At 35.1% G+C, this 72,089-nt stretch overlaps 1 long non-coding RNA gene across 1 annotated transcript; it reads left to right on the top strand.

The window, feature by feature from the left end:
• The first annotated feature begins 40,981 nt into the window (after positions 1 to 40,981).
• On the top strand, positions 40,982 to 57,290 carry LOC131161677 (uncharacterized). The gene is made up of 4 exons (XR_009138595.1): positions 40,982 to 41,417; positions 55,272 to 55,389; positions 55,673 to 55,734; positions 57,002 to 57,290. It is a non-coding gene; the product is annotated as an uncharacterized LOC131161677 (long non-coding RNA).
• Positions 57,291 to 72,089: the final 14,799 nt, after the last annotated feature.

Here is a 72,089-nt window from a genome sequence, read left to right as displayed (position 1 = left end):
TCATTTTTTTTTTAAATATGTAATATTATGGTTTACCATCTAATATTGTATTATCAGCATATATATATATATATATATATATATATATATATATTTTATGCTTTTATTGTTACACTTATTTGGTATGAACATGTAGATGATGTGCTTTTGAATATTGTACCATTATTATTATTATTATTATTATTATTATTATTATTATTATTATTATTATTATGTATTCAGGTTATTAGTTATCATCATCAAGTTAATATTCAGGTGATGCGATATTATATGGTTTTCATTATGATTATATTAATATTGTATATTTTGGATTATCATTATGGTCGTATTGATATTGTATATTTTGGGCTTTCACTATTGTCATGTTGATGATGTATATATATTTTAGGATTTTGATCAGTTTACATTGTTTTAGGTATTTTTAGGGTTTCCTTTGTTACATGTAATTATTATGGTATTATAGTTATTTACTGTGATATTTTTTTTATCTTAAAATATTTAGTACTAATTATTTTTGGTATCTTAATATATTTAGTATTAATTATTTTTAATATCTTAATACATTTAATATTAGTTATTTTTGGTATCTTAATGCATTTAGTATTAGTTATTTTCGGCATCTTAATATATTTAGTATTAATTATTTTTAGTATCTTAATATATTTGTGTTAATTATTTTTGGTATCTTAATATATTTAGTATTAATTACTTTTAGTATCTCGATATATTTAGTATTAATTTTTTTTTATAGTATCTTTAGTGTCTTAATATATATAGTATCATGATATTTTATTACTTACTTTGCTATTTGTAATATTTTAGCATATATGTATTCTTATTAGTATTATATGTATTATGGTAATTTAATTTCTTAGTTTATTATCTTATTAATATATATTAAAACCTCCCATACTAGTATTTTCCTATAAAAATTTTATATATAATTTCAAAATTTGGGAGTGTATTTTCTTAGATATTTTCTTGATTTTTTTTATCCCTATGATTTTAATGCTGGGGTATGAGCCTTCGGGCTTCACTTACCTTTAGTTCTGAGGGAATATGTAAATATTAGATTTTACATATATTTTTATATTATTTATTTACTTATTTCTTTATTTATTTATTTATTCACTTTGCACATGTATTAATAAATTTACTAGAGGAGTAATTTTAAAGACTTCTTAGATTAACTTAGGAATAATTCTAAATTAATTAGGTACCGTTTGTAAGAACGGGCGCTTAGGGGGTGCTCGTACCTTCCCCTCGCGTAACCGAACTCCCGACCCCAGTTCTGGTAAAGTAGAGACATTCTACCCCTAACGGGGTAGTAATCATGTGTTCTAACCACACTAAAAGGGTAGTGGTGACTCCGACATTCCCTATTTTTCCTTGAAAATTAAAATTGATTTTTATTTCTCTCCGCCCAGGGCACACGCGCTCCAGGACGTCGCGACAATAATCTTTTAAATTTTCTAATTACTTTGCCAACCTATTACTCTCATTTTTCAAAAAGATTTTCTACTTAGACATCCTGACTAGAAACTTTTGTATTTTAAATAAGCTTTTTTCTGGTCCTTTATTTGAAGACATGCTCTCCTTATAAAATTCAACACATGATTCATCATAAGATTTAACACCATAGTTATCACATGAATCACTGCATGAATCATTAACAGTATTATCACAAAAGATATCGGATGATTCATTACATGGTATATCACAAGATTCAGCATAAGAATCATTACAATAAGCATCATATGAATCATTTAATAAAGGAGATTATGATACGTATACCTCCTCCTTGACTAAAGCACTTAGCCCATGGTTCACCACTACTAGATCGTTTGAGCATGATTCTTCAGGAGTGGTGGTCTCTTCTTTCTTAGATGCTCCGTATCTCTTTTCTAACTCCTTCCATATATCTCTTGCATATTATATGCCATAATTTCATATAAGATATTAAAATATAAAACATAATATAATGAGTCCATGGTATTTGAATTTGCATGCATTAGACTAATATCATTTTCATTCAAAGGCACATAAGTTCCTTTAACAATTACCTACCAGGCCCTCCAGTCCACTGATTTTATAAATAGGTTCATTCTTTATTTCCACAAGGTGTAATCAATATCGCAAAATTTTGGATGCCTAGTACATGACCCTCCCTCACTAAATGGGGATACACCGGTTTAAGCCATTACAATCTTTAGCATAAGTGGTTAAATGTTTTGCAATGAGACTCTGATACCAATTGAGAGGAGTGGTGTATTCCCAAGAGGGAGGTGAATTGGAAATTTAAAATATTCCTAGGTCAATTATGTCCTAATACCGGACTACAAATAGTATTACACAACCTACGGTCTTTTTAAGGATTCTCAGTTCCCATAAATATTAATGTATGTAGATATTTAAAACAAGCAAATCATTCAAAACGATTTAAGCATAAGCATACAAGGGCGAAAAGTAAAAAGTATAGGGAAAGAGAACGACACAATTATTTTTATCGAGGTTCAACCATTCCTGCTTGCTTCCCCACCTTAGGTCAACAACCCAAGGATTTCACTAAGTGCTCACTTAATCGGGTAGAGCGACGTTGTGTACAATACTCCTTACAAGGCAGAGTCTTCTTAGCTCAATTTCAAGGCTAAGCCACAACCAGTTCTCCTTACGAGATGGAGTCTCCTCTACCTAATTACGGGGTTGTGCCACAACCAGTTCTCCTTACAAAACGAAGTCTCCTCAACTCAATCACGGAGCTAAGCCACAACCAGTTCTCCTTACGAAGTGGAGTCTCCTCAACTCACCTAACTAGGCTAGATCCAAACCAGTACATCTTACAAGACGATGTATTCCTTTTCAGGCCACGCCTGGAATACAAAGATAAAAATTTTTTCGTACAAACAAAGTGTTTTTCGAAAAGTAGTGATGTACAAATTGAAACTCTAAAATGCACTCTCAGATGATATGATTTTAAGCTCAGTAGAGTATGGGTGCTTTTCTCAAAATAATTTTGCAATCTTTGAAAATGATGTTTTTGATTTCAAAGAATTAAAGCCAAGTAAATATTTTTGCTAAAAAATATTTCAATAAAAAGTATAGGAGAACCTAGGGTTTTGCTTTCAAATGATTTTTGCAAAAATGATCTTTGATGTTAGGTGAAATATGCAATAAATACTTCAAAGATCTAAAGGTCACTAATATTTTCTCCAACAAAGATTTAGTAATGAAAAAGTACTTGGAGAAGCTAGGATTTATGCTCAAAAATGTTTTTTCAATAAACACTATATGAGCTTTTGAATCTTGCAATAGATGTGCAAAGATCCACAAGCTATATGAAGTTCCCCCAAAAATATTTATCAAGAAAATATGTGGGAGAAACTATATGCTTACTCTCAAGAAATGATTTTCAAAAATAAAGTATGAATGAGAGTAAATGCTTTCAAATATTAAGAAATATGCCCACTAGAATAATTCTTTAACAAGATTCTAGAGCAAGAAATTTGCTAAAGAAGAATGTGAGAAATAAATAATGCTCCAATTCAAAAAAAAAAACTCAAGGAAAAGGGAAAGAGAGAAGCAATTTTAGCACAAAATATTTGAGAGAGTATTTGGGCTAATCTTCTTGCTAATTGTGCTAATGAAAGGGATATATATATATATATAGTTTCTGAAAATTTGACCGTTTGGGGACACGGAGGATATTTTAAATTTGTTTAATTAAAATTAAACACATTTTTTGTGCTGAAAAATAGGGCAACTCGAGAGGGTCGATCGACTGACGACTTCGTCGGGCGGCTAACCTAAGCTAAAAATTCAAATTTCTTAGGGTCTTGGTCAACTAAGGGAATTGTCGATTGGTTGACCTCGGGCGATTCACCACCCTTCATATGTTCGGTCTGCTAACCTCAAGAGCTGGTTGGCCGAGTGAACAGCGTCAGTCGACTGGGGTCATTTTGTTCTAAAAATGTCAGTCGGTTGAGGTATGCAAATTTGCCAAGTTCTAAGGTCGGTCGACTGTGGAAACTTAAATGAAAAAAATGGTTGGTCGACTAAGCTAGTTTGTATTAGTAAGGGTCGGTCGACCGAGGTCTTTGAACACTTAAGTTTTGCCCTGATTTTAACCCTAAAGCTAATTCAAAACATTTTAGCTTTTATGAAAAGGATTTTGTATTAAAGTTTAGGACCCCTAAGGTATGTCTATGGTCATTTGAGCTTTCAATCACATCATGCAATTTATGCATTATTACATTCCAAAACTTAAATGCATTTACAAATTAAAATATATGTCTTTATCTTCTTCTTTTGCTCTTCTAATTTTTCATGGAATATGCCAAGAGAATAAGCTTTAAGTTCTTCCTAACTTCTATTCCCGTTAGTCTTATGTATGTGCTGAAATATAAACCTGTTCAAGCACTAAATACACATATAAAAAACTTATGCTTTGTTAGCATCAAAACAGGGATCAGACTCAAAAAGTCAATAATTGAAAATTGGGGCACTGTTAAAGGGACAGGAAAAAGACAAAATGATTAATCTCCTAAGGGAATACGGGGGTGTTTTTGCATGGTCATACTAGGATATGTCGGGGTTGGATACTAACTTGGTGACCCACAAAATACCTACTTATCCTGATAACAAACTCGTAAAACAAAATTTTAAAAGAATGCGGTCGAATGTGTTAATAAAAATAGAAGAAGAGGGTTAAAAGAAATTTGAGGCTGGATTTTTGGAAGTGGCTAAATATCCCAAATGGATGGCAAATGTGGTTCCTATAATAAATAAAAATGGAAAAGTCCGAGTATGTGTCGACTAAAGGGATCTAAACAAAGCCTGCCCTAAAGACAATCTTCCACTTCCCCACATAAATGTACTAGTAGGTAACACTGTTGGACACACTCTGTTTTCCTTCATGGACGGGTTCTTAGGATATAACCAAATCAAGATAGCCCTAGAAGATAAAGAAAAAACCACATTCATCACCTTATGGGGAACCTTTTGCTATATAGTTATGTCATTTGGTTTGAAAAACGCAGGGGCCACTTATCAAAGAGCTATGGTAACTCTATTCCATGATCTAATGCATAAGTAAATAGAGGTGTATGTGGATGACATGATTTTCAAGTCTCGAGATGGGGGTGACCATGTAACAATTTTGGAAAAAATTTTTAAAAGGCTAAGAAAGTGTCAGCTAAAGTTGAATCCGGAGAAATGTACCTTTGGTGCCACCTTAGGAAAAATGTTAGGATTTGTGGTTAGTATAAAAAGGATTGAGGTCGACCCAAATAAAATAAAGGTTATCTGTTTGCTTTTTGAGTCTGATCTCTGTTTTGATGCTGACAAATGCAAGTATTTTTTATATATGTGTTTAAGTGCTGAACAGGTATAATTCAGGTCACACATAATATCAAGAGAACATGGAAGCCAAGACAGCACTTAAAGCTCAAATCTGGTGTATTCCATGATTTCAAAGTGCAAAGGAGAAGAAGAAGACATAATATTTCTTTTGTAATTGCATTTATTTTTATTATTTTAGTCTGTAATAATGTATACATTTGTATGATATGGTTATTTGATCAGACAGGACCATAGATTGACCATAGGGAGCCATAAGACTATCGACTGACCTTAGGGTTCATCTTCGGTCGACCGATGTCGAATTTTTGGGGTTAACTCTTAAAGACCATAGATTGACTTTAGATCCAAAAATATCACATGAAAAGTCCCCTATAACTTAGAAGTTATAATTATGGGAACAGGGGTGACTTTGAATAAAAATATGGACTTAAATGCAAAAATTTAATATGCTCGGTCGACCAAACCTGAACCTACATAGACTTTCGGTCAACCGAACCTTCCAGGGTCAATAGTTGATTATTCGGTCAACCACTTTTAAAATGACCTTGCATTGCATGGTCGACCGAACTGGCACGTGGGTAATTCCCAACACTCTGGTCGATCGAACTCTTAGTTGAAATTTGATTTAATCAACTGAACGTCAAAATTTGGTCAACCGAACATGCCCTGGTCGACCCAACCTCAGAGGGTTCAAAATCGCCTTTGTATGGTTGACCAGAACCTCAGTTCAAAAATGTCATGGTCAATTGAACTTGTCAATATGGTCAACTGAACCTTTAATATGGTCGACCGAAACTCTCGGGTTGGAATTTTTTAAAAGGGCTAAAACGTCATTAACTTTTAATTAAACTTTTTCAAAATACCGAGGGTGTCCCCAATGGTCATAATTTTCCAAAAATCTATAAATACCCCCTCCATAACTCATATTAGCAACTTTGACTAGCCCAAATTTTCTCTCTAATCCATTATTAATCAGAGTTCCCCCAAAACATTTTTTATTGTTAAAATCATTCTTTTGGGGCCAAATCTTTTATACAAATCTCTTCAACTCTCTTTCATGCATTTATTTCAAAATCATTTTTGAGGAAAGTATTTTATTTAGGACATTTTATTTGCTTTTACTCTCATATAGCTTTTATCTTTGAAAAACATTTTTGAGTGTATTTTGCTTAGGTTTTCTCCTCGTTATTTCCTTGATAAATATTTTTGGGAGAAAACTATTTACAGCAAAATATTTTCTTGAGCTTAAATTCCTAGATTCTCCAAATATTCTTTATTTGCAAAAATATTTATAGGAGAACAATAATACTTTTTTTCATATATATTTTATTTGTGCAAAATTATTTAGATAAGCAACCTTTACTTTACTAAGCTTAACTCATATCATATTAGAGTGCATGTATTTGAGCTTTTAATGTTGTACATCTCTACTTATTTTTAGAAGCATTTTTATATGTACAAAAATGGTTTATTGTACCGGTTGGGTTCATCCCATTAATTGAACTAGGAAGTCTCAACCCTGTAAGTGAGACCAGTTCAGTTCTGCTCTAAAATTGAACTGGGGAGTCTTAGCCCTGTAAGTGGGACCAGTTCGGTTTAGCTTGGAAATTGAATTGGGGTTTTCCTCACCCCATAAGGAGAGGATGTAAACGGCTTCTGCTCCGCCCGTTTAAGTGAGCAGGGATAGTGTAATCCTTTGGGGATATGCCCAAGGTAGGGATGTAGGCTAGTTTGGCCGAACCTCAATAACAAATATCGTGTGTACCTCTCTCCCTATCTCATTTACTTTCCGCACTATAATTTCCATATGTATATGTTTGTCCATTTACAGTTATAATTATTTGCATGCACACATTCATTTAAATGTCATATGTTGCACGTGTATGTTCGCACTCATAGTTTTATTATTTACATACGCGTCATTATGTTGAATGGGATACGAATTGTGGTGAATTGGCATAAATGTTTAAATTAGCCGAAAATACTTCTAAAACCCAATTCACCCTCCCCCCCCCCCTCCCTCCCCTCTCCCCTTCTTAGGATCACACCAATTCCAACATCATCTGAGAAATGCCCTACCCTAATATTGAAAAGGAAGTTTGGAGTTTCCTAGGTAAGCTAAATACATTGCCTATTTCATCTCTCAGCTAACTTCTACATGCGAACCTATATTCAAGTTGCTACGGAAAAACAATCTAGAGAAATGGAATGAGGAGTGTCAGAACGCCTTCAAAATAATAAAAGAATACCTCTTAAATCCCCCGATATTGGTTCCTCTAGTACTTGGAAGACCACTCTTCCTATACTTGGCAGTATCGGAAAACTCAATGGGATGTGTACTGGGGCAACATGACGAGTCAAGAAGGAAATAACAAGCCATTTATTACCTAAGCAAGAAGTTTACTGAGTATGAAGCTAAGTACTCAAACTTCAAGAAAACTTGTTGTGCTCTGGTTTGGGTGGTTAGCAGGTTAAGACAATACACCTTGTATTACACCACTTGGATGATTTCCAAAATGGACCCGATCAAGTATGTTTCCAAAAAACTAGCTATAACCGGCCGAGATGTTTGGTGGCAAATGTTGTTAACTGAATATGACATTATGTATGTAACTAGGAAAACCATTAAAAGAAGCGTCATAACTAAACACCTGACGGATAAAGCCGTCAAAGATTACAAACCCATAGAGTTTGAATTTCCAGATAAAGATATTGATTCAATAAGTCAAGAAGAGGAAGATCAGATAGGATGGGTAATGCTTTTCGATGGGGTGTCCAATGTATGGGGAAATGGAATAGGTGTAGTGTTGAAATCACTAGAGGATAAATATTACCCAGTTATGGCCAAACTCGTCTTTCCGTGTACCAACAATATGGTAGAGTTCAAAGCTTGTGTGCTGGGTTTGCAAGCCGCCCTAGACCGAGGTATTAAAGAATTGACTGTAAAAGGGGATTCAGCATTGGTAATTCATCAGTTAATAAAGGAATGGGAAACCCGAGACACTAAGTTGATATTGTACCAACAATATATTCAAGAAATGATGAAGGAGTTCTTCAGTATCAAGTTTCTCCCTTAGCCTCAGGAAAATAATTTAATCCCTGATGCTTTGGCCACGTTGGCAGCTCTATTCAAGGCAAAACCCGGAGTGGAGATCGAACCTATTTAGATAAGGATGGAAGTAAAGCTAGCATATTGTGCAGTGACAGAAGAAGTTGATGGGGAACCGTGGTTCTATGACATCAATACTTATATTCAACGACAGGAGTATCCCATACAAGCCTCCAATAATGATCAGAAGACAATTAGGAGACTATTTATGAGATTTTTTTTACTAGACAAAGAAAATCTTTATAAAAGGAACCACGACAGGACACTCTTATAATGTGTGGAGTCACAAGAGGCACAAAAAATCATGCAGGAAGTTCATGAAGGGGTTTGTGATACTCATGCTAGTGGACATTCGTTAGCTCGAAAAATCCTAAGGTGCATGTACTACTAGATAACCATGGAAAGAGATTATATAGAATATGCCCAAAAATGCCATAAGTGTCAGGTCTATGAAGATCGTATACAGGTCCCACCAGCCTAACTCCAAGTACTATCCATGCCTTGGCCTTTCTCAGTTTGGGGCATGGATATGATTGGGCTAATAACTCCAAAAGCCAGCAAAGGATACCATTTCATTTTTGTGGCTATTAATTACTTCACAAAGTGGGTAGAAGCGAAATCTTATTCAAGTGTTACCCATAATGTGATATGTCGCTTCATATGAAGAGAGATAATTTGCAGGTATGGAATCGTGAAAAGAATAATCTTAGATAATGTGTTGACAAAATTATGCTCTTAGTTTAAGATCATACATCACAACTCAGCCCTTTATAGACCCGAGATGAATGGAGTCATGGAAGTAGCTAATAAAAATATCAAAAATATTTTGGAAAAGATGATAGAAACATATAGATATTGGCACGATAAGTTGCACTTCACCTTGTTAGTCTACAAAACCACTATCTGTACCTCTACGACAAGTTGCCTTTCGCTTTTCTTAGCCTACAAGACCACTGCTTGCACCTCTACCATAGCTCACGGGCAGTTGTATCAAAGGAGAATGATGAGAGATTTCAATAAGAAGGTGCGTCCTCGATAGTTCCAAGAGAGAGATTTGGTCTTGAAAAAGATACTGTTGATTCATAGTGACCCCTGAGGTAATTAAATGGACCCCAAACTATGAAGGACCTTGTGTGGTGGAGAAAGCCTTTTTAGGAGGAGCCTTGTTGTTAGTAGATATGGATGGGACAGACCTTCTACACCCTACAAATTCAGATGTTGTAAAGAAATACTTTGCCTAGAAATTTTGTACTTCTCAAAGGAGTTTAATAAAATGATTGTACTTTTCACTCCACCTAAGTTTCATTTGTATTTGTACTTATGTTTTGATCAAATGATAGATGGTCATTTTGGTCAACTAGTATTTCCCAAAAAAAGGACCAAGCATTAATTTACCATTTGTTAACCTTTTTTAGCCTAAACTTTAAACCAATTTTTTCTCAAAGTCATTTTCCGAAAATTTTGATCAGGGCTTGGTATTTTAGGTGTTTGACAATTCGTATGAGACAACAATTCTTCTAAAAAAGGATGGCAGGCCATCTTTCTACTACCCAAAAGAAAGTGAAAGAAGAAATCTGTTGTTATCCTTTTTTAGCCTAAAAAATTCAATCCCTTAATAAAATGTCAAAGGATCACACCCCACACTAGGGCAGTTTCAAAAAATATTAGTCCCAAATAGAGCCTCGATAAAAAAGGGAGTTAAGATTCTTTCATAAAAGGAAAAGAAAAAGATGTAGTAAAAAAAAAAAAGAAACAACGAAAAAAAGTATAATGAAAAGGGGCATACTTTATGTATGATCCTTGACTAATGTCACCCTTGATGAAATTGAAAATTTTGAGCCTTATTAAGCCCTTTTCTTCTTTAACCTATACCCCCCCCCCCCAACTTACATTACAGTCCAAATAAAAGGCCTAACTAGATTTGTACACATTATTGTCTCAAATGAATTGTCAGACTCAATGTTGAGTCTAAACTATGTCATGACTTGATCATGAAAAGGTATAGAGGCAGCTTATTTGATCAACAAGTTCAATCAATAGACTCCTACAAATGGCAATACTGAAGCAGAAAAATGTTATTATGGAATTGTTGATCCAAAAGTTTCCCTTTCTTCCAAGAACCCATATCCGTGGCCTACATTTCGTCCCGAGTCTCAAAGACCATCTTGAGATTAGAGCATGGATAAAGCCTTTACTAAACTTAGAAGAGTAAAAGGATAATAACATTTGGGTTAAGGAGAGCTTCAATTGAAAACAACACCAGATTTACAATAGTATAGTACAGAAAAGGGGGTGTTTCTTTATAAAAGCCTGGGTAGCCAATGGAAGAGCTAAGATTATTTACTTAGGGGTTTAGTTTACTAAGCTAACATCAAAATCATGCGACTTCATGATACTAGTAAAACTTTTTCTTTGATATAGTATGTAAACTAGGTAAAATATCTATTTTGTGCAAATAGTCCCATGATTAAGTGATGTCCGTGTCACATAAATGCATGATCATTAAAAAAAAAAAAAAAACTCTCACTTGTCAAAATCATCAAGAGAAATCAAAATTGGAAATCATCGGCCATAGAGATGTCCTACAAAGACATGCCACAGGGCATTCGGGCTTGGGGTACTAAGTTGGTTTTCTATAAGAACTCCTTCAAATGGGTATTTGGAAGACAAAAAGAGACTAGAGCCTAGATATGTCAAAAGAAGTATAGCATGTATACACATCATACAACATGCATACATATTTTGGCATCCTACGTAGTAGCATGCATACATGTCATTGCATCATTCATTCATTCCTGTCTTATGGCTTGGGTTTTGCACATCTTTTTTCATCCCTGCCTAGTCAAACCTTTGTTCGCTAAATTCAAATACTGAGGCATCAACAATTAGGTCCAAATTGAGTTGTCAACTTTGAAACTAGGGCATCGGCCCTCAGTTCCAAATTTAGTGACGTCAACTTTGAAATTGGGGGACCAACCTTCAGTTCAAAAAATTGCGTTGTCTACTTGAAAACTAGGGCATCAGCCCTCCGTTCCAAAAATTGCATTGTTTACTTTGAAACTGGGGCACCAATCTTCAGTTCCAAAAATTGTATTATCTACTTTGAAATTGGGGCACCACCCTTTAATTCAAAAAATTGTGTTGTTTGCTTGGGAACTGAGGCATCAGCCCTTTGTTCCAAAAATTGTGTTGTCTACTTTAAAACTAGGTCTTGCCCCCTTGGTCTTGGCCAAATCGACTCTTTGTGGTTCCCGTAAAAATCAACCCTCCGTGGTTCCCGTAAAAAACAACCCTTTATAGTCCTGTCCAAATCAACCCTTGGTGGTTCCCATCAAAATCAACCCTTCGTGGGTCCCGTTAAAATCAACCCTTTGTGGTTCTTGTCAAAATCAACCCTTTGTGGTTCTCGTCAAAATAAAACCTTCGTGGTTCTCGTCAAAATCAACCCTTTGTGGTTCTATTAAAAATTAACCCTTCGTGGCTCCCATCAAAATCAACCCTTTGTCGTTCCTATCAAAATCAACCCTTTGTGGTTCCCATAAAAATAAACCCTTTGTGGTTTCCATCAAAATCAACCCTTTTTGGTTTCCGTCAAAATCAACCCTTTTTTGGTTCCGTCAAAATTAACCCTTTGGATTTCCCGTAAAAATCAACCCTTCATGGTTCCCGTCAAAATCAACCCATCGTGGTTCTTGTCAAAATCAACCCTTTATGGTTCCCATAAAAATCAACCCTCATAGGTCCCATCAAAATTAACCCTTTGTGGTCCTATCAAAATCAACCCTTTGTGGTTCCTATCAAAATAAACCCTTTGTGATTCTCATCAAAATCAACCCTCTATGGTTCTTGTCAAAATTAACCCTTCATGGTTCCCATCCAAATCAAACCTTCGGGGTCCCTTCAAAATCAACCCTTCATGGTCTCATCCAAATCGACTCCTTGTGGTCCCTTCAAAAAGCATCCCAAAAAAATTCACTAACTACTGATATCCCAAAAAAATCAACTAACTACTAACATCCCAGAAAAATCCACTAACTACTAACATCCTAGAAAAATCCACTAGCTACTACCATCCCATAATTACTCACTAACATTAACATCCCAGAGAAATGCAAAATTATGCTACCCAAAAAAGTGTGCTACCTAGAAAAGTATGCTAACCTTCTGATCCTTGACCATCAATAGCTAGCCATACCTGGTTGATCTGAAAGTCTGAGGCATTACTCTAACCTAGTAAAAATAGGCGTATTTTATCTTTATAGTCGTGTTGCTAAAAATAAAAAAGGAAAAATTTCCACTGTTAGTTTAAACCAAAAAGCTGATAAAGAGGGGTAGCTGTAGACACCCTAATTTTTACCAGATTTCCCCATTAGGAGATAGACATAAGATTAATGAAATTTTGAAGACCCCGTTTGGAACATTCATTTGAGTCATGACTTGAAATCAAAATTCCATCAATGAATCCCTGAGAACAAGCCTCTGTTATGAAAGTCCTTGTCATTTGAGTCCTTTATTTAATCATCTTTTCTTTAAGTCAAGTCCATGTTCATATGACTCTTTATTATTCCACATTGTCAAAATCTTAACTAAGTCTTGCTCATTTAATCAAGGCAACATTTTTTAAATTTAGTCTTTTTTAATGAGTCCAAGTTGTTTTATTTTAGAAATTGAGTCCTTATTTGTTTTGAGTCTGGAAATAGAGTGTGGGCTAATTCCTATGAACCCTTTTTGAAGACTAGTCCTTGTTTTTTTATTATTACCACCGAGTCCCATTTTTGAGTCCAGTATTAATTTCCTAAAATTAAGGGTCTCATGTGACTATAAAAAGGAGGAGTCAGCATTTCTTTATATATTTATTTTATTATTAGAGTACACATTGACACGTGCCCAATGGGATATATATGGGATTGTAAAATATAAGGGGAAGTACATTACAAAATATAAAGAAAATACACAAAAGAAAATTCTTAGAGGGGTCGAGCGATGCCTAGGTGCCTTAGTATATTCCACGACATCTCTAACGATACCTATTCACCAATTCAGAAAGAAAATCAAGCAAATGGGAGGGAAATTCGAATGAATCAAAGAGTTAAATGAGAAAATCTACAGAAATTGAGAGCATGTGCAAAAATCATAAGAGATACCTTGATTCTATGAATTTATTTGGAAACAATCCTTGACAAAATATTGCACAAATTGATTAAAGGATTTTTAAAAATTGGAGTTGAAAATAGGATATAGTTCCCAAGAGGAGGGGTGAATTGGTTTTTTTTTTTTTTTTAAATTATGTTCTTTTTAAAGACTTCTGAATTATAAAAATAAACACAACCCAAACACAATCACAAAATACGTGTAAAACAATCAATCCAAATCAACCACAATCAAAACGAAATAACCAAGAACTTGATTCTTGTAACAATAGTCCTGTAGTAAAATGCAATACTTGTTGGATTTGTATAAGTCCTATGTTGAAATTCACAATCACACTTCTTCCCAATGTTCAGCTTTTAAATAAACTTTCAGTTTAATAAGTTTAGGATGATCAACCAACATAGTCCCTTTCGGTTTCCGCAATCAATGCTGATCAAACCAAAACAAATTATCTTACAGTTGATTTAACAACCAAACACTCAAGAATTCAAAAATTTATAAAGCATCCACGCAGTTTATAAAGTATGCTAAAAAGTGAAGAGTAGGGAAAAGAGAGAGGAACACAAGGTTTTACGAGGTTCGGCTTATACCCAGCCTACGTCCTCGCCTTTGGCAAACCACCAAAGGATTCACTAGGTTAGTTCCTTTGCCGAGTGGAACAACACCGTTTACAACACTCCGTCAATTAGGCTAGAGCACGCCTCTCCAAATGATATCCCCTCACTTGGAACAACGATCCAATAGCCTTGAATCATCTATAAATAGGTAGAGAGAATTTTGTGTACAAGAAACACTCTCACAACAGAGCTGGTTAGTACAATATCCAGCACAAATATACTTCAATGTAAATCAATATAAAGAGATTGAAGCTCAATTGAATTTATATCACCGAATATATCTTCCATGTATTGAAAGATTCAAACTTTGAAGGCTTAAATTCGGAAATGGGATCAGCAGTAATTTAGTAGTGAATGTAGGATAAGCACAAGAGAGATTGAGAGCTTTGAGAGTACTTTGACTGCTAGAAATTTTCTTGGTTTTTAAAATCATTGTAGTTTGGGGTTATTTATAGATGTTTAAAAGATAATTCCTTACCCCCCAAGTTTACTTGGAGTAAACATCAAGTTTTCAAAAAGAGTATAGCCCAAGAATCCATTTAAAAAATTTTCCCATTGAGTTTTTAAAAATTTGTTCGAGTGGCAGTCGCCTGCCATAGTCAAAACTATATATCCAAAAGGTTGGCAATCACTTACCAAGACACAGGTAGTCGCCTGGCTTGACCACCCAGGCGCCTGACAGGGTTCAGGTAGTCGCCTGGGACTCTACTGCCTCCCAAGTTTAATTCCCTTTATTTTTGGCAATCTATTGCCTATATTGAGCAGTCGCCTAACTCTCAGAAACTCCCTATTTTTACTTTGAAAACTTTCTTCCTTTGAGATCTTTTATCATTTTGACTTAAAAACATATTTTAAGGCCTTTAAAAAATATGTTTCTTAGTTTCTTTTTATTTGTAAGAGCTTCAATTCAATTTATATTGAGATTTACATGAAGTACTTACATAGAGACATCCTTAAAACTCTAATCTTTTTATCTTCATGTAAATCCTTGTTTTTCCATGATCGTATATCATCTTTGAGCTTTCAATCAATTTTCATTCTTCAAGCTTTTATACAATATGTCCAGTATGAGCTTTATTGTCCTTTTAGTTTGAAATGCTTGAGCTTTGTCTGCTTCCTGAAACAGTTTAACTTGAAAACCATACCAAACTTTTCTTGATTTGTTATCAACAAAATAAGAATTGTAAGCCGTGTTAGACTAAAATTCTCTCCCTTTTTGATGATGACAAATCTAGAGCAAAAAAAAAGAAAAAAAAAAAAAAGAAAATACTCCTTAAAGTACTCCCCTTTTACAATAGTCATGACTCCCCCTTTCAATAAGCATGAATGAAAAATGTTTTTAAACATTATGTACATTCATATTTCTTAAGTATTAAACATCTAAATATGCATCAAGTATTATCAAGTATCAAGCATCAAACATATGCATCAAGTATCATCAAGTATCAATCATATGTTTCTTTTTTCTCCCTCTCAAACACCCTTCCCATTTGGTCATCAATCAAAAAGGAAAAGAGGGTGATCCATCATAAAGCATAGTGAAGTTTTGAACTACAAAGTACTTAAGTTCTTCTAGAATATGTTACAAACAAAAAAAAATGTTGTCCGGTGAAATACATAGAAAAATTAAGTACTAATATATACAATAAAACAACAAAACACCATAATGATCAAGCATGTCATTCAGAATCTTCCTTAAATCCACTCCCATCATCTTCGTCTTCTTGTTCCTCAAAATTTTCAGCAAATTCATCATCACTAGATGGAACGGAACTGATATCCATCGGTGTTGTACCTTTAGAAGAGCTGGCCAAGTGCTTCTTAATTTTATCAACTCGTTGAGTAAAAGTGGAACAATGAGTTTCCACAGTAGAAACCTTCTCTTGAAGTGTACCAAGACCATATTGCATCCCATCGCTGAAGTTCATATAGTGAGTGTAAAATGGTAGAAACCAAGAGGGAGTATCCAGGTCTGGCTGTGCTAAAGTAGTTGGCATAGAAGGCTGAGGAGGAGGCTCAGATGTGGGGTATCGATGATCCTTGTGAAACTATCCTTGAGTGGTTTTTTATAAACCGTACGCAGAAAATTTTAGCTTTACTGTGATCCCAAAAGGGGGGGGGGGTGAATTGATATTTTTAAATTTAATCCCTAGGTAAATGTTCTAACACCAGTATGTTCACAACCTTAAGGATAATCTAATGCAAGTAAAGTAAATATACCAGAATTTAAATAAAGTAATTTAATCAACGCCACATGCACCAGAAAGTTGTAAAGTAAAAGTAACACACAGAGATGTTGTCGAGGTTCATCCAGTTGCCTACGTCCTCGCCTTGGCTAACAAGCACAAGGATTACCACTATAACTTGCTCACTTTAACAAGTGGAACGGCACCAATACAAACCAGGTCAATTAGCACAGAGCTAACCTCAACCTTTACACCAATCCTTATCGGGTTGGATTACCGCCCCCTCAGGCAACGCCTTGAAACACTCAGATTTTACTATCAAATGGTACAACAGAAAAGTGCTTTCACATAAAGCAGATTTGTACCCAAATGTGTTCAATCACAAACACCACAAATGATTTAATATGTAAGCTCAGTGTGGTCTAATATTTCACTCCTCAAGTATATTTTCTATCAGTGTAATGAGTACGTGAGAGTGTCAACAATAATCTATGTATCTCAAAATATTCAATCAAACGTATTCACACAAGATGTCAAGTGAGTCTCAAGTATGTCAATCAGTAGGATGTCTCAATCACGAATATAGTGTATATGCTTAGTTTGCAAAAGCTATGTAATCTTTGTATTCAGCAAATGATATGTGAGTGGATAAATATTTCAACAAAGATCAATATCACAAACACAAATATCTTTCCACAAATATGTCAATATAAATCACACAAGACATTTGAGTAAGTTTTGAAAACATTTTGCAACCCAAAAACAAATATAAGCTTTCTAAGATATAGTAGCACAAATGTAATACTCAGAATCTTAGACAAGTCTTCTTAGGATAGGCTTATGAGTAAAGCCCCCTAAAAGCACTTGGGTTTAGCTCTCGTAAAAATTGATTCAATTTCACAACAATGAGAAAGCAAACCTCTTTGCACAAAACACTCAATACACTTACAGAGGATTTAGGAACTTGAGAGGGTAAGTTTAAATGATTTGAGAAATAGTATGAGTAGTAGAGAGTATTTTTCTTAAGAGGGGATTTTGATTTTTGTATGCTAATCAAGTTGCTAATTTTCCCAAATGAAGGGGTATTTATAGACACTCCATGAATTGTGATCGTTGGGGACAAGGCTGACATTATTAGAAAAGATTAATGATGTATTAGCCATTTTAACCCAATTAAAAAATAGTTAACCATGGTAAAATTTCAAGGCAACCTGAGAGACCCGGTCGACCAAAATAATTTCAGCCGATCGAAGTTCATATGGCTCGGTCGACCGGGCCAACTTTGAACTTTTGGGGCGGTCAACTAGGAGAGGCGATTTTCCCAACTAGCGTGGTTTGGTCGACCAAGGATATTTGAACTTCATGATTCGGCCGACCAAACTGTTGGGACATCTCTCGAGGACACTCGGTCGACCAGAGCATTGGAGTACATTTTGGGCTCGGTCAACCAGGTAGTCAAAAAGTTGACTCCTAGGAAGTTCGGTCGACTGGGTGTATTTGAACTAAACTAATTCAGTCGATCGGGTTGTGGTCAACTGGTTGACCCAGACAGGGTTCGGTCGACCAGGGGCAGAATGATCTGCATGTGCCTGTCAACCAAAAATGCACAAAGTGTGCATTTCGGTCCAGTTTTAATTCACAAACACCTTATTCAAGTGCCTAACATGTATGAGTGCAAAGGTGAGTATCCTAGGGTCTTTTCTAGGTCCAATTTTAGTTTCGTTTTAGTTCTGAGCTTACCTATTAGACCATGCACGTGGGGTGTGTGATTATTACAAGTAAAACACCCTAATTTACAATTACACACAATTTTGCAAATGAAATATGTATATATTATAACATAATGGACTCTGGTCTTCAAGCTTCACTTGCTCTATGTGCATCTTGATCTTGACAATTTTAGGTTCCTGCACAAAGTCTCAAACACCTATTAGATACAATGAGTATTTGTCATAATCAAAACCGGGCGTGACCTATAAGGTCAACATAAAATATGTCGTAATGGGTTTTTCGATTGAAGTTGAAAGACGGTGTAAGGATGTTAAAATTTGTGAACACCATATTCAAAATCCTAGCATATGGTAGAATAATGCGAGGAGCTTCAACATTCATATTAATCCATTTGATGAGAAGATTAGGAAGATCCAGCTTTTTCCCTTTCAAAATACACCACATGATGAAATAATCTAGAAAGGAAACATGATAATGTGAACCGGATCGTGGTAGGATATTATACGTAATCAATTTATGCAAAATTATGGCTTGAAGATTGAGCTATTTGTAGATGGGTGGATTTTTAAAATAAGTAGGTGTATAAGTCATTACAAGAGGTAAGAATGCCTCCGGGGTGAATCCTTGGGCCATTGTCCATTGTTTTTCAATAATTTGAACTTCGAAATCTTTATTTCTATAGATAATTTTTGCTTGAGGAGTTACTAACCATTTTTCTACTTCATTGTTGTTGATGCATGTGGAGGAGGAAGCACCCTTGTTAGCAACCGATTTTGTTCGTGGCATGTTCACTTTGAGATTTGAATTTGAAACCCTAGGAATTTGGTGAGGATGATGTAGGTTTTGGGTTTGGATCCTGATTTTGGATGGAGTTGGAGGAGAAATAGGCTTGAATAAGAGTAGGAATAAAAGGATTTAGAGTGAGAGGAGAAGTGGAAGGCACCTGAGGGCTATTAAAATGAAACATAATAGGGTTTTAAACCCTTACCCGCCACGAGGCAGTCACCTTCCATGAGGAGGTAGGTGCCTATCAACCCAAAAGGCACTAAGTCAGTAGCATGGCAGCCGCCTGTCACCCAGGTAGCAGTCGGCTGCCAAGCACCTTTTATCATTTTGACTTAAAAAAATATTTTAAGGTCTTTCAAAAATGTGTTTCTTTGTTTCTTTTTATTTGTAAGAGCTTCAATTCAATTTATATTGAGGTTTACATAAAGTACTTACATAGAGACATCCTTAAAACTCTAATCTTTTGATCTTCATGTAAATCCTTTCTTTTCCATGATCGTATATTATCTTTGAGCTTTCAATCAACTTTCATTCTTCAAGCTTTTATACAATATGTATATTATGAGGTTTATTGTCCTTTAAGTTTAAAATGCTTGGGCTTTTCTTGCTTCCTGTAACAGTTTAACTTAAAAACCATATCAAACTTATCTTGATTTGTTATCATCAAAATAAGAATTGTCAGCTTTGTTAGGCCAATAGGAGTGTATCCCCCCATATTCTCTGCCGAACTCTCCATTGAAAGGAGAATCAGCCATATCACAAAGTAGGGGGATTCCTTTGCTATAGGAAGGAAATAACACTCTAGGGTTTCTTCTTAGAAGGAAATAATGAAAAAAGGAAAGACCATACACTACCTAAACTGACCTAGGACTAACCTTGTAAATAGAGGAGTCTCGCATAGACCAAGACACACGGAAGGAGAGAGCTCAATAACTAGAGAATTCTGAGAGAAGTCTCAAAAAGCAGTATGTGAGGATTCTGAAAGAAAGTGTCAAAGGAGGAGAACCCTAAGAACTCCAAAGGTTGGAGTCTTTACCTCACTAAGAAGGCACACCCACCAGTGCCTACCATCGACATTCAAAAAGCACACCCATCATTGCTTCCATAAGACATTCAAAGGTAGACTTCCCAACCTAGAAGGCTACCCTAGACTGACTCAGAAAATAGGAAAAGAAGACCGAAGGAGTTAAAGACTGCAGGTAATACTAGCTATTCCTCCCCTATTCTAATCTGCAATATAAAGCTATTGGTGCATTTATTGATGGTTAATTCTTATGAAGAATACCTAAACCCGAACACACTCAAGCTTACTAAACCTGAAACCAGAACCGTAATAGACCTGAACCCACTGACCTCTTGAACCAGAACAGCCTCAGACCTACTAAACCTGAACCTAGACCTACACCCTAAACTAGAAGAGACTCAAACCTACCAAACCTAAACCTGAACATGCACCCTGAACCTGAACCTGGACCTGCACCCTAAACTAGAAATAAACAAACCAACAAAACCCCCATAAGCCCATACTAGAAACTTGCAGCCCAGATCACCCTATGTAAACCCAAAAGCCCATAATCTTTTAAAGTAACCCATGCCTAAACCCATTTTCAAAACAACCCAGGCCCAAACCATCTTTTAAAACCACCTCGGGTCGACCCATTTTTTAAATAAAAACATCTGAGGCCCAAACACTACATTTAAAAACCAAGCTCAAACCTTTTTTTCCAAACCCTAGCCCACCTTTCTTTTAAAAACACCAGGGCTTGAACCCATTTTTAAAACAACTAAGGCTAAAACCTATTTTCCAAACCCAAGCCCACCTTTCTTTTAAAAACACCTGAGCCCAAACTTAACAATTAAAATCTAAGGCCCAAACCTTATTTCCAAACCCTAGCCCACATTTCTTTTAAAAAAAAACACCCTAGCCCACCTTTCTTTTAAAAAAACCCGAGCCCAAACCCAACACTTAAAATCTAAGGCCCAAACCTATTTTCCAAACCTTGGCCCACCTTTCTTTTTAAAAAAACACCCTAGCCCACCTTTCTTTTAAAAAAACCTCGGCCCAAACCCATTTTTAAAATAACCAAGGCCCAAACCTGTTTTCCAAACCCAAGCCCACCTTTCTTTTAAAAACACCTGGGCCCAAACCCAACACATAAAATCTAAGGCCCAAACCTGTTTTCTAAAACCAAACCCCAGCCTAGTTAAGCAAAACCCACCAAAGCCCACAAAACAGGGGTGGGTTAACTCGCCCTAGCCAACTTAGGGTCAACTCATTAGGGTTCGGGCGAGTTAACTCACCCTTGTACCCATTTACAACTCCACTGACCTCTAAATCGTGAGGCCATCACAAACCTCACTATCAACCACTCAAGCCAACACACTGATCATTAGATCCACAACCGAATCACACACACACACACACACACACACATCATCAAGCCCAAAATCAGTCCAACACTCGAAACGCAAATACAACCACACTCGAAACGCAAACACAACAACACTTGAAGCACATACACACTCATAGATCACAAAAATAAAAACAAGATAAAGAGGGGGGGTACTCATCTTTTAAGGAGTTCGCACCCAAACCCCAAAGAGAGGGTATCACCATCCTAGGACCCTCGATCAGGTTCCTCTTGGATCTCTAAATCAAAACACAAGAAGAGTAACCAATAGACCCCGTGGGTCTTCGCTGGGAAACGGAGGGGGAAATAAATTTAGGGTTTTTTGGTTTTCGTATAAGAGAAAATAACATAAAGGAAAGGCAATAGAGAGGGTGAGCAAGAGAACTAGGGTTTGCTGGTGAGAAAAGAACAAATTAAAAAGAAGAAAGAGAGTGAGCTAGAGGATTAGGGTTTTTGGTTCACGAGAATGAGAAGATAGAAAGGAGTATTCGGGAGAAGAAAGAGAGGAGAGAAATGAAAAATGGCTCAGAACAAAAAAAAAATTGCCTTTTATATGAATGCTTTTAAGGCCACATGTCACCACTGATGGGTGACACGTGGCGAGTCTTCCTCCGTGCATTTTAGGTGTGGCATGGTTCCTTAGGAACTGTCCGATTTGTGATTCTTCAGGATGGCCCAGATCTTGCCACGTCATCAATCTATGACCATCAGCCCAACCCATCCGAATACAGACACGTGTTTAGGTGACGTTAGGTAGGGCTACGTGTCTCCCCTTGGAGTTGACACGTAGCCTAGTATGTTGATCAAAACCCCCTTCCCCTTGAACTGGTTGACCCGATTCAGAACGGTTGAATTAGTCCCTTTATTTTCTTATTTATTTTTGTTATTATATTATTTATTTAATTTTAAATTTGAGAAAAATAATAAAAGGGCACAAAAAATACAAAACAATCAAAAAAATTTCGAAAAAAAAAAATATTTTTGAGGCCAGGAAAAATGTTTTGAACTATTTTGACTCAGAAAAATAAGAAAAACCCTTTTAAACCATCGCAGAAATTTTTAGAAGAAATTTTAAAAATGATTAGAAAATTATAAAAAGTATGGGAGTATTTTCTTAAAAAATATTTTCTTGATTTTTAAAACGAGTGTGTCCCTATGATTATAAAAAGGGCAATGGGCATTTTAGACGTCACCTGTATTAGTTCTGAGGGCGGTTTTCCTAATGAGATCCCCATCTTTAGGATTCTTATTAGACATTCCTATATCACACTCCATTTTAGTTATATTCTATAAAAATGTGTATATTCATTTAAGTGCATATATTTTTGAATTTTTTTATTTAAAAAGGAGTAAAATAAAAGGTTATTGAAATTCAATTTGGGATAATTCTTAGTTAATGAGGTACCATTCGTAGAACGAGTGCATAGGGGGCACGAATACCTTCCCTTAGCATAACTGAACTCCCAACCCCAATCTTGGTGTACGCAAATCGATACTATTCTAAATTGAGTAGTAATCAGGTGTTCTAAGTGCACCAAGTAAAATAGGTTAGTGGCGACTGCAAAATCCAATTTTGCCAAAAAATATCATATTTTTATCACCCTTGCCCCCCGGGGCACCCTTGCTTCCAGGACATCGCGACATTCTTTTCCATTCCATTCCCGTGTACTAAACAATTTTCGAAGGAAGAAAAAGGCAAGGAAAAGAAAAATTACAGGGAGAGGGACAAAATTGTTACTACATTCCCACTCTATACTGCAGCAAATGGTTGGTGATTAGTTGCCAATATCACTTATAATCATTCCAAAACCCAATTTTGTTAGGAAATATGAAATTCATAAAATGAGAGATAAAGGTCCAAGAAATTCATTAAAAATAGAAAACACACATTGCTTGGGACTTGCCATCTCAAACATACATTTTTGCATTACAATTAATGACATCCCAAAATATATGAGCAGAGCATCAAATCGTTAAAATGTAAAGCTTCTAGAGTTAAACCATGGTATTCATAGGTAAAATCTAACAAACAATATATGAACAAAAGATTCAACCTGTACCCCCAACAAACACAACAATATTCCCAATCCAAAAATGTTTATGTTGTATATCCTATGATATGGAAATGAAAGGAACAAAGAATTTAAGAAATAATTAGTTCTCTAATTGTAGGTTTGACGCATTAAAGAAATAAAGGAATCCGTAACTATCCAATTAATAAAAGGATCAAATATAAACAAAAATTTTGACTTTCTACTTTTGAAGAGATTTAAAAAATGATAGACTAATTGGATTTCTAGTTAGAGTTAAGTTGACTTACTACACAAACCAAATTTTACAATTTTGAAGGACTGTGGACACACATAAGGTGTGCTCACAACTAAAATTAAGCCTTGCTTGATCTAAACCCAAATTGGCACCTAACTTGTGAAAGATTTAGGTATATTCTTTATCAACAAATTACGTTAGCTTATAATATGCAGGGATAAAATTATAATCTTAAAATATTAAGGATCATATTAACTCACTTCAATAATAATAATCAATTATAACATAATGTATGCTCATAAATGAAAAACTAATAGAATGATTTTTTATTTTATTTTTTTGGTCTATGGGGTCCAAATATGAGAATTTCATTCCCTACTCTCCCAGTAAGTTTTTTTGCAAATCCTTAGGTTTCTCACATTGAGTAAGGAAATAAAGGAATTTGAAGCTAGCCAATTAATAAAAGGATTAAATATGAACAAAAATTTTGGCTGTTGTGCAAATGAATGCATGCGAAACCGATCGTGCAATGAAGCAACTATCAATGAATTATACAGAAACACAATCATATGGATAATAAGGAAAGCAATAAACACATGACACAAGAATTAACGTGGTTTGGTAGAATGCATACACCCATAGGAGCAAGCGGCGGCTGAAATTCACCATCTATTAAAACCAAGGTTACAATATTGTATTTATGCTAACCCTACACGTACAAAGGGATTTAAAGTTCCCTAAATACCCCTGTATCAATCCTTGGAGGATTTGCCTCTATATCCCCAACCTATTGATCTTCCCAATTCAAAATTCAAAAACAGCGTCGAACAAAACCATCGATGGTTTCATCAAACTGTCAACGGTTTCCTTCTAAATTAGATTCTGTTTGAAACCATCAATGTAACCATTGATGGGCTATGCAAAATCGTCGACGGTTTTTTTCTTGACTTGGTTTCTTCTTGAAAGCGTTGATGTAACCGTCAACTCACTATGCAAACCATCAACAATTTTCTTCAAACCAGCTTCCTTGTTTTTCCTCAGCATGTTTTCTCTGTAAATGTGTTCCCTTCAATATAAGACACATACTACAACAATCTTCACCTTGGCAAATATTCACCCCTTAAGAGAAAATGACAGCATGACTCATAACTCAACTTGAGACAATAGGTTGGGATGCCTTCCATCTAGCATCTAGAGACGTTAATCAAGTCTAGGCAATGCTTGAACTTGTCCGTGGTAACAAGCTTTGTCATCATGTCTGCTGCATTCTCAATATTGTAAACTTTCTCAAGCAATAGTTCATAAGGAGAAACCAATTCCCTGATCTTGTGGAACTGCACAAATCTATGTGCTTGGTCTTCGCATAATACACCTAATTCTTTGCCAAATAAATGGCACTTTGACTATCGCAATGCAACTGAACTCCACCTTACTGAATAGTCAGCTCCTTGACCAATCTTGTTAGCCATAAAGCTTCCTTGGCATCCTTAGCCACTACCATATACTCCGATTCAGTAATAGATAGTGCATGTGATTTTTGGTGTAATCCCAAAAGGGGGGTGAATTGGAGATTTTAAAATTCCTAGGTCAAATTAAAATTGCTACCATTATTACACAACCTAGGGTTTGTCTAATCAAACACAAATCAAGCAGATATATGAACTTTCAAATAATTTAAACAAGTATGATAGTTCTAGTATTTCCCAATTAACCACAAATCAATATTTAAATGCAACTACAAGAATCTCAAAAGATAAAGATAAAAAAGCAAATACAGAAATGCAAAGAGTATAGGGAAAGAGTGACACTCAATTTTTATGAGGTTCAACAAACCGTGCCTACGTCCTTGCCTCAAGCCAACCCACTTGAGGATTCACTATATGCTCACTTAACCAGGCGGAGCGACGCCGTTTACAAGTTCTCCTTACAAGGTGGAATTTCCCTAGCTCACTTACCGAGTGGAGCCAAACCATTACACCTTATAGGATGGTGCCCTCCTAGCTTACTTAACCGGATGGAGCCAAACCGATACACACCTTACAAGATGGTGCCCTCCTCTTCTAGCGATACCTATGCCAGGAATACAAAGATATTAAAATAAAATTTTTGTGTACAAATAAAAGTACTTCTTCAATAAACAGATGTGTACAATAATAAAATCAATGCACTTTTGTATGATGGGAGTTTATGCTCAATAGAGTATTTGTAGTTTATCTCTCAAAAAATATATTTATGAAATAGTGTGAGAGATGATAATGAAAATGATCTTTGATTCAAATATTGTTGACTTGATTGGTCATATCCCGTTTTGATAATGATAAATATACTTGGTACTGATGTTTGCACTAAGCTTGCACGCAGTTTCACTCTACGCATTGAATTGAAAAGAATGTTATATCATAATGACATATGGTGATCTTATAGAAGATTCAAGAATGTTGTGCCTTGTTTTTATTTGTATTTGTATATTCTTCATTCTAGGTTGTAATTCATAATTGGACTGTAACACTATATGGTCTGTAATTATCTGCATCATGTATGATAGGATTATAGGCTCAGGTGGCCTTAGATGGACCTTAGGTTCCCATATTTAGTGCACAAGACTCCACCATAATTCATATGTCATCAGGGTTTACATTAAAATTAAGTAATGGACCTTAGTTAAAAATCATAAGGACTTCGGGCAACCAAACCTGACAAGTCAAATTGCCTCAATTGACCGAACCATGGACCGATCAAAAAGTTGACTTAGATTCGGGCGACCGAACTCAAATGACTTGAGTTTTCATGGTCGACCAAACTTGTACCATGTACTTTTCCATTGTCCTCGGGTGCTCGAACTTTTAGTTCATTTTACCCTTGGGTGACCGAATGTTCAAGATTCGGCATATCGAACTTGAGTCCAGGTGACCGAACCTCAGACAAAATAGAAAATTGCCTCAGTCACTAAACCGAAACCCCATTCAAGCACCCAAACTTCAAAATTCACTTTTTCTAGTTGTGTCTGCTCAGGCGATCGAACCTATGGCTCGGTTGACCGAAACTCTCAAGTTGGCCAATTTTTTACCACAACTAATTAGGGTAAAATAGGGTTAATTTCTTAAACTCATTTAAAACTTTTTTGATAATTCCCTTTATGTCCTAAATGGTTATAATTTTGGCCTTCTCTATATATATGGGTTCATTTGCAAAAATTAAGGCAGATTAGCAATATCAATTAGCCAAAAATCTTCTATATTTTCAAGATCATATTTTTCACATACTAAGACCATACACTCTTTGTTTGTCATTCCTTTGATAAGTCCAACTTCCTAAGAGTGTTCTTGAGTGGTTCTTATTACTTAAACTCTCATTGTTCTAGATTGGTTGATTATTTTTATAAAGAGTTTTCTGCTAAGGTCTTTTCCCCGATTTAACTAACAAATCTTTGAGTGGGAAAACCTTTGTAGCTAGTGAGTCTTTGCATCTTTGTTGCAAGTGCAATAAATCTACAAATGAAGAATGAGAATCAATGCACTCTTTCTAAGATGATTTAAAAAAAGAATATGAGAAAGAGAATCAAGTATGCTTGTATATGTGAGAGTAGGAGAAATAATTGCCCAAAATATTTTAAGAGAATTTTAAGCTAATCAAAATTTCTAACTAAGCTTATAAGTGGGCTACATATAGATTTCTGAAAAATTTTGATTGTTAGGGACATGTTGGGAATTTTTAGATTAGTTTAATTAAAAAATTAATCAAGTTTAGCACTAAGAAATTGCCCAACCTGATAGGTCTGGTCAATTGGGGAAGCCACCAGTCGGCTGGCCTTAGGAAGATTTCAACCTTCCCGAGAGATTCGGTCAACTAGGCAAGTCATCAGTTGGCTGGCCTCAGTTCTTTTTCAGAAAGCAATGAAGGTTCTAGTCGATTAGGGACATCACCAGTCTGTTGGACCAAGGCAATTTCCCAATCAACGAGAATTAGTCTACTGGTTTAATGATCTAGTCGGTCGGGCTTTGAAGGCCGATCGACTGGGCATGTTAAGTATAAAATGGGCTGATTGGCTGGGGATTTGATCTTTGCCAAAGAATGTGGTCTGGTCCATTGGGGTTTTCAAGAGAGAAATAGAACGGTCAACTGCGGCTTTTGAAAACATGTAAAATTAATAGGTGGGTAGACTGGGGCAAATAAAACAGTAAGGGGCTGGTCGACTGGGCTTGGTTTAAATCAATGTTTAAGCCCTATTTTTGACCTAAAAACTTTTCAACCTTATATAAATTAGTATGACATTTTAAGTGAAGGGTTTTCTATGAAAAGTTTTGAATCCTAGGGTCAGTCTATGGTCATTTTGAGTGTCCAATCACATCATGCAAGTTATGCATTATTACAGACCAAACTTAATGCAATTACAATTCAAATAAAACAGACGTCTTCAGCTCTTGCTCTTCACTTTGCCATGTCGTATGCCAGGTGAAGTAATCTTTCAGTTTCTCATTGCTTCCGTTGTAGCTCGACTCTATGTGCCTTTTAAAAGAATTATCTGTTCAAACACTGGATGCATAAGTGAGATACTTTGGATTTGTCATAGTCAAAATGGGATAGGACTCATAAATTCAATCGTGCAACTAGAGACTAAACCATGGACCTCCCATAAATAGAACCTCCACAAGGGTGAATGCATACCCTGTGGTAGACCTCCTGTCATCCAAGTCCCCTGCATAGTCTGCATCCACATATCTCACAACTAAAGGATCACCCTTTTGTTTGCCAAACATGATGCCATAGTTTGTAATACCCCTCAAGTATATGAAAATCCATTTGACTGCATCCCAATGTCGTCGTCCCAAATTTGAAAGAAACTTTCTCACCACACCGACAACTTGTTCCAGATCCGGTCTTGTACAAACCATAGCATATATCAAGCACCTCACTACACTAGCATATGGAACTGACATGTCATTAACTTCATCATTTACCTTTGGGAACTGGGTGGTAAACAATCTAAAATGATTCGCCAACGGTGTACTCACCGGTTTTGCATTATCCATGCCAAACCTCTCCAACACCCTCGCCACATAGCTATGTTGACATAACCACAATCTCTTGAAAGTTTTGTCCCTACGGATATCCATCTCAAGAATCTTCTTGGCCACACCCAAATCGTTCATGTCAAATTCTTTGTTTAACAGGGTTTTCAACTTGTTGACCTTAGTTATACTTTTCACAACAATCAACATGTCATCCATATAAAGCAATAGAAAAATAGATGAATCATCATCAAGGCTCTTCACATAAACACAATAATCATACTCACATATCCTGTAGCCAATCCAGATCATATAGGAGTCAATCATACTTACATCTCCTGTAGACAATCCAGGTCATATAGGAGTCAAACCACTTGTACCACTGCCTCAGAGACCTTTTCAGCCCATAAAGTCATTTCCTAAATTTACAAACCAAGTGTTCCTGTCAAGCCTGATTGAACCCTTCTGGCTGTATCATGTAAACTAGCTCCTCCAAATAACCATGTAGAAACACTGTCTTTACGTCTATCTACTCCAAATGTATATGCTACTAGACCTAACACTACCCTGATGGAAGTGTGTATGACCACAGGGGAGAAGATCTCATTGTATTCAACCCCTTTCCTCTGTGAGTAAGCCTTTGCCACTAGACGGGCCTTGAATTTTTCTCCTTCTTTTTCTGATATTGCTTCCTTCTTCCTATACACCCATTTACATCCTATCGCTCTCTTCCCGTTTGGAAGCTCCACCAACTCCCATGTCTAGTTCTTATGCAGAGACTAAATCTCCTCCACCATAACACCCATCCATCTACTTTTCTCTTAGGTGTGCACTACCTCTTGAAAAGTAGTAAGATCCCCGCTACTAGTAATAAGTGTATAAGAAACTAGATCATCAAATCCATACCTGGGAGGGTGGCTTGATAGTGCGTCTGGGCCTATCTATAGCAATATTGTAATGTTGTTGGTCTCCTGAGTTAGAACTCCCTACATTCTGAACATTGTTATCCCTACCTTAAGTCTCTAGCTCCACTTGCACCACATGCCCGTTGCTGCTGCATTTTTTAGGCACCTGTTTCTCATCTTTTTGAGTATGCTGCAATATGGCTTTCTCATCAAAAATCATATCTTTACTAAACACCACCTTGTTTGCCTTTGGATCCCACAGCTTGAACCCTTTGACCCCTTTCTGATACCCCTGAAAGATACACTGTTTAGACTTTGCATCAAGCTTCGATCTATCCTCACTAGAAACATGCATGTAGGTTGTACATCCAAACATTCTCAAACTATAGTAGTCTACCGCTCTGCCTATGCACACCTCCTCTGCTACTTTCCCATCTAGTGCTGCCCTTGGTGATCTGGTAATCAAGAAAAACACCATATTCATTACCTCTGCCCAGAAGTTCTTTGCAAGCCTTGCATTTAACCTGAGACACCGAGCTTTTTCAGCTATTTTTCTTTTCATCCTTTTCACCACACCATTCTGTTGTGGTGTCTTGCATACTTTGAAGTGTCTCTTGATGTCATGTTGCTCACACAACTCTATGAACTTTGAATATGTGTACTCAATACCATTATCGGACCTAAAGCATTTTATCTTCTTCCCGATCTGGTTTTCCATTTCAGTTTTCCACAATTTGAACTTAGCAAAATTCTCTGACTTGTGTCATATGAAGTACATCCAAACCTTTCGTGTGTATTCATCGATAAAACTCATGAAGTTCATATTTCCTCCCCGTGATGCTACCCTTACTGGCCCTCAAACATAAAAATGAATATAGTCAATAATTCCCTCCATCTTGTGTGTGGCTGTCTTGAACTACATCCTATTATGTTTCCCAAGAACACAATACCTACAGAAATTCAGCTTGCATGTTTTGACACCCTTCAATAAATTTCTCTTATGAAGCTTCATCATCCCACGCTCACCCATATGCCCTAACCGCATATGCCACAAGATTGTAATATCTGACTCAGACTCCGCAGCTGCAGCTCCACCTATAACTGTGGTACCTAGTAGTGTATAGATATTTTCTAGTAATTTCTGCCCCTTCATCACGGTTAAGACGCCTTTACTCACCTTCATTACTCTACTTGTAGACTTGTAATTAAACCCATTATAATATTGAGTGTCCAATGAAATCAAATTCTTCCTTAACTTCGGTATATGCCTAACATCACATAACATTCTAACAACACCATCAAATATTTTAATTATGATATTCCCTATTCTAACAATTTTGCGTGAAGCATCATTTCCAATTAGACTAGAACTAGAATTTACTAACCTATAGGTGTCAAACCAATTTTTGTTGGGTGTCATGTGATAGGATCACGTCGAATCCAAGATCCAAGAATCTGGGAGATGATCTAAACTGGATGAAATCGAAAGCATATCACCATCACTGCTTTATGTGTCTCCTTCTTCCACTGCATTCGTAGATTTTGATGAACCCTCTTTATTTTCTGCATTCCCATTTTTTTTCTCTAGACAATCTAGTTTTATGTGTCCTTTTTTTCCCACACTTAAAACACCGTATGTCCTTCCTCTTCCTGAAATTTTACTAAGATTTATTGTTGCTCGGTCCACTCCGGAACTTGCTTCTCCCACGTTCCTCGTTACCTTTAACCATAAGCCCTTCACCTTGTAGATTCTCATCGCTAGCTTTCTTCCTCTGATGAAAACCTAAAAGAGCACTTGTGATCTCCTCTAATTCAAGAGTTTCCTTTCCCCACATCAGAGTTTTAACCAAATTTTTATGTGTAGGAGACGTAGGTAGAAAATTTAGCAGCATCAATGCCTTGTATTTGTCTTTGAACTTCACTTCAAATCACTAATGATTTAATTGAACACGTTAATGTGCTAGTTCATATCTGAACCTTCTGACATCTTAAGCCTATACAGTATGCCTAAGATAAAGCTTGTTCATCCACGACTTGGACATATACCGAATTTCCAATTCTAGCTAAACTTCCGTAGGCAATTCCTCATCTATGACGTGATACATCACGTCATTAGTTAGACAAACCATGATAGTCGCCACAACCGTTGCTTCTAGTTCCTTCCAACTAATGTCGTCCATGCCTTTTGACTACATTCCATATAACGCCTTCACCATACCCTGCTAGACTAACAAATCCTTAACCCTCCTTTGCCATACTCCGAAATTTCTTGATCCGTCGAACTTGACAATGTTGAACTTTGCAAAAGAAATTCTAGCCATTGTAACTAATAGCTCTAATACCAATTTTTTGTGCAAATGAATGGGTACGGAACGGATCATGTAATGTAGCAACTAACGATGAATTATACAAAAACACAATCACACTGATTATAAGGAAAGCAATACACAAGAATTAACGTGGTTTGATAGAATGTCTACATCCATTAGAGCAAGCAGCGATTGAAATTCACTATCTATCAAAACCAGGGTTACAACATTATATTTATGCTAACCCTACACATACAAAGGGATTAGAAAGTTCCCTAAATACCCTTGTATCAATCCCTAGAGGATTTGCCTCCATATCCCCAACCAATTTATCTTCCCAATTCAAAATTCAAAAATAGAGCCAAACAAAACCGTCGACAGTTTCATCAAACTGTCGATGGTTTCCTTCTAAATTAGCTTCTGTCTAAAACCTTCTATGCAAAACCATCAATGGTTTTCTTCCTAACCTGGCATTTTCTTGAAATCGTTAATGTAATCGTCGACTCACTATGCAAACCATTGATGGTTTTCTTCAGACCAGCTTCCTTGTTTTTCCTCAGCATACTTTCTCTATACATGTGTTCCACTTAATATGAGTTACATGCTACACCATTGGCATTTTCTATTGTTGAAGAGATTTAAAAAATGATATAAAATGTTCTTTTAGAGAATGGAATGAGACTAAATTTCTAATTAGAGTTAAGTTGACTTCCTACGTCAACCTAATTCAAAAGCAACTTAAATACTTACGAGCAAGTCAAAATCAAGACCATGAAGATCTAAGAAAATTTGAGTCTAAGCCGAAAAGAGTAAGAAGGAAAAACACTAGAGAGAGAGAGAGAGAGAGAGAGAGAGAGAACTGCCTTAGATAACTTCCATGAGAACACTATTCAACTTCATGTTCTTCAAGTAATGATTATGAATAAAAGCTCCCAACATAACATAACTAGCCAAAAGCCTCAATACCATAAAGAGCCTCAACTTTGAAGCAACTAATTTTATGACTTAAAATTAGACAAAAATAGTGTTATTATTAATTGCAATCTCTGTACTTACAGAACATATAGTGCTTCTTCTTTCCAATGAGGAAAATTAAAGCTAAAATGATGTTTGGGTAGTATTTTAAGGGTATACTTCTTTCTTTTTGAAGCTAAAGTCACTTCAACAAATGCTTTGAAGCAAGAAAACATACTTAATATCTACTAACAAAGTTATATATTGGCATAAATTATAGCAACAAGTAAGAAAAAAAAAACATAGAGTTTAAATAATTTAATATAATATTTGATAAATTTATCTTAGTTTGATACTAAAAAAAAGTATATGTAACTTATTTATTTATTTATTGTTTTAGAAGTGTTTTAAATATATGATTTTCTTAACTAAAAAAATGAAGGACAATCAACAAAGAGACCAACATAACTGATAGCATCTAGACAAAGCCTAGCCTCACATATGCTTGCAATTCCCTCCCAAAGAAAGTTCCTATAATTACATTCTGGTCGATGGTCCATTTTCCATAAACCCTTTTAAGCTTGGATTTTATTTTTATTTATTTATTTATTGTTTTTTTTTTTAATCCTAATGTGTCTTCTCCTAGACAGTAAGTTTTGTGTTTTTTTTTTTTGGGAGGTTTTTTAGCCCATTCTTCAAAATTGTAACAAAATTAGGTCTTTTATAAAAATTCAAAAATAAAAAATACAAAAAGAATCATGCACAAAAAAAAAAGGTTGCATGTGCCCCCATCTTCATTCCATCACCTACATAAGCTTTGCCAAAAACCATTTACTCCTCCAAAATTCAAACCCAATTCCTCTTTGCTCCCAAAATTAAGGCTTTATTATTCTTCTAATTGAAGCCCAATTACATTTCCATTTTCAAAATTACAGTCTGATTGGCCTTTAATTTTAATAATAAGACTCGATTGAACCTTAATTAAGCTTAATCTCATCATTGGGATATCTAATCCTGTTTTAAGACACTTTAAGCACCACTAATCTTACTTTTTCACCATGTGCTCTTTGGTGGCATAGGGTCATTTGGCCCAATGCCCTTCCTCCACATGCTCTAAGTGGTGGTCATTCCCTATTGGCTAGAATTTCTTTTTGTTTTATTCATCGAGACACTTATCGTAATCCCCCTAATCCCCTTCCTCCACATGCCCTAAATGGTGGTCATCTCCTATTGGGAAAAATCTCATGTTGTCTTATCCATTGAAACACTTGTCCCATTTCTTAAAACCCTAATGTCCAACCAATAATCTTCTCTCAACACATCATCCCTCTTCCTCACTTTTTCACCTATAAATATTCTCTTTGGGAGCTAGGGCAAGCACACACATATGTATTTCCCAAAGCATTCTCCTACTATCATCTTTCACTTTCTTCTCTCTACCTTCGATCACTCTCAACATCCTCTCTCACTCTCCCAAATAGCAAGAGGAAAGTATGAGAAAGATTGTGTGGGGGAAGAAGAATTTCTTCATACTTGAAGTTCTCAATCTTCCACCCTTTCTAATATCACCAAGGATAGGAACATCTTTTTTTTTTTTTTTTAATAGAAAGAAAGGGAAAGTGAAAAAGAAAGTAAGAGAAAGATTGAGTGGTGGAAGGAGAATTTCTTCATACTTGAAATTCTCACTGTCTCACTCTTTCCAACTCATTTAACATACTAAGAAACTATTTCTTCATGAAAGGGAGAAGTGAAGAGAACTAAAGGCATTGTATTTTTTTTTCCTCTTTTTTTATTATTTATTTCTTCCTTTATCTTGGTGGTTCCCCTCTTACACTCTTCTTTTGTCTTTTTTTTTTTTTTTTTAAGTATTATCACCATTTTGTTGTGAAAATGTGCATGAAATAAAAATATCCAAGACATGAAATGAAGTGATTAAAAAAACATCTTTGTGAAATAACAAAGTTTGTTACATAAAAATGGTATTTTTAATCAATCACTTTATAATCTTGCATTGGGTTCATGTACTTGAATTTTGGAGCCTAAGGTGGGTTGTTTTAAGGGCATTATAGCTTTATTTTTAAGGGTGCATTTCGTGCACTTGGACTTACTTTGTAAGGGAAATTATTTTCACCTAACCAAATGATGCTTGACCACGCCCTATTTTGACCAAACCTTGACCATATCTCATTTTCTTACCTCTTGTAGTAATTTTACAAATAATATATCATTTTAACGCTCTGAGAATCTACTTTTTAATGATTTTTTGTGCACAATTTGGACCCTTAATAGTGTGCACATGACTAGTGTTAGTATGTGAATATTATATTTTAATGATATGTATATATTAGTAATGTTATTACTATGGTAGGGTTATGTGATTTGTGCATGTGCATGTATTGATGTGTATTGCATGAGTTGCATTATTGTTATTTATTTCTATGTCCTTATTATTAGTATTATTGTTGATCTTTAGTTATTACCTTAATTGTCATTACCTTTCAAGAAAACTCAAAAAAAATGGAATATTAAAAAAATCCAAAAAAAGGAAAAGTTATTCTTGTGTAGCTTTAAGTTATTTTTATTCATGTTCTACACCTCAAATTATGTGACTTGGTTCTCAAAACCTATTATGTAAAGACCTGAAAAATAATAGTAATTAAATAGAAGAGGGAAAGGAAAATTCAGAGGAGGTAAAGCAGGGCTTGTCGACGAATGCCTTGGCTTCGTCGACGAACTTCCTGATACGGGTCATCGATGAGTCTCAATATCTCGTCGATGAAGAGATACTGAGAGGGTGTATTTCAGACCCATTGATTCGTCGACGAGTTCTTTACTTTGGTCTACAAACTGCCTCTCCCACCTCGTCGACGAGTCGACGTGTCTTGTCCACGAGGCCACGTGGCCAGCCATCTATGTAAGCACAAAAATCAAATTTTGACGAAAAAATTCAGTTGCTCTTCTCTCTCTCTCTCTCTCTCTCTCTCTAAACTTCGGTCCCTCTGCCTTCTCTTTAGAAATTCGACTCTGTTTCTCCTCGGTTCAACGATCAGAAGCTACCACGATGATTCTGAGGAGATTCTCTACAATCTAACCAAAACAGAATTTCAATTTAAGAAGTTTGGGAACCATTCCAAAATCTGGGTAAGTAGATTATTTAAGGATTATTTGGTTTGTAGGTTTTTTTGAACCCAAATTTAGTAGTAGATGTTGTCATACTGGTGTTTGGGATGATTTATGTGGGTATTGTGAATTTAGGGTGTTGGAGCTTTTACTGCAGGTAGGTTGGGGAACCTAGAGGGTGTTCCCAGGAAACCAGGTAAGATAATGAATGGTTTATAATTCAGGAAATGTAAGTATGAAATTATTCTCGGAAATACAGTTGATTGACAAGGAAATATATGTGTGTATGTGATTTCAGGAATATGAAATTATGAACGTAGTGGACGTGAGTTAGAACCAGTAGACGAGTTCAGTTAGTCAAGGTAAGGGAAATATACTATGCTAGTAAATTCAAAAAAAAAATTTTAGTAAAGTATAGTATTTGTTTATTAGAATACATGGTATAAACTATATAGTTTTATAGATTTCATAATATGAGTTTTATTATTTGTGTAGCATGAGTGGGTATTTGCTCAATACAATGTTTATGTAGTTTCGAAATATCATGATTTACAATATTTTTGCACAGAAATATGTTTTATCAGATATTATACAGACATGTATATTTTATAAACAGATACAATTCAGATAGATATATTTTATAGACAGTACTATTCAGAAAAATATATTACAGACAGACATTATACAAATAGATACTATTCAGACAGATATATTTTATAGACAGATATTCTACAGTATTCACAGAATTCCATGATTTTTCAAAACCATAACACTCAGATACTACTGATTATTCAGTCAAATATTACAATCAAATATTACAGTTATTTCAGTCAAATATTACAGTATTTCATATCAAATTTATAGTATTATGGTTATTTTGGAATCATAATAAAACAACCAGATAATTATATATATTAGTATTATGCAAGTAGCAGATCACTGATGAATTATTTTAGTCAGATTAATTATTTCAATCAGATTCAGTCAGTAGAGTATGATACCGTTGCTATTTCAGATCAGAGTGCAACCACATATCTCAGATAGTGTGTGGATTTTGTCTACCGTGCCTATGGAAGGATTGTAGTCTTCGTAGATTCCTGGGTTGAGGAGGCCGGTTTGACGAGGTAGATATCAGTACCATGCCTTTGGAAGGATTGTAGTAAAGGTCGGACTGAGGATTGGTAGAGTATTCAGGTGACTTATCCTAGTAGGCCAATTAGAGTTAAGTCCAACTTACGGGCTGCACAACCCTGTCATGAAGGGTTAAATCATGACATATAGATTTCCAGGGATATTACTCAGTTATTTATATACATATATATTTACAGAATAACAGCAGATATAAATATATATATATATATATATATATATATATACATATTATATTCTTAGCAATATGAATAAATAGAAAATTTAGATAACACAGTTTATTTTAAGCCATAAAGGTGTGAGTTACACAGTATTTTCATGATATCTCAGTTCGGTTATTTATCAGTAAATTATTTATATAAACTTAGTTGTCACACACTAGTGATAGCATATTTCTTCTTACTGAGCGTTATCTCATCCCAAAAAGTTAACATTTTTCAGATGATCCAACTAGACGAGCAGAGCAGGCTCGCAGGTAAAGAGGTTGTTTACACTACCCTATCTATAGGGTAAGTGTTATCAGGGGATTGTATTTTTTAGTAGTATTCAAAAGTGTTTGGGTAGAAGATGCTGACATGATGTATAATTATGTATATATGTTTTGGGATAATCCTAGATTCTGATATTTTATATATGGATGTATGACTTTATGTTTTCCGCTACATAGGTATGTTACTCTGTAAACAGAAAATTTCCTCAGTGCCCACTTGAGGTCTGAGATGTTATAGCAGATATAATCAAAGGTATTAGAGTATTTTATTTTGTAGTATGTTTAAAAAAAAATGGTATGAAATTTTAGGTCATTACATAATATTTGCTTATGATGAGATAAGGGGAAGATTTTACCATATAGTGTCTTCTTCCCCTAATTATCCCTAGGCATGGTGGGGATGTTTAACTCACGAAGATTGTATGGTCGAGGGAGATTATGGTCTCAATCAACGGATTAGATTAAATGAATCTAAGAACACCTAATTAGATGTTTGTTGCTTAGGCTTAATGGTTAAGAGTCTCCACCCCACAAAAAAGGAAAAAAAATTTTCAAATAACTAAAAATTATTTAAAAAAATATTTCTCATTTTAAGTAAAGAACCCAATATTAAAGCTGTAGATTTTCAAAACCATCATGCATTTCATAACAAAAAAAAATTTTAAAACTCACTCTTTTCATTCCCCTTCTTCAAAGACTGGTAATACAAATTCGGTGCCCCTTTTCTAAACTTTGGTTTTTAATACGATAATACAAACCAGAGGTTTTTCGAACCAAATATCTTTCATCATTGTCATCATTATGTTTTTTTTTTTTTTTTAAAAAAAATTAGGGTTTTGAGGCCAAACCCCCTTTAAGAGTTATGTTCTAGACTTCTTGAGGTTAAGTTGGAGTGCTCATAGACAATAGCTCTTACTTGATGACCAAAAGGGGTGTTTTTCTATCATTTCCACAACTTCAAAAATTGGGAGAAACACACACACACACATGCACATGTAATTGAGGTTACCATTCTAATTGGTTAACCATCGCCAAAACTATATACTAGGCATTCACCTTCCCAACGCAGAAATGTACTCTCGAACTCAATCTTTGATTTGCATAGATTTAGGGTTTTCTTTATTTTCCCTATCTTTCAAAAAATAAGGAAGTGACTCTGTGTCTCATTTATGATTGTTTGTCTCTTGTTTCCCATTGTTTTGATTTTGCTTTAGTTGAATGTCTTTTATATATGTCGAATAAATTAGGGAGGAATAATTTTTACACTAACCGATAATAATATTATATTAATGCTTATACCACTCTATTTCTTCACAAAGATAGTGTTATTATTGCATTGCATATATTATTATTTGTTTTTTTTAGTGTATCTAATTTTATTTAATATTTACTTATTTATTTATTTTAATATTTTTTGATTAATTTGACTCAAATTATTATTTTTCTAGTTAATTTTCTCAATGAAAAAAAAAATAAAATACAATGATTTTGATCATTATATATATATATTAGTTAATGTGTTATTGATTATTTCTCTAACTTTCAAAACATATATTAAGCTATTTATTAGCTAAAAAAAAGGTAAAGAGAAAAAGAAGAAAATTAAGCAAATATTGCATTTACTTTTAATTTTTATTTAATACGAGGATACAACAGATACTCAATGATTTTGAATTAATATGTATTTATTTTTAATTTTGATAGCTACTAGAGATCTCATGCTGGATTTAAAAATTTTATATGTTGAAATTGAGATGTAATATGTAATATTAAGTATAAAACTGAATGTAATTTTTACAATTGAATATTTAAAAACAGTTAAGGAGTGACATTAATAATATATTTTTTTTTATGAATTATATTACTAAAAATTATTTATAATTAAAATATTTATATATTATTACAGAAATTAATTATTATTACCATCATGATACAACACATACTGCCTCTAATATAATCAGTTAAAAAAATAAAATTACAAAATTACAAGAGATTTTTAATAGTAATAAGTTTTTTATAAGATATCATTTAAAATATTAATTATTATATTTTTATTAAATAAAGTAATTCAATTATTATTAATTTTTACAAAAAATTAATCCAATTACTATTCGTGGTTGCACAACTAAATTATAAATTTATAGGAAAGCTTCAAAATAGTGAAAACACTACTCATTTTATTTGTGGGAGGATTTCAAAATATTAACCATTTTATTTATTATCTCATAAATTAATTTATTTGTAAACAATGGATATAAAAATTATTAACTCAGTCAATTTAAAATATTAATTTATTATTAGTGAAAATTTAAAATTTAAATTTAAAAATAATAAATTTTTTAATTATTTTCAAAATTATTTGTTCAATTATTAATAAAGATAATGAAAAACATTATTTTAGTTATCACATTACTCATTTATGAAATAAATTAGAATTATAAGAAATTTTATGGAATGGTTTCATTGGAGAAGCATAGAGGAGGATCGTTAACTTAAACATATGCCATGAAAATTATTTGATTGTGATGTATGAATATTTTAAATTGGTGGTAAATTGCTATATAAGTTTCATGGAGAATATTCATATTTATAATTAAATTTATTGAATGCTTGGGAAATGAAAGGGATAGGGATGGTGTTAAATTTTTGTAATTTATACTTAACTATATAACTTCATTGTTGAATTTTGTGTTTTTTGAAGGTAACTATGTTTTTATATTATGGAATCAACACTGCTTGCAATTAATAAATATTAATTCCATTATAATTAGCAGTTATAAAACTAAATTATAAAACTTATAAGGAGGTTTCAAAATACTAAGGAGGAGTTTTAAAAATATTAATAATTTTATTTATCATCTTTTATAAAATAATTCATCTACTAATCACAGTTATAGAAATTATAAACTCAATCACTATTAAATTATTAATTCATTATTAAAAATAGTTAATTTTAATTAAAAATTTTAAATTGAAATATTAATTCATTTATTAGTAATTTCTAAAAATTACTATTCAGTTATTAATAGGATTCATTTCTTATATTAATGTTTTGAGAAATAAATTGAAAAATTATAAGGAAGTTTTATGGAGCGATTTTATTGGAAAAACATAGATGAACATTGTTAAATTAAACCGGACCCATAAAAATTGTTTGACTTTAGTTTGATGCTAAATTGTTGAATAAATTTATGAGAATTATCACTTTATAATATTAGTCAAATTTATGAAATATTTGAGATAGAAAAGGTGATGTCAAATAAAACATATTTTGTGTATTTTTATTTATTCTTGTCACACCTCTACGTAATTTTTAAAGTGGGTCAATAATATCACTCCTTTGAGAAAATACCCATTGGATAATGTAAAATCATCATATGTTATTTCTTCAAAGTTCAATAGAACATTAAAGAAGCCCTAGGCAATGGCTAGCTTGGGATGGGTCACTTGTTGATTTAAGTCCCAATTCGATTCTTGCCCAGCGAGCAAATCATGTATTTACCCCTAACCAGTGAGAGGGCCTTATTATTTGGGCGTGAGAATAGACTAAGTATCCTATGTGGCCACTAGAGTGTGCCAGCCAACCGAGTGTCAGCTGACAGAAAAAAAAAAAACATTAAAGAAGAGTTCAATAGAACATTAAAAATCTGAACAGTCCAAAGAATTGTTCCCACACGGAAAGGGGCTCTTTTTTCCCATCACCCTTTTGCTAGATATGCTGAGGAATGAACCCAAGAATCCCATAAATATAGAGTATGAAACCACAATAGTGGATCAAGCACGCGAGGAGAATGATGGGTTGTCTGCTCTTGACGCTATGGTGTTCGACGATTTGCCTCACAGAAATGGTCAATTCTCTGCCAGGTTGGCGTTGTACTCGCCGTCTCTGACCTTCTCTTGTTAATTATTATGGCATCACTTATTAATCATGCCCCAGTATCTGGTTTGTTTTTTAGATTGATTTGAAACCGCCTTAAGACCATAATTTGTCTATGTACTGCTTTGACGAACTTATATGGGCCATATGATCATGTATTGGTTGCCACTCTCTTTTGTAAAATTCAAAGTCAAATGCGTTGTTCACTTGTTCATGGGTATGCAGGCAAGGGCTCACGCCGAATGCTGGATTCTCTGACTTCATTGTTCCTTTTTCACATTCGTATTATTAATCCACCTCACAGCACTACGGGGACAGTAGCTCATTTACTTTTTATTAGTTCAAATTAACCCACCTCACAGTACTGCGGGGACAGTAGCTCATTTACTTTTTATTAGTTCAAATTACTCATATATAAACAATTCATCCATGCCCTGTTCAACATTAAGAAAATATATCAAATGATACTTGTTCAATTTAAATTAGATAAGAGCAATATGTTAAGCCAGTTGTACAGTTAGTTAATAGTTGTAAATATGGTTAGAGAGTTAGTTAGTTAGGAAGAATATTGTTGTTACTTAACTAATTTTCAGTTTGTAATTTTGTTATCTATTCTGTTTTGCTTCTTCTCGTGTAGTTAGCTTCGGCTTTAAATATCTATTGATGTAATGAATTATTTTAGTGAGAATTCAGAATTTCTCTCCATATCTGGTTATTTCTTCACGTGGTATCAGAGCATTGATAATTCTGGAGGTAAGGAGGAGGACAAATTTGTCTTGAAGTCCTTCTCAAAGGAACAGAAGGAATTGAAGTATTAGAAACATTCGGGGAATCAACAGAAACATTAATTGTGTCTGCTGTGATATTTGGACTGTGGGAAGGTAGTTCAAAAGTGGATGGTTCAGAAGTGATAATATCACAGGAATTTACCCAGTTTGGCAGAATTGGATGAGGAATATTAGAAGAATGATTCTGTGAAAATTTCTAAAATGGAAAAACATGTTCATGAAACACAACATCGCAGGATATGAACATCTTTCGAGTGTGTGGATCATATAGTTTATAGCCTTTTACAGAATGAGGATAGCCTACAAATATGCAAGACTTTGCTCTAGGGTCAAATTTGGTTTGACCATGTGAAATAGTTGAGGCAAAACAAAGGCAACCAAAAACTCTTAAGATGAAAATAGCTAGGAAGTTTATGAAACAACATTTCAAAAGGAGATTTACCATTGAGAATTGGTGTGGGCAACCTGTTAATGAGATAAACTGCAGTTAGAACACACTCGCCCCAAAAATGAAGAGGTAAGTTGGAATGAAATCTAAGAGATCTAGCCACAACAAGAATGTGTTGATGCTTTTGTTCAACAACACCATTCTTCTATGGTGTAGAGACACATGATTTTTGATGGACAATGCCTTTAGAAATAAAGAAATCAGGCATGTGGAATTTTGCATCATTATCAATACGAATGGTTTGTATAGTAATATGAAACTGAGTTTCAACAAAAGAAACAAAAGATTGCACATTATATCTCGCTTGTGCCTTAGATTGCATTAGGTATAGCCAAGTGCATTAGGTATGATCATCTACAATGGTCAAAAAATACCTTGCACCATCAATTGATTTAATAGAAAAAGGACCCCAAATATCACAATGCACAAGTTGAAAAGCTTTTGAACATTTATTATTGCTGTTTGGGAAAGGCAACTTCTTCTCTTTAGCAAGAGGACATATATTACAATGACTAGAATGGGACTCTTTTATTTTAGGAACAAATTTATGCAACAAGTCTAGTCTAGATTAGGAGGGATGTCCTAATCTATAATGCCAAACCCCAAAATCAGAATTATTGACAGACAATGAAACAGGTACAGTAATTAGGCCACGCTTATTGGAAGTTGTATTGGAGACTGACATAGCCGAATGCTTATTGAGGAGATGATATAAACCTGCCCTGTCTTCACCCAATCCAATCATATCCTCCATGTCTGTAGTTCCTGTATAAAGCAATATTTGCCATGAAAAATAAGGTAGCAGGAAATGGATTTTAAACAAGGCATTTCCATTTGTCAACGAAAATATGCATTGGATATTCTCAAAGACTCAGGCTATATAGGGCTTTAAGGCAGTCAAATTTCCTATGGAGCAAAACTTGAAATTGACTACAGAAGAAGGGGATTTACTTGAAGATCCCACTGCCTATAGAAGGTTAATTGGGAGAATGTTGTATCTAACTATTACAAGGCCTAACATATCCTATGCAATTCAGATTCTAAGTCAGTTCATGGATAAGCCAAGGGCACTTCACTTGACTGCAGCATTTCGAGTGCTAAAGTACATCAAAGCAACTCCTGGTCAAGGATTGTTCTTTTCAGCTTCATCAGATATAAATTTAAAGGCCTTTTGTGATTCTGATTGGGCAGGTTGCATAGAGACTAGGAGATCAGTCACAAGCTATTGTGTTCCTAGGAAACTCTTTAATTTCATGGAAATCCAAGAAACAGAAGACAGTCTCTCGATCATCTGCAGAATCAGAATATAGATCCATGGCTACTACTGTCTGTGAAGTAACTTGGTTGATTTCACTACTTAAGGATTTAAAGATTGAGCATACAAGGCTAGTTTTGATTTTTTTGTGAAATCAAGCAGTACTACATATATATGGTAATCCGGTAATCCATGAGAGAACAAAACATATAGAGATAGATTGCTATATAGTTCGGGAGAAATTACAAGCTGGAATTATCAAGACACTGCAAGTCACTTCACAAAATCAGTTAGCAGACATCTTCACAAAACCCCTTGGATATTCTTCCTTTGCTTCATTGCTTCCCAAGATGGGTGTAACTGATGTTCATACTCAATCACATCCATCTTGAGGGGGAGTTTTAGACCAATTGTACAATTAGTTAATAGTTGTAAATATGGTTAGAGAGTTAGTTAGGAAGAATATTGTTGTTACTTAACTAATTTTTAGTTTGTAATTTTGTTATCTATTCTGTTTTGCTTCTTCTCGTGTAGTTAGCTTCAGCTATAAATACCTACTGATGTAATGAATTATTTTAATGAGAATTCATAATTTCTCTCCATATCTGGTTATTTCTTCACACAAGATGCCTCTTTAAAAGCAAGTTAAGCATAAAGTCTATGAATCTCTTTATTTGAACCCATGTGAAATTAGAAGAGAGATGGATAAGTAGTCAGATTTCATGTTTGGAAACTGAAACATAAGCTTAATAGGTTGTAAAACATGTTAATGTATATAACACTTGTTCCACATCGATTTGATAAACAAATCTTACCCTTAGACATCATCTTCGGCATCAAGTATGCAAACTTCGTCGGGCTCTATATGGTCTCAAGCAAACTCCTCGGGCTTGGCTTGCCAAGTTTAGTACCGTTGTTGGAGATTTTTGATTCACTTTCAGCCCGCATGATTCTGCCCTTTTCATCCACAATTCAGACCAAGGGACTATACTTCTTCTCTATGTTGATGATATGATCATCACCGGCGATGACGCATCCGGAATTTCGGCTCTCAAGACCCATCTCAGCCAACATGTTGAGATGAAAGACCTTGGGAAGCTCAGTTACTTTTTGGGACTTGAGATCACTTCTAACTCTAAAGGATATTATCTTTCTCAAGCCAAGTGTGCTTCAGATCTTCTTACTCAAGCAGGACTCACAGATAGTAAGACATGTACCACTCCTCTCGAACTTAACTCAAAACTCACTCCTATGGATGGTACACATTTAGACGACCCCACCCTATTTCGCCAATTGGTTAGGAGTCGTGTTTATCTTACAGTTACTCGCCCAAAATCTCTTAAGCCGTCCATATTGTTAGACAATTTCTCTCTGCTCCTCGTACACTCCATTATGCCACAGTACTTCACATTCTCAGGTACATCAAGGGGACACTATTTCATGGTCTCCATTTCTCTGCCCACTCTTCACTTGAGCTTGATGCCTACTCAGATGCAGATTGGGCAGGTGATCCCATTGATCATAGATCCACCACTGGCTATTGCTTCTTCATTGGTGACTCTCTTATTTCTTGGTGCAACAAGAAGCAAACAATCGTCGCCCATTCAAGCACAGAAGCTGAGTATCATGCTCTTGCTGATACAACTCAAGAACTTCTTTGGTTTCGCTGTTTACTTGAAAACATGGGCATCACTCATTCTACTACTACTATCATCAGCTAGGATAATCGAAGTGCTATCCAGATTGCTCACAATGATGTATTCCATGAATGCAAAAAACACATTGAGATTGATTGTCACTTTGTGCGTCATTATCTCACCCATTGGCACCATTTGACTATTATCAATTTCTTCTACCAATCAAACTGCAGATATCTTTACTAAGAAGCATCCTCCTAGACGCCTTTAGAATTTAGTTTTCAAACTCAAATTGGTCTCCATTTTGCCACCTTTAGTCTGAGGGGGGCTGTTAATGTATATAAGACTTGTCCCGCATTGATTTGATAAACAAATCTTTCCCTTAGACTAGACTATAAATAGGATACCCCTCTTGAATACAAATTACATCATTCAATACAATTCTCTTCTCTTGTATTGTCTTGCTCTCTCTCTCTCTCTCTCTCTCTCTCTCTCTCAATAAAACAATTATCCATAATTTAGTTAGGTTTTAGAGATCCTTCTGTCAAATATTTTTGTTGATTTTTCCTTTATTTATCATCTATCTTCAATATCTATCTACACATATATGAAAGGGGATCCCTCCACTTTGGTGTCAACTTTTCATTTTCTAAAATACCTGCAGACAAGTATTAGCCGAATAGTAAATACAGTGAGTATAGAAAAATATTAGATAACCCATGTGGAATATAATTAACATATAAAGATATAGAAAATTAATTTAACTAAGTTGTAAAATAATTATTAGCTTTTTAGCTAGATAACTGGTAACTATTATTCCAATTTGCATTCAAACTGTATTTTGCCCTTGCAACTTACAATAATTCATATTATGATAGCAAGTCAATTTTAGAAATATAGAATAATTTCAATGAGTTATAAAAATAAAAAACAAAATAAAATGAAAACATATCACACATGTGTCTCGTGTGCCCAATCTAGTAAGACAGAGTCTAGTGAGACTTATCTACTGAGAACACAGCAGCTGGATCCAGGCTTGAGATAGGGTGCTTCTGTGGACTACAAGCTTTGTTAAACCATCTGTGAAGAAGCTACTTTCTCCCAAAACATGCATTCTGTTTCTGAAAAAAGAGAAGTTCACGCACCCCTGCAGGTCCTGGTTTTTCCAAGGACGAACCATCCATGTTGAACATAACGTGGTTCAAAAAATTTCCTGTCTAATCTCTTGCCCCAACAAAAAAAGTTCTTAGTTCTCTGTTGTTGAGGATCCCCATAATCTTTGGCTTTGAACCACCATAAAATTCTGATTTGATTTTCACCAAGTTGAGTACTTTTCAAACCCCACAAATTTATTTTTAAACAATTATCACCATCTTATTTCTTGCTATCCAGAATTATAGCAGAGAACAGCAGTACCATGCCAATTCCAATCGTTTTTCCCCCTGCCTTGATTACCCGTTGTATGCCCCACCATTGAAGACAGCTGGTCCACCATCCAAGCCAAATGCAGAGTAACCATGGTTTTAAAACCCGGATGGGACTGGCCGGTTCGACCTGGTTGGATTGGAACCAGCCATGGCACCAGTTCAGGTTATATGCTGGACCCAGCATTGTGTCAAGCAGGGGTCAACCCAGCCATAACTGGGTAACTAGGTTCGACTTGGCTGAATCCAGTGACTCAGCTGGGTTGACCAAGCCTGCTTGCTACTGTTAATTGATAAAAAGCAGGGTAGGGGATTCAAACCTGGGATATGGGAGGGCGCAGGCAAGGACCTTTCCACTCAGCTGCTATTCACATTGTGTCAGTGTGCTCTACATGTAGTGCTGTTGTAGTATACATATTATTCCTAATTTTTAGCATTGTTCAATATTTGTTTGCAAAATTTAATAATTATAATAATAAAATAATAAGTCTCAAAAAAAATGAAAAATAAAAAAAAAATTGCAAAAAATAATGTTAATTGTTGCTATTGTTTATGTTTTTTTTCCATAATTTATAAATAGGTGTATATATATATATATTCATAGGTTTTATTATGGGTTTGACCCACTTGTTCGACCAATCCAACTAACCCAGTGGCTTTATCAGGTTGATTACCAGTCATGATTTTAAAACTATGGCTGTAACAAAGTGTATATTGCTGATTATTCCTCCTCTTTGCCCAATGGGCATAGACTAACATCATCCTTGGGAAGGCATTCTGAATTTTACCAGCGCTCTGTAGGTTGCTGGTCTTCCCAAGATTGCATAGCAGGCTAGCAGCCAAAAATGTCAGTTTTCAGTGGTCCAATCCCTCTCCAGATTAAATGCTTCCCATCCTTAGTTTCCATATTCAAAGAACTGGTGTTTCCTTGCAGAATGATCTGACTGAATATTTTCCATTTTCTTACGTCCTCACCTTACTTGCTTTTTCAAAACATTAAATTGTTTTCCACATTGTTCACTTCCCAGTCATGTGGATTTCTTCTCAAAAGAATTTCCCATATGTAGGTTTAATCTTCTAAAATAAAATTTCAATACCTGGATTTGATTTTCCTAGTGTCCCATATCTGCTATTTTTCCATTTTTATTGTTCACCATCATTGATCGTGGGAAGTCTTACCTTTGAGTGTAGTCTTATCAACCAAGCAGGCATGGCAAAATGAAATCTTGGATTCAATTCCCTGCGTTGAGTCCAAAGCCTTCTTTGATTAGTTTGCAATAATTGTCATCCGCATTTTGAATGTTTAAGATGCCCTTTTAAATGGATGAAGGGTATCTCCATTTGACATTGTTTAGCAAAATTCCATTGTGTTCCGTGGTTCAACCTTGAATATAAAGCATACAATGGGTCTCTACCACCAATTTAACAAATACAATGTGTTTTATCTTCCAATCTGCCAATCCCTAAATCCCCCTTTGGTTTGGGGTTTTGGGCTATATTATCGTATTCCACTTAGCTAAGTGCAGTTTTCTCATGCTATCTAATTCTCCACAGGAGAAGCCTCTTTTCATTTTTCAAGTTTCCTTGCAAATTTCAATTCCATCTGGCATTCCAAACAGTAAAAGGTAATAAATAGTTAGATTGATTAATGATCACTTCTTATTGTTACTAGTTGCCATGTTGAGATACAGCTCACTTCCTCAAGGCTATGGAAGTGAGGGGGAGACACAAGTATGTAAATTGACCAAGTCCTTATATGGACTCAAGCAAGCTTCTCGCCAATGGTTTCACTAGTTATATTGCCTTTTGACTCATGGTTTTTCAGTCTAAGTGTGACTACTCTTTGTTTACTAAAGTCACTACAAGCTCATTTCTTGTTTTTCTTGTTTATGTGGAAAATGTGATAATAGCAAGCGATGAAATTCAAGCTGTGCAAGACATCAAGAATGTTCTTCATGCTGAGTTTAAGATTAAAGATCTTGGAGAATTAAAATACTTCCTCGAATTGGAAGTGGATCGAACATCTAAAGGCATTTCTATTTGCCAAAGACACTATGCTCTTAAGTGTCAACTGATTCAGGTTTCAGTGGCTGTAAACTAGCTAAAATACCTATGGATCCCAACTTGTGCCTCATCAATACAGATTCTGGTTTATTAGAAGATCCCACTGTCTATCGAAGGTTAATAGGGAGGTTGCTTTACCTAACTATTACAAGGCCAGACTTGGCATTTTCTGTTCACATACTGGCTCAGTTTATGGATAAACTAGCACAACTTCATTTGGATGCTGCATATCAGGTGTTGAGGTACTTAAAAGGGACTCGGGCAGGGTATATTTTTACCTGCATCTTCAACCTTACAATTGAAGACATTCACAGATTCAGGTTGGGCAACATGCCCTGAAACAAGAAAATCAATTACGGGGTTTTGTGTTTTCTTGGGTGATTCTCTTATTTCTTGGAAATCCAAGAAACAAAACACTGTATCAAGATCATCAGCCAAAGCTGAATACAGGGCTCTTGGTTCTCCAGCATGTGAATTAACTTGGTTAATTGCATTGCTCAAAGACTTTGGTATTAATCACACTTCACCAGCGTTGCTTTTCTGTGATAGCAAAGCTGCTCCACATATAGCAGCCAATCCAGTGTTTCATGAGAGAACAAAACACATTGAGATTGATTGTCATTTGGTTAGGGAGAAAATCCAAGCTAGAATATTGCGTACCCTTCATGTGAATTCAGAGCATCAATTAGCGGACTTCTTTACAAAGGCCTTGGCCCAACCAGCTTACATTTTTCCTTTCCAAGATGGGGGTGATAAATATACACACTCCGTTTTGAGGGGGAGTGTTGACATATGTACATATGAGTCAGTTAAATGTGTAATTAGTCCTTGTATATAAAGGATAGAGGTCAGTTGTACAATTGAACTGATTCAATCAAAACATGGAGAATTTCTCTCTCTCTCTCTCTCTCTCTCTCTCTCTCTGTGAGATTGTTTGGAACTCCTTTCCGATGAATTGTCTTCTGAATCTTCTCAGGTAAAGCAGATTTCTGCTCCACACTAGGATTGGCTTCTAGGGGTAGACCATGAAGTGAGTCAACATAGCGTCCCATTTTCCCAACGCACTCTTCCACTTCCCCTTCCAGAGGCAGCTTTTTCTGAAAGTTAAATCTCCAAGCCAGCATCTGAGCATTCTTTTCATCACTAAAAGTTCTCTTCCCATTCAGGTCTATCGAATATAAGAGAGTTTGAAAACTGGAGGTCCAATTGTATGTTCGAATTATATAGGATATCCATTGTGTTAGCATTTGAGAAATAGCGTTGGGACCTTCATCCATCAGGTTGAAGAGGAATGGGGGACAAGGGGTCTCAGTCAGTCTGTCTTAATCCCCTAAAAACTTGGAATTCTTCTCATGGAGAGCCATTAATCAATAACCAATACTGATAGATTTTTCAAAATCAATAAAAATCCATGCCACTTGCTTTCCTTCTTCTGAAAGAATCCACTGCTTTGTTAGCTACAAGCACTCCGTCCAAAATCTGTTTTCCTTTAATAAAACAGTTTGAAGTTTGAACATTATCCATTAATAGAGACATCACCCTTTTCAATCTGTTAGCAAGGTCTTCACTAGTAGTTTGTTGATACACCTCTAATGGGTTTTAAAGTACTTAAAAATCTTATGGACACTAAACTGATGCAGAACTAACTGGCAGTAGAGAATTTAACAAGAAAATGATAGATAATTAAGAGAAAACCAAAAGAAGTGGACAGAAAATAAATGGAAAAAATAGAGGGAAAATCAAAACTCAGTTTAGGGATTAATTCTCAGTATTCAAATCTGACCCCCAAGGTGGCATGTCAAAACCTTATGTAGGCTTTCTCCTAACACCAAATAAAGAAACAATCTCTAGGAAATAATATAAAATCCCATAGGGAAACAACCTCTAGGAAATAATGTCAAATCCCTAAAAATTAGGACAATGCATACTTGTAAATTCTTTAAATCATAGAGACCTTCAATAATCTACTAGATTATTACCTTATAAAATCCTACTATAAAAATGCTGCAAAATAGGAAAAACTTGAACAATAATAAACTACATGATTGCCCAAAAATCTTAAAATGAATTTGGATCGCAGGCTTCGAAGCTCATGTTGCATCATTCTCCTCCAGTTGGTAAGTTTGGCCTCAATTTTTGAGATATTAGAACTTTGAAGGATGAAGAACAGACGAGGCAAACAATCCTGTAGTGGAACAATATAATCTGCAGGCTTCAAAAATAAATATATGCAAGGAATGATGACATTGAAGATAAACTTATTGGGAATGACAAATTCACACATGCAATCTCACCTTCTTGATTCTTAAACTCAATAGACTTACCTTCCAAGGATGGATTAATCTTTGCAATTCCCTCATTAAGTCCATTTGTTGGGTCTTCGGGCTTAGATGCCGCATTCTGCGTGTTCTTTATGCCCTTAGATCCTGTTAATAATACAATTGGGTGCTGCTTGGGTTTTGACACTGACGCACTATATATCTCCATAGACCTTTCCTCCTTTTCAATTTGATCAACCTTGTTGTGAGAGGGGATTGCTTGCTTAGCTCAATAACTGCTGGAGTAGTTTGCTCGGTAGTAACTATTGGCGGTGTGTATTCTTAGTTCACTTCTTCTCTATCAACTTATCTAAGAAAGCTATACCATCTAATAGTTTAGCATTCATGTCCGCAACTTCCTTGTTGCACCATTGTAAATCTAGATTAATCTGTTCTACAAGGTCATGGTTATTTCTCTAGACCTTCAATCAAGCAAATCTCACTGAACTAGATCCAAAGGCTACAGAAAATGGGTATTTTTAACACCCTGCAATTCCCCAGATTCTTCCTTGTGAAGTAGGAGCCTAGATAGGATTTTAGTCCCCATAACGTAAAGAAATGGGGAAGGACATCTCCTTGTCTCAGCCATCTATTGGGTTTTAAAAAGCCCATCAGTCCTCCTTTGCTCAAAATAGAAAAGCGTAGTACTAATACATTAACAAATTTCTGTTGGAAGCCAATGCATCTTGAGCTGTTAAGATAAGTTTCCAATCCATATGGCCATAAGCTTTGATAAGATCGTTCTTAACTCTCATTATAGCTCCTCTGTGTGTTTTCTTTTTAAAAGTATGGGGAATTTTCTAGGCTAAGATCATGTTATCTTGTATTGCTCTACCTTTTGTATAGGCTGCTTAGGCAGGGGAAATTACCTTCCCTCATGATGGGTTTTTGGAGATTGGCAATTAGCTTAGAGATGATCTTATAGCCAAAATTGCAAATACTGATTGGTCAGAAGTGCTGAACTGAGATAGCTTTTGGATTCTTAGGAATGACGACATTGTTGTTATGATTTAGTTTCTAGTACATCGTCATTTCTTGTAATCATATATTTAATGGTCATGCGACCTGTCTCCTCTGATTTGTGACCTGGGGATTATTTTTCAATTATTCATCGCACTTTACGTAGATGGATTGGACACCTTTCTCTCTTATCCTTATGAATATTCTTCAGTTGATTTCCTGGATTATTACACGCCTGTAGTTCCCTCACTTCACGCACCATCTCCAACCTGGGATTAGTGTTTGTCTTCTCCTTTTCTGCATTTGATTCTTCCTTCCCCTTACCATCTCCAACCTGGGATTAGTGTTTGTCTTCTCCTTTTCTGCATTTGGTTCTTCCTTCCCCTTATTTTCACGTCCCCCCAACCTCCTTCTCTTTGTTTAACCAATATGAAGCCCCTACGTGGGATCCATATGCCTTCCTCATTTTTCTTTATCAAATGAGCTTTTTGGAAATTGGTTTGTGTATGACCTAATAAACCACAACAATAACAAAGTTCATTCCTTGGTACTTGAATTTAATCCATATGCCATTGCCACTATTACTTATTTGCTTCTTTAATTATTTTATTTATTTATTTATTTATTTTTTAAACTAGAACCTAGTCATGAGAGGTCTGCTCAAATTCAACATGATTCTGGTTCGGATGAACCTCCTTCAAGGAGTTAAGAGCTAGTCTAGAAAGTCCACTTCAAGGATTATTCCTGTTGCTCAATTCTTCCATCAATTCTGGTTACATTGTCCTGGTTTATACATGATGGTGGGAGTCCAGCTACTTGTATCTAGAAAGGTCCTCGTTGATGCCGAATTCAATCTGGGGCACCGACAAGAGGAAGAGGGGTCCTCAAATGAGAAGGAAAAAGCTACAATCAAAAGAGAGCGAGTCACATGATACAAAATCGCCACCTAATTTTTTTAAAAATAAAAATACAGGAAAAATAAATAAAAACCTTGGGGTTCGTGAAAATCAAATTTTTTTAGTTCGAGAGTACATTTGTGCGTAGGGAAAGTGATCGGGATCAAGCTGATGCAGGCTACCTATGTATCCAAGGTTCGGGATCAAGCCGACGTAGTTCACAAAAAAAGTTGGGTTTGGGTATTTTGAAAGGAATTCTCCCTAAAAGGTGAAAGTTAAGGAGTTAGCTCAAGAGGGGGGTGAATTGGGTTATTAAAAATTTTAGTTCTTTTTATGAATTCTTGAATCACTTGTTAATTTATCAAAAACACAACAAAGCTTTTTAATCAGTCCACTAACCAATCAAAACTCAAGTAAACAAAACTTAAGCACTCCAATCAACCAACCAAAAACTAAAGTAATCAATCAACAAAATACCAAATTAAGATAGTTTTTTGGCAATTCTCAACTTTTGTTTGTAGCCCTGTGTATATGATTGTTTCAAGCCCTGTAAAGAATGAAATTTGTTTGCACTCTCTTAACGAAGATTTCCGCAAACGATTAGACAACGTACTCCCTTTTGAGTTTCCGCAAAAGTTTAATCATAACTTACTTTCTTATATTAAGAGTCTTCTTTTAATCCCAGTTTTTGATTTCAGCTACCTGCACTTTGCATACACACAATACAATGTATATAGATGTTGAAAATAAAGATAAGGGAAAGAGAGACACCGAGATTTTTACGAGGTTCGACTTATCCCCAACTTACGTTCTCGCCTTAGGCCAATACTACTTAAGGATTCCACTAGAACACTCCTTTCCAGGCGGAGCAAATCGTTACAAGCGATACCCTACACTTAGTCACTACTTCAATAGGTTAGAGCAACGCCTTTGCAAGTGATACTCCACGCTTAGTCCAACGATTCAAACAACCTTGAACCATCAAAGAGCTACAAAATAAGAACAAGAATTTGTGTACAAAGACACTCTCATAACAAAGCTGATTAGTACAAGTTAGAGCACTAATATGCTTCAAATCAAATATCAAATAGACAATATGAAGCTCAAGAATGAATATCACTGGAGGTTCTTTCTTAGGATTTGAGAAAACTAAGTAGCAAATTAAGAACCTTAGGCTTTTGATCAGCAACAAATCAGTAGTATTCTTCAACAAGAATTTGAGCAAGAGAGAGCTTTAGAAAAGATTGCAATTTCAATGCTTGAATGCTGATTGTAATGCTAGGTATTTTAATTCTTTGGGTTTAGGGAGTATTTATAGAGTTTTAGAATGAGATTCCTTGTTTCCCACGTTGCTTGGAGTGTCTCCCAAGTTTTTACAACGTTTAGATTTGAAAAACTTATTTTTGAAATTTTCCCATTGGTGTTCAAAATTTAAAAACTCCGCTAGTCAATCGACTGGGTCACTTGATTCAGCCTGTTTTGTATGGAGACAGTTGAATGGGTCAGTTGAATAAGTCCATTCTGTTTGTCCAAGAATTAAATGAATTAATTGTCAGTCGACTGGAAATTCTAGTGAGTAGGCTGGACAGTCAAATTTTCTCAAGTTTCATTTTTTTCAAAAACTTTGAACTCTTGATTTTTGAAAAACTCAAATGTGACTTTAAAAATCATTTTTTGGGGTTTTTCAAAAATTGGTCTCTAAGTATATCATATCCTAAAGAGCTTCATATATCTATATTAATATTGAATGAAGTACTTACATATGACTTTCTTAACTATATACACATTAAGCACTAAGTCTTCATGTTTTTTCTATCTCTTGAGGTCCATCTTGGCTTCTATATTATTATAGTATAAGTATATAATATAATAGGTTATTATGTTAAAGTAAGTAAAAGAAAAAAAAAAAGATAAAGGAAATTAAAGAAGCTCACCTAAAGCTTCATGAATCAATTCTCTCTGAATTTCAGAGAGAGATTTCCAGTGTTTCTGTTCTCTCACGCTCACTCCTCTATTTCCCACTTCGTCTCTTCTCTCTCCTCAATTTTTAGATGGATATTCGACCGATCGAGAAACGAAAGATATCGTTGAGTTCCTAACTCCGCCACCAACATTTCTACTGGAGTGGATTTATCGTAAAAGCAACGTAGGCACCACTCCTGGGAAAAGGTATATTTCCTCTAAATCCTTAATTTCTCTTTAAATCTAACGTTAAATCGACGATCATGTACCACCACAAGGTCCTAGTCGCAATCGTCATCATTTTGGCGTGAGTAAATTTTCAATTTGAGTTTTTTATGCCCCACTCCAAAGCGAAAGTGGGATTTGGGGAATTAGGTAAATTGGTTATATTTGGGGGTATAATTGTTTATTTGAAATTTATGGGCTTAAAAAATGATAAAATAGTATTTTATTTAAAGTTGATTTAATGAAACTAGGATTTTTTATTTAGGGTCCGGGTGAGCGCCGCAAGCATCTTTTCGGGGTCCTTGTTGACTTAGTTCAAGAAATCAGGTAAGGAGAAAAATATATATTAAATCATAATTTTTATGAATTTAATGGAAAATGAATTGCGTTATATATACATGTATATGTTTCAGTATAAGTTTAAAATTTCAACGATTTAAATTATGTTTTTCCGAGTTTAGGATCGTTTATTAGATACGTATATGTGAAAATGAACTGATAAAAGTAGAAAATATTTTCAGGATAATTATGTAAGAAATGAAATGTATTTTCAGTATATAAACGTTAAATGTTGGTTGTCTTATATTATAAGTAATGTATGAATTTTATTACTAAATTGTGTAGCATGAGTAAGTGTAAGTTTTGTGCAAATATATATTAAATGTATGAGATGTAGGCTAAGTAAGTAAAACATTGAGAATAAAATATGATATGAACCATATTGCTTGTGTATATTAATGCAATCATGTAAATGTATAATAGCTGAAAGCCGTGTTAATAGATTCTAGCGCATTTCTATGTGAACTAACTGATGACAGTTAAAATGAGCTGTGTTAGCTGATTTTAGCGCATTTCTATGTGGACTAACTGATGACAGTTAAAGAGCAGCTGTAGTACGAATGAATGAAATGACAATGCAATGAAATGTGAAATATGAACAATATAAATGGGAAAGAGTCACTTAAAGTGAAATGCAATAAAATGTTAAGTTATGAACATGAACAGATGTGAATGGTTGAATAATGACGGAAAGAATAATGTATTATGATATTAGAGGTATTTATGCTAATAGAATATGTTACAACTGGGGCGGGACATACTCTTTGCTCGAAGGCTTGCTGAGAAAGGCGAGTGCGCTAGTAATATCAGATTTAATAATAGGCTGCATAACGCACTAGGGTAGAGGGAACCTACTTGTGTGAGCGGGTAGATTTCCCTATCCTTGGGGCCTTCGCTGGTAAACCTTTATTTGAATTGTGTGAGTATGAGATCAATCCAACACTAGAGAGTTTATTAAGTAAGGTGAGTGCCCTGATACGCTTCAATAGTGACCTTCGGGTTGTCAAATGTATTAGAGCAGAGGGGTGCTACTTGTATGGGCCGGTAATCACCCATATCCTTAAGTAATCTCGTGGGTAAAATATCTTGCATGTATTTGAATAAGATCAGAAAATGATTTCAAAAATTATGTTAACGATTTTTAAATGTTAAATATTATGTTGTTATATAAACTCATGTTAGCCACACACTGTAATATATTGTTTTTTCCCTTACTGAGATGTGTCTCACTCGAATATAAATTTATCTTTTTCAGGATTTCCTCGAGATCGAGCTTAGAGAGCTCGACATTTTATAGCATTTTTTAGAAATAGAAAGAGAAAATGGTATATTTTTATGTTAATTTTGATATGTATATTTTATGTTTTATGTTTTATGTATTGAAGTCTTCAGATAGATGAATAGTTGTGAATATTGGTATTTGTGGATTATGTTTTAGAGACATGTATATATGTGATTATAGGTGGTGAATAGTTAATTTGGATTATGTATAGGAATAGTAAACTCTGGTATTATATAATTGAGGATCATAGTTATGTTTTCTACTACGTATTTGTTATGGTTTATCAGGTTTTTATCAAGTTTAACGCACCGGACCGGGTTTAAGGGTTCGGGGTGTTACAAATAAAGTCCCGCATCTGTAAGATCGTAGTCTGCTTCCTGATCTCCTTCTTCAAGCCCCACTGAAACTTCCAAACCTTCTTCGCCTCATCCGGAATCATAAATAGAGCAAAGTGAGATAGCTCCTAAAATCTGGCAACATACTACTAAACTGACAACTGCCCCTACTCCAAACTCATGAATTCCTACATCTTAACATTTCTAACCGTAGCTGGAAAATACCGTTCAAAGAATAAATCTTTGAACCAAGCCAACGTCACAACTACAGGAATAGGTGGATGCTCTTCAAGCATCTTAACTGACTTCCACCACCTCTTTGCTTCGCCCATTAGCTTAAACGTTGCAAAAGCTACCTTTTGCTTCTCAGTACAGTTTAGGATGTCTAGAATCTTCTCAATCTCCCCGATCCAATTCTCAACTCGAATCGGATCTGCACTCCCTACGAAGATAGGAGGTTTCAGTCGTGTGAACTGGTCAATGGAGCATCCCAACTCAGTAAGGGGACGATCTTAACTCTTATTCGTCCGAAAAACCTCAGCCATAAGTTGCTGAGCGAAATCCCGTAGCACACTAGTAAAGTCACTGTCAGCCTCATGGCCAGCACCCTCACTACTACTGCCTCTAACGTTGGCAATAATATCCCTGGATTCTAACCTGAAAAACAATTGAGGAAATCAATTAGAAGTTTAACCAACTAATACTGCAATATTATAAACTCACTTCCCATAATAACATTCCTAGTACCGATGTACTCTAATAACTCACATTCTCATTCTAACTCGAGTTCTGTTCTTCCACTTAGAAACAAAACCGCCAATAAATTTTCGTGATTTTGTGAACCCTTTGAATGATCCAAAAAAATATAGAAGTCTGTTAATGGATTTCTATCCCCAGGTAAACTAAGCTAAACTCAAAAATCATACTCACATTCTAAACTCTGGTATAGTCTAATCTATAAAACCTAGCAACCTAAGCTCTGAACATATCCATAACAAGGAAGTGCAATTTACATCACACTTCCGGCTAGTTATAGGCTCTGATACCAAGTTGTAGCACTCCGGCCCTTAATACGGCCCTAGAGTGCTACTATACATACATATCCTGTACAAATCCTGCATCATACATAACTACCCGCCCTAAATAGGGACATACGGGTATTTCATAATGATCTGTACTCACATATATTGCGGAAAACATAAACCTTCATATAGATTCTAATAGACATACCAGTGTATCTAACTGTTCCTTACATACATTAACACGTACGTAAAATGTGAACTATATTACATTCCCAAAAAGAAACTCATCCTAACTAAACAACCCAAAACTCATACAAAACTTACGTCAGCTAACCAAACGCTATGCTCCAAAGTCTTTCTAGAAGACTAGGACCGATTTCCTGTAACTCCTGAAACAAAAGTTGTAAGATTGGGGTAAGACACTTCTCAATAAGAAGGAAGATATTGCATCATTGTGTGACTATACAGTTATATTCTTGTTTGAAAACGGTTACATAGATTGCACATTCTCAATACCGTAATGTATATATAGTACATATATAAATCCCTTATAATATACAACCCAACATCATTACAAGTGAGAGTTCCCGAGGTTAGCGTAGGGTACAGGCCCATACACTATACAATCCCTCCGCCCGGTACTCAAACTTGTGACTTTGCCTATAAAAGTTTTTAAATCATGTATATGCATATTTAGAACACTGTCCAGCTTGAAACTATTATAACTATGTCAATAACTCCCCGTGGCAAGGGTTGTGCGATAAGAAAGCATTGATCAAGCCATGTTCGTATAGGCATTGTCAGGCATCATAACATATTGCAGTCCGACTTGGCCATCACCACCCTGATCCATTTTAACTAGTGGCCCTTTTTACCAAGCCTACTGCTAAGTACCTACACTAAAAAGTAACTGTGTGATTGTACTGTACCTCTGTTTCAGCAACGGTACCGAGCCTACATAATATAAGCTTTTTAAGGCTTCATATACTATTGAGACAAGTTGCGGTCCCAATATCATATATACAATTTACATTAAAACATAATAATCTATGCAATGTCAATATTTTCACAATCTCATTCATGTATATTTTCATTCATACTGTGGTAAAAATCAGTTCGTAACCTCTTGGTTTTACCCTTTTCTCATAGTTGGCACGATATCTAATCGGCACCTATTTTCTGCATTTTCTAATAATCACTTGGAACCTTAGTCCCCATAATTCATATACATACATCTTAAATCAGTATAGACTCAATTTATATCATACGTCACACTTAGTTGGTCAATTATACATTTCATATAAACTGGTTCATAAAATATCATTTCTGCTGCTATTAAGAGTTTCAAGCATCTTCTACTTTAGTTTTAATGCAAATAAAATATTTTAAAAATTTTGGAGATCATATGCCAAAAACCCCATTTTTGTAAAAAATCGTAAAATCGTGAAAATCGTAAGAATTGACATATGTACCCTGTAAAACTTTGCACATAAGCAGTCAATAAGTACATATAAACATAAGCTACATATCTGGTGGTTTCTCTTTCTAAAAATACTGATGTAAACAAATCCCCTTACCTTTATCTCGAAAACTGAAACACGAGCTTATTGATCCACAACTACGATACGGAAAACCTCAAAACCTAAAAATCGAAGAACAATGCTTCAATATAATCTTATTTACTACATATCTACCAAATCGAAAACAAATTCAAATCCTTACCTCGATTTTAGGGAAAGTCTCAAAAATCTTCAAAACAACAATCTAATCCGCTATAAGTGTAGAGTTTTCTCCCTTACTCCACATAGAAACTTCCGATTATAGAAACAGATGACGAACGGCGAAGGATCGTAGAGAGAGAGAGAACTCGCTGGTTCTAAAGAGAGAGTTTTTGGGTTTTCTTACCCCTTAAGCAACCAAAAATGATATTTATAAAGTCTTTGACCAAGTCAAATTCGTCAACAAAGCGACGCCTTTGTTGACGAACCACCTGGACTGTTCGTGGACGAAGCTCTTCCTTCATTGACGGACCTCATCCGGATATTTTTTTGGTTCGCTTGGTATTTCTTCGTTGACGATGCTCTAAATTTCGGCGACGAAGAACTGAAGGTACTTCGTCAACGAATATACTGGTTAGGGGTGAGCATAATTCGGGGAAAACTGAATTAACCGATCAAAATTGGTCAGTTCGGTTCGGTTAAAAAATTCAGTTCGGTCGGTTCGGTTATGCTTTCCAATATTTCGATGAATCGAGTTTCAGTTTGGTGAATAGAGAATATTAATTCGGTTAACCGATTAACCGATTTAATAATTTATTAAAATTTAAATATAAATTAGTTAAATAAAATCCTATTATTCACTTATTCCCTCTCAGACTCTCAGTCTCACACTCTCACTACTCTCAGAAGTCAGAACTTAGAAGGCCCTCATTGCGGCACTGCCTCTCTCTTGCTCACCTGAGCTCGGTCCTCCGGAGTCCGCACCACCAGGCACCAAGCACCATCTTCATGTGATGCCATCATCTGTGTCCATCGTCGTCGCCGTCGCCGGCCATCGTCACCAACATAGTCACTGCACTCATAAGTCGAAAGGCCCTCACTAAGTCACTGCCTCTCTCTCGCTCACCCGAGCTCACTACTCCGCACCACCATCTTCACGCGATGCCATCGCCTACACCCATCGCCGTCGCCGTCGCCGACCATCGTCACCAGCACACAAGCTACCTCTCATTCTTATTTTTCTTCTCTCGCGCATAGACCAGTTCACCAAGAACCACCCCTGACTCCTCCTCACCGACGTCAAGCTCGCCCGAGCCCAATCGTCTCCCTAACCACCTCTCCTCTGCATCAGTCTAGAATTTGGATACACCTTCCCAGGTTCCCCTCTTCTCTCATTTCTCGGTTAAATTCGGTTAATTGAATTACTCGAAAAAAAAATTCGGTCGGGTGAGGTGAGGTGAGGTGAGGTCCAACGGTTCGGTCGGTTCGGTTAACAATATTCTTTAACCGAAATTTTCGATTAATTCTGTTAATTAATCGAATTTTGTCGAACCGACCGTTTGCTCACTCCTAATACTGGCTTCATCAATGAACCCTACTAAAATTCTCTTTTTATCCTTTTCTTATTTATTTTTCCTTATTTACGAGTTCGGGTCTCTACAAAGACTATTTGGAGTCCTCCAATTAAAATATGTCACGTTAACATTTGAGACCCATACAAGTAAGAGGTATTGCTTGATCTGAGTCTCAATGATGTGAATCCTACATCACTTTAGTAGACCTAGATATTAATATAATACCTTATAATTAGAGAATTCCAAATCTAACGTAGAATGTTCATCCATTGCAAGCCTTCCTCGGATGGAAGTGGGTTCATGCCCATGTTTGCTTGTACTAGGCAAGGTTGTGATGTTACTGCCATAGATATATGTACATGATACTAATGATGACTTATTTGGCTTCAAGTGTATACATTGGATCTAATATAATTTTTTTATGTGTATATATTTTAATTGAACTAGATAATTTTTTTTCCACGGCGAAAAATTTTATTAAACCTAGTGTATACATATACACCCTATCTACTTAATAAATTTTTTTTCCTGTTTAGGTTTCCTTAATTTGGAGTGAGAGTCGTCACAATTTGCAAGAAGAGGGGAGCTGAATATTCCGAGGGCGCAGGACATGCATGCATGTGCGGGGCTTTGGACGTATACGGCTAGGGCTTTAATTAGAAAGGCGGGCTTCGCCAATATTAACTGTATTCGCGGTCCCCTGCGCCGCTAAAGGCGTCTAAGTGCATGCAGACTCTCGGACGCAGATTGCCAGCTGCTGCCACCGTAGCTTCTTATTTATTTAATTTCTTGCTCCTGCAGCGACTTTGGAACAACTGGGACTTGCAGCTGTGGAGTCCCAGTTTCCCAGTTTTGTTTTCATCATCAAATACGTGAGCATCCACCGACTGAAGTATTTTTACGTTTTTTCTTTTGAAATGTGTGGGTGCATGAATACTGGAAAGGGGAATGCGCAGGAAAATGAGGAAAATAAATTTTGTTTGTGTGGCCCGAAAAAACAATTTCGTCTCAGTTTTGCTGGGAGTCATATGATCGAGAATATTTTTATGATACACGCCCAGTGAGATTATTAAAAATAGCATCAATATTTTAATCCAGACTAATGCCTTGCTTGTAGTAAGCTTGTTGCTACATGACAAATGCGTAACTGTGCAAAATACCAGTCCTTATATTCTTAAGATTTTAACAAATGCATACATAAATTTAAACAGTTCATTTGAAATGATCATACATCACTTAATTCACATTATTGTTATTATATTACACGTCAAAATATTAAGCATGTAAAGTATCACATTCTTATATATATTGAATGTGTACGGAAGAGATTTTGGATTTATAAATATTGTTCGCACGAGTTCCAATCATGTGAGACGCCTTTTATAGAACAAAACAGTGACTCATCCCAAGAGTCTTTTAAACTTCCGGTTAAACTTTGAAACATTTTTATCCCTTCAAAGGTCAACATCTTTTCTTGATGGACAATTAACAATACAATTTTGACAGCTGATAATTTACAAAGAAGAGGTTGAAAATAGGCCACGATGTGCATTCTTTGTAAAGAGGAGGGTGAGGAGGTCAACCATTTACTCCTTCATTGTCAATTCAGTAGGAATTTATGGACCTCTTTTTGTAGTTGCCCCCAACTACAATTGGGCTTCCCCTTTCCACTAGACTTAAAAGCTTTCTAAAGAGCCTTAGAGTAGCCATCATGGGCGTAGTTTGTTGGGAGATTTGGAAAGAAAGAAATTGAAGGATTTTCAGGACGACTCCTCCTCATCTGCCGAGGTCTTTTCTATATGCCTTAATAATCTTTTTCTATGGTCTAGATACCACACTCTTCTCGAGAACCTGGACAAGGAAGAATTCCAATGCATTTTGTCTGTTTTAGGAGGTTAATGGGGGGCTTCTTTGAAAAGAGTGAAAGCCTCTTTGTGACCTTGATTGATTTGCTGCAGTCTTGCTTTTTGATTTCAGATTGGGGATGGTCTTTGCTTATTGGCGGAAAGTCCATTGTTTGTGCTACGGTTTCTACGGTCACATTTCAGATTCTATTTCTAGGTTGCTGCTCATAGTTTGGGAGATAGGTTGTGGTTCTCTTTTTTAAATGTTTGAAACATGCTGTTTTTTACAGCCGCTGTTGCATTCAGTTTTTCATGTGTACTTTGTTGTCTTTGTTGCTTTGGGATGTAATTGTTCTGTTGTTTTGTCTCCTCGAGCCCCTAGCTTGAGGTTTGCTCTTTAATAAATAGTGTGGCTAGTGGACCAAAACGAACAAAATCTCATAGAAATTGGGTCGATACTATTACATTTGGTATTATAATTATACTTAAACCCTAGAGTACTATCATGTACGTGTATCAGACAAAGAGGTGTGGGCTATTCTAATGAAGGCTCCAGAGATGATACGAGTGAGCATGTCACATCCATGCATCAAATGTATATTAGGGAGATATTGGGTTTATAAGAATGGTTTGAATTCTAATTATATTATATTAGGGAGATATTAGGTTTATAAGAATGATTTGAACTCTAATTAGATAGGGCACTTTTAATTAATTACTGGACAAAATTGTGAGACCAATTGGTCAAAAGAAACAATGTCTCAATGAAGTTGGATCTAAGATTATTACATAAAGCATAAACCTATACACAAGTGCATCTAAAATCCTTTTTACCTAGTACATTACAAAATCATAACATAGAGAGCACCGAATTTATACATTCTATTGGCTAATGCATGGCAAAGGAAGTTGAACTTAATTCTTTTATGCACAATGGGTGATGAAGAAGGGCTGTGCACATAAGTTTTCTCTTTTTCTACCGAGGAAAGCCATTAAGCCCAAGTTCATTACCTATTCCTTTCCCTTTTAAAGAGATAGATCTTGAGACTAAACAAAAATCTCAAACTCTAATAAGCGGGGTAATATGATTTCTTGTGAATCATATATATATATATTGATAATCTGGGGACTCCATCCACGTGTCATCACGCCACTTTGGACACTATGGTGCGGCACTAAACCCGGGAAGTGAAAGTGGCCCACCCATTGATACACCCCTGGTAATTCACAAGAGTAAACTCTCAAGGAGGAATCGAACTCATGAGCTTGGGGTCACCAAAGTCACAAGTCATTCTTACCATTTGAGCCAACTCGGTTGGGCGTTGGGTGTAAAACATATATTATTAATTATTAGCATAAGACATTGTTAGATTTTTATTATATGTAATATGCTCTATCCGTAGCTCTTTAAGAATGTTATCCAATGTGCATGTTTTCAATGGAGATAAAATATTTATGTAGTGATAATATATTTAAGACTTGATGGTTCTAGCATGATGGTTGTAAAAAATATTGTAAACAAACAAATATAATAAATTAATAAAATTCATAATTTAAATATTTTGTATTATGTTAATTATCTATTTCCTATTTAACAAGAATACGTGAATATACAAAAAAATACGAACTTAACAAATTTAAAATACATAGAGCTGACATATATAGATTAGATGGAGGAGAGATGAAACTTGATTTATTAAAATATATATATATATATATTATTATATTTCTATTTTTTATAAATGAACGACAGTTAATTTTCTTGACTTTAAATAATAATTATTTAAATATATGCACACCCATACCATTATACAAGAAATTATTAAGATAAATAGACAAGAAAGTTATGGGACAATTTTAGAAACTAGTTAGAAGCGAACAAATATATATAGTTATTATATAACAAATTATTATTTTCAAAGCTCTTCGGCTTTTCAAATCGAAAACTTTCAACAAATTTATATTAAAAAATAATTTTATGAACGAAATATCACTTTGATAATTTAACACACAAAATATAGTTTATTCCAAAAAAAAAAAAACTTAAAAAATGCTGTAACTAATTAAAGTTGGAAAAGTGGGTAGATCTCTGAAGATTTGTCATCTTGCCAAACGGTTCCAGGAACCAGGTGCTTTAACGGTCAACACAAGTCGAAGGCCGCCCTGCGCCAGCCCAACCACGAGGCGGCCCAAGCCCAACCGAAGGCTGACGAAACACTCTGCACCAGAAACTGGAGTGGGCCCAGCCTCACGAGAATATCTACGCAGGCCCAAGGCCCAAGGAATCTGAGCCTAGCCCAGAAGCAAGGTATCTTGGTGTGATGTGTGGGTCTGTTACAAGATTCAAAATACCCACATGCGTCATGGACCGGACATGTCCCGTTTCAGTCTGCCACTGGACGAACTTTGTAACTGCTTTTGACGTCGGGTTGCGGTTAATGGGCCCCGATTACCCGGGTGTGGGGCCCGACCCAGTTCCGCGAGCTGGGAAGCGGCCGCCGCCCCGCCCTGGGAAAGTGGGTATCTTGGGCTTGACAGTAACGGATTCAATCAGCATCTTTTGGACACCACGCGCCTCCCAATGCGTCTTTTTCAGAATCTTTCATTTGCATTTGCTTTTTTGATTTTGTTAATTTAACCTTTATGTTGCCTTCCTACACAAGGAAGCTCCACTGATATGTTGGGGGCGAAAAAGATCCTACAACAAATTTATTTTTTTCATGTTTAATTATTTACAATTTTAAAAAATATATTAAATATTAAATCAGGATTTCTACATGAAATTTGATTTTTTAATTTTTAATTATATTAAAATAATTTTTGATATAAAAAAAATAACAAAAATAAACTTCTTTCTTTTTATTTTTCTTTCTTTCAAATAAAATTCTTTTTCTAATATGACAAAATTCATCTCGCTTAAATTGACTCATAATCGTTTCACACATTAAACGAGTCCAATATGATTCAAAAAAAATTTTATCTGCCTTTAAACGAGTCGATTAGTAAATTTCAAGCTTTTATTTGATCGATATTCATCCATCCGTTGACAATAAATGTCAAAATTCATAAACAATTTCATATGTCCATACTTATTAGCCATCAGTCCAACCAGCATAAGTCCCATTGATGAAGGCCAATCTCACACTCTCAACTCTTACACTACTAATTTAATATTAAATATTTAATAATTTATCAAATTGTAATTTTAAAAATAAATTCAATTATTATGTTACAAAAAAGTTGTCCATTGACTGATAAATAAAATTATACAAGGAATGATAACAAGTTATTTACTATTTGTCACAGATTATCTGATTTGAACTGTCATAAGTTTGGAGGTGCAGAAATATATTACCCCTACAATATATCATTATATTTTTATAGGAGGAAATTTTAGACTTTCATATATTTATAGTAGAGTTTTGAAATTTATGTAACGTTTTTATTGACGAAATAGGAAAAAAATTTGTTGATGTCCATAGACGGAAGGGATATTATTGAATCACATAAATTATTGTGTTTTTTTTAAATAACTCATTTTAATTTTGTTGTTTGTGTAGAAAAACAAAATTCAATGAAATATTATTTAATCAAGACCCAAGAACAAAAAAACAAAGAGTAAGAAGTCCAAGGAGAAGATATAAGTTTGACAGCCCTTCTATTCTCACAATTTAATTTTGCAGTAGCAATGTATGAATATATATATATACCTAGATTTTAACCTAGGACGGTTATCCAGTGTGAGCAGTCTCATAATACTCAATGACAATAAGTCAATAAGAGTTTAAGCTAACAAATAAAAACAATTCTAGATTTGGTTTACAACTTTTTTGTAAAGCTATTTCGTCTTCTAGTTCTTCGTAACTTTGATCCACAATGTCCTTAATGCTTTGGAACTCAAAGAACACCCATATTTGAATCCACTAATATTCAAAATTTGATTTACCATCAAATCGTAGGATCGTTGATTGAGTCTCTGCCATCTCGGATCGCAGGCTCCGATACCAATTGTAGAAAAACAAAACTTAATGAAATATTATCAAATCAAAATCAAAGAAAAAAATAAAGAACGAGAAGTCTAAAGAGAAGACACACATTCGGCAACTCTTCTATTCTCACAATATATATATATATATATATATATATATTGATTTTTGACCTTAAATCATGGATTGATTCTCTCTTATCAAATAGTTAATTTGCCTCTTAGTTTAAAAAAAATAAGGGTACAAAATATACATAAAGAAAAAATATACTTGTCATGTTACATGTTTTACTGAGACAGTTAAATTAAAGAAGTGAAGGTATAAATTGAAATAAAGTAAAAATAATTCTGAGAAGAGAATTAAAGAATTAAAATTACGTATTGAAAGTTACCTGCTCTTAAAAAAGAGAAAACTATAAAGCCTAATCTGACGTAGTTTCATTGAATGGGGAAGTCATTTGAGAGCTCCACTTTACCTAAGACGGTAGGAAAACTAGACTGCATGCCCTATGAATCTGTATGTGATTGGCAATTGCCAGCGTAGGTCAACCACTCAACCCCCTTTCTAAATTGGGTTTCGCTTATCATTTATAATAAAATAATGTTTGTTTGTATAATCACATCTTAGATTAATTGCCGCATTGATAGCCCATCCTTGTCAACACTTTTGTCCTCTCTAAATTAATAATTCATTAAGATTGCCCCACCGGCCACTATGGGATGTTTTTAAACCATGACTTCTTGTTTGATTCATAGAGAAGAAATCAGAATGAGATGTTGGAGATTCTATTGGTGCTTTCATAAATTTGACGGAGATTGATGAAGTGATTCTCTTCATTCCAAAGAAGTCTTTTTTATACAACGACAACAACCAAAAAGACAAGTCTTAAGTCCCATTCGATAGGGTCGACTATATGAATCTTTTTTTCGCCGATTGTTGCGATCATGAACAATTTTTTTACAGATTCAGGGCTATTAAATCATTATTCAATATCTCATTCCAAGTTATTTTGAATCTATTCCTATCTCTTGTATTGTCTCCCACAGTAACTAACTCACTATTCCTCATTGGCATACTATGTGACTTACGTTGCAAGTGTTTATACTGTTGAGTTATCCCACATCGGTTGTAGAAGAGGCTGGTACTCAGTTATTAAGTGTGAGGGAAAGTTTCACTCATTGAGCTAATTTTTGGGATTGAGAATGCCCTAAACCACCCAATACATACCATCCGAGTCGTCCATCCTTTATCTTATCTTTTTTAGGAGTTACACATAAATTATCGCGAATATGTTCATTCCTTAATTTATCTTTCTGTGTTATACCACTCATCCATTTAAATATTCTCATATCAACAACTTTTACTTTTTGGATATTTAATTTCTTAGTTGCCCAACATTTTGATCCATATATCATAGCTGGTCCAAAGAATTCTTTTTTTTGATAATAAAATTTTTACATTCACATTTGTGTCTAAGAATAGATTATTAAATATTTATGATATTTATCATGATTACTTTTTTGTAAAATAGATAGTTATGAATGAGATTTCAGTTTGAGTTAGCTGCTTAATATATTGTATGGATAGGATGAGCAAACTTGCAGCATAAAGATGTTGAAGAAAATGCTGCTAGGCAGAAGCAGCAACAGTTAGCTGACAACAGCTAACTGTAAGCCATCTAACAGAAGTTTTTTGTTATATTTTAGTTATTGTATTGTTAAACTAATTCGGTATATTGATTGTTGTATATATACGAACTATTGTAATTCTTTCTGGATATGAAATAAGACTTGAATGCATTCATTCAGTTTTAACATGGTATCAGAGCATTTACTCTCTATTTTTTGATTTCAAATTTTCAAAGTATCTCAACGGCTTCTATTGCTGGTTCATCGCAAACGACTTCCAGTTCATCACAATTCAATTCAACCACAGCATTGGCAGACGAATATGCTAACAATCCTTATTTTCTTCCTACGAATGAAAATCTAGATTTTGTTCTTACTTCTCAACCTCTCACAGGTCTAGAAAAGTATGTGAGTTGGGCCAGATCTGTATTCTTGGCTTTGAGTTCCATAAACAAATTTGGATTTATAAATGGCTCAATCACAGAACCAGATTCTTCTTGTCCATTATTCAATTCTTGGAATCGCTACAATACCATGATTCTTTCTTGGTTAACCAATTCTATGAGTATGGAATTAAAAGCTAGTGTTATGTACATCAATAATGCAAAGGATTTGTGGTTTGATCTTAAGGACAGGCTCTCACAGAGTGATATACCACGGTTGTTTGAACTTCAGAAAGAAATCTCTCATCTTTCACAAGGATCACTCTCGGTAACTTCTTATTTTACAAAATTCAAGACTTTATGGGATGAATTTATCAATTACCAACCTTTTACTATTTGTTCTTGTGCTTGTACCTATGGATCCAAGGCTTCTCAGTTGGATGCTCAACACAAGGAACATGTTTTTAGGTTTCTCATGGGCTTAAATGATAGTTATAACAATCTTATTGGTCAAATCTTGTTAATAGAATCATTTCCTTCATTAAGCAAAGTTTGTTCTTTGGTTTTACGAGAAGAAAAGAGAAGGAATATTGGTCATGGTACTATGGGTTATAATCTTGAAGCTACTGCAATGTTTGTTAATCACAACAAAGGCCAATTTCAGAATCACAATGGTGGCAAAGGAGGAAGTTATTCTAAGAAAGAAAGGTCAATATGTACCTATTGTGGTCTAACAGGTCATATAGCTGATAAGTGCTATAAGTTTCATGGTTATCCTCCTGGATACAAACCCAAAGCAGGAGGAAACAAAGTTATGGCTAATCAAGTGATTGGTGGTTTTAGGAATTTTGATTCTACTATGATCAATTCTTAGGGTACTAAGTCTCAAGTTAATCAAGTGACTAGTGGTCCTCATTCGTAAATCATGTTTGCATCAAATGTTCTTGGTGGTTCTTTGCAGCCAAACTACTCACAGCCTTCATTAGCACAATGTCCAATTACCAAGGCTCAATGTGAGCAGTTGCTTACTTTTCTGAAAAATAATTCAGCATCTGGATCAAGAATTGGTACTCAAGTTTCTTATTAGGCTACATCTGTCATGACACCCATTGCATCTTCTCAACCTACTTGCAACACTTCCACTCCTTATTCTCCCAATTTTTTAGGTAATCCTTTTTGGTTTCAATCAGATCTATCTCATTCCATTTTTTCTGCCCAATTTCATCATACACATGATTTTAAATCAAATGATTGGATCATTTATACTGGGGCCACTGACCATATGGTCCATTCTGTCTCACAACTGATTTCTATCACCTCCATTGTACAATCTTATGTCCACTTGCCAATTGGAAGAAAGGCCTTAGTCACACACATAGGCATAATGCAACTTTTTCCCACTCTCACTCTTACTGATATTCTGTGTGTTCCTACCTTCAATTTCAATCTATTTTCAGCTAGTAAGCTTACCAAAAATCTTTCTTGTTGCCTTATAATTCTTGGTAATTGTTGTTTTATTCAAGACCTTGTTCTCTAGAGCACAATTGGTTTGGGTAAAGAACATAATGGGCTTTATTTGCTACGAGATTCTACTCTACACTCTGTTATTACTGCCAATACTGTTCATGTTGAACATTCTTCTTTAGAATTGTGGCACACTAGGCTGGGTCATCCTTCTTATTCCAAATTTTCTTTGCTTAAAGAAGCACTTGATGTAAATACTTCTAATACACCAGATTGTTGTGATGTTTGTCATTTTTCTAAGAAAAAAAAGACTACCCTTTGCTTGTAATAGTAATGTTTCAAATAAACCTTCTGAGCTAATACATCGTGACCTATGGGGTCCTTTTACTACTTGTACTCTTGAAGGTTTTAGATATTTTTTAACAATTGTGGATGATTTCACTAAATGTACTTGGGTTTATCTTGTTAAACAAAAATCTAATACTCAGTTTCTGCTTCCTCAGTTTGTTGCTATGGTTAAAACTCAATTTAATGCCATAATTCATACTATTAGAAGTGACAATGGCACTGAATTTTTCCTTAAGGATTTCTTCCATAACAATGGCATCTTACATCAGTTGAGTTGTGTTGATACTCCTCAACAAAATGCTATTGTTGAGAGGAAACATCAACATATCTTAAATGTTGCAAAAGCTTTGCTATTTCAATCAAAGGTGCCATTGAACTACTGGGGTGACTACATATTGACTGTTATTTACCTACTCAATAGGATTCCTTCCAAGTCTTTAGGTAATAAGAGTCTTTTTGAACTTCTTTTCAATAAATCTCCTTCTTATTCTCATTTGAAATGTTTTGGTTGTCTATGTTTTGCTTCTACCCTCTCTCACAATAGGCACAAGTTTGCACCAAGGGCTAGAAAATGTGTGTTTCTAGGCTATCCTCATGGTATTAAAGGATATAAGATTCTGGATATTTAGACGAATTCTATTTTTATATCCAGAGATGTTCAATTCTATGAACATATTTTTCCTTTTGGGAATTCTGTTAATCCTTCCATTTCTTATCTAGATAATTTTGTTTTTCCTCATTGCACTTCTGGTTCTTCTGATTTTCATTTTATTTCCTCTCAATTTTCTTCCATTGATGCATATTCTTATGCTTCACAACCCGGCCCATCTTTACCTCCTTCTGCAGAACATAATTCTTCTAATCATGATTCTGAAAATCCAACAACTGAACTTTCTAATTTTGATTATGCGGATGCTCTCTCTTCAATGCCTAATGTCTCCTCTCCTTTTATTATTCCTCTTCCTTCTTAAAGAAGAT

The sequence above is a fragment of the Malania oleifera genome, chromosome 8 (genome assembly GCF_029873635.1).
Source record: "Malania oleifera isolate guangnan ecotype guangnan chromosome 8, ASM2987363v1, whole genome shotgun sequence".
Classification (NCBI taxonomy): Eukaryota; Viridiplantae; Streptophyta; class Magnoliopsida; order Santalales; family Ximeniaceae; genus Malania; species Malania oleifera.
Note: the sequence above shows the minus strand (reverse complement) of the source record. Positions and strands in the feature narration are given on the sequence as shown.